The 72089-nt window shown below is 43.3% G+C and overlaps 1 long non-coding RNA gene across 1 annotated transcript; it reads right to left on the bottom strand.

Annotated features, from left to right (window-relative positions):
* Positions 1 to 20667: 20667 nt before the first annotated feature.
* LOC127580512 (uncharacterized) lies at positions 20668 to 58625 on the bottom strand. Its single transcript, XR_007957833.1, has 3 exons — positions 58582 to 58625; positions 23573 to 23643; positions 20668 to 20702 (listed from the first exon to the last, which is right to left on the bottom strand). It is a non-coding gene; the product is annotated as an uncharacterized LOC127580512 (long non-coding RNA).
* Positions 58626 to 72089: the final 13464 nt, after the last annotated feature.

Here is a 72089-nt window from a genome sequence, read left to right as displayed (position 1 = left end):
TTAAGGAAAAGCCCAGATGTTAAATGTTCCTTCACTTCCAACGTAACTAGTCAAGTATAGGTTTGGCCCTTTCCAATCATCATTGTAGTTTCCTGCATTCCAAACAAAGCCTTTGCTTTATCGGTTTGACCTCCTTGTAAGACAGCTCCAAGTTGATTCCACAGAGAAATTCTGCTTTACTCAGTCAGTTTCTTAATAGATCCTTACAATCAGTGCAAGTCATTTCACCCTCCATGTCGTACTGATGCCAAACCAATTCCCACTGCCCTGCCTTCTTCCCAATCCTTAATCTGCATTATACATTTACACAAGTTTCCCTCAAGAGCTGCATGGAGTCCTGTCTTGATCATTCCTGAGAGAAACACAACATTCCTACACTTGAGGAAACTTAGGTTAATTTCTCTCCTCACTTCAAAGTGGCCTGAGATGATCAACGATATTCACCCTTTTTTAACAAAAGAAAGTACTGTTTATTCCATTGTAAAAGTATCTGCAGTGAGTGCAGACACGAGAAGGATAGTCTGGTATTAATTTCCAGATGTTAATAGGATGTAAGTAAATTGGCTGAGGTAAGTTGGAGAGGTTTTCAGTGCAGCACCCACAGAGATGGAGCCAAAGAGGGGATGGGGCAAACCTATCCCAATACATGCTTCAACTCTGGGGGCTGTGTCAGGGGAAAATACTAATCCGCCCCTGAAGATATGTCTTGTTCATAGTACCTCGGTTTGAGTGGAGACCCTGACAAAACCATACTTGGCATGCTGTGGACCCATTCTTAGCTCTTTAAGATTCATCATCAATGATGAAATCACATTCCCGATGGATTCCAATCTTTGGTCGGATATTGCCTTTGCCCATTTTGAAATGGCTATCTTCCTCTCCAAATCCAGCAGTCTGGACTGGGCTTGGTTCCAGACCTAGAATTCAGGACAGGAGATGGAAGATGGGTGCGAGAGTGAGATCACATACCAGCCACATAAGGAGGGCTCCTCCATCACCTCAAGGACAGCTTCTATCCCGCTGTTCTAAGACTATTGAATGGCTCTCTAGTACGATAAGATAGTCTTGACCCCACAATCTACCTCATTATGACCTTCACCCTTATTGGCTACCTGCACTGCACTTCCTCTGTAGCTGTGACACTTTATTCTGCATTCTGTTATTGTTTTACCTTGTACTACCCCAATGCACTGTGTAATGAATTGATCTGTATGAACGGTAGGCAAGACAAGTTTTTCACTGTACCTCGGTACAAGTGGCAATAATAAACCAATAAACGAATCAAAGGTTCTGGGACTTTATCTTGCAAATAGCATAGGTACAGAAGTGTGAGTTTTAACGGCTAGGAGTTTAATTTATTTAATGAGAAATGTCCTTCTTTCTTCCCAGCCCTGCTAGTGCACTCACATGGACCAGCTATCCATCTTGTTGCTCTCTCGGAACTCAGACATGTTAACAATTTATAAGTAATTAGCCATTGGAAGAGAAGACTCCAATGACATTCTGGAAACACTAATGTTCTGAAATTATTCTCAGGGTAAAGTTGCAAACAATGTAGAGTAGAAACATCAGATCTCCCAAAGTGTTTAACAGCCAACAAAGTATGTTTAATAACACTTGTAGCATGAGAAAAACAACAGCCAATTTGTGCACAGCAAGTTCCCATAAATGGAATCAATATTCATCAGGTATATAGTGATGTTATTGGAGGGATATACAAGTTGGCCATAACACCTATGATAGTTTCCTTACTCATCCATGAAACAGCACCTGAAGATTTTTTACATCCACTTGATTTAGAAGAGGGGTCTTAATTTAACATCTCAATAGTCTTCAACCCTGCAGGACTCATTCTGTTCTACACTGGTGTGTCAGACTCGTCACTGATGAAGCCTTTTGGATTACTGTGAACAAGGCAAGGGACCAGAAATCAGGCCAAGGTAAGGAAGATATTTATTAGTCACATGTACATTGAAACACACAGTGAAATGCATCTTTTAGTGTTACTGAGAATGTGCTGGGGGCAGCCCGCAAGTGTCGCTATGCTTCCGGCGCCAACATAGCATGCCCACAGCTCCCAACCTGTTCATCTTTGGACAGGAGCACCCAGAGGAAACCCACGCAGGCACAGGGAGAACGTACAAACTCCTTACAGACAGTGGCCGGAATTGAACCCGGGTCACTGGCGCTGTAATAGCATTACGCACTACCCTGTGGCTGACCTAACATGCTATCATGGGACCTAATCAACAAGCAAAATGCTGGAGGAACTTAGTGGATCAGGCAACATCTGTGGAGGCAAATAGACAGTCGACATTTCAGGTTGAGACCTTTCATCTAGACCCAACACCAGGCCAGATAAAGGGTCTTGACCCAAAACATTGACTGTCCATTCCCCTCCACAGATGCTGCCTGATCTGCTGAGTTCCTCCAGCATTTTGTTTGTTGCTCCAGATTCCAGCATCTGCAGTCTCTTGTGTCTCCATGGAACTCAATCATATAGCAATAAGTAAATGGGTCAGATTCTGCCACCGTTGGCCTGTTTTCTAGGTTTGTTCCTCGCTACCTGCCCACCCAGACTTATATCTTCCAGATGTGGAATTCTGAGAGACCTGACCCTCTGCACCCAAGAGGCACCTCATGGGACACAGCGGGACTGAATGGGGACCAGGCCACAGGCTAGGTCTCACTGAAGACCCACTCTTGGGTTGCCTTTGACAGCTTGCCGCTACCAAAGGCCTTTGAACTGCTTTTAATTGTCCCCAACAGAGACATTTAACTCAAATAGATTTGAATGAGGAAGAAAAATAAAAGCTTAAAGTACAATCAATCAGTAAATAAACACCAACAAGTAATTAATGATGCTAGCCTGCATTTGGAATATTATGTTTGGTCACCCTGCTGTAGGAAAGATGCCATTAAGCTGGAAAAAGAGCAGAGAAGATTTACAAGGATCTTGCCGGGACTCAAAGGGCTGAGCTGTGGAGAGAGGTTGAGCAGGTTGGGACTTTATTCATTGAACCGTAAGAGAGTTAGGAATGATCTTATAGACATGTATAAAATCATGAGGGGCATAGATAGGGTCAATGTGCAGTCTTTTTCCCAGGGTTGGGGAATCAAGAACTGGAGGACATAGGTTTAAGGAGAGAAAGGAGAGATTTAACAGGAACCTTAGGGGCAACTCTTTCAGCCAGATGGCGGTCAGTATATGAAAGGAGCTGCCAGAGGACGTGGTTGAGGAAGATACATTAACAACATTTAAAAGGCACTTGGACAGGTGCATGGATAGGAAAGGTTTAGAGGGATATGGGCCAAACGCAGGCAAATGGGACCAGCTTAGATGGGACCCTTGGTCGGTATGGACCTGTTGGGCCGAAGGGCCTGTTTCCAGGCTGTATGACTCTCTGACTCCATGACTCTATGACATTAGAGTATAGAAAATAACTCAAACACTTACCATCACTTACTTCTGCTCTCAGGGTCCATCAGTTGTCGATCCAATTTGGGCCCATTGCCTAAGAAATTAGATTGCATCAGAAATGGCTTAAATTGTGTCTGGCATCTCTTTCATTTGGGGCTGGTTCAATTGCCATAGAAGCCAATTTCACTTGCAGTGCACTGACGTGGGGAGTGGAGAGAGTGGGAAGCAGAACATAGAACATTGCCAAGTGGGACTGCAAAGTGTCCATGAAGTTTGCTCTGAAGAATAGATTAAAGGGAAGGTCAGGCAGGACCCAACAGCCTGTCTATTTTAACTGCCTGCCTGATTTTTGCCAAGCAACTGAGAATTAAAATTGCCCTGTGATATAAATATTAACTTCTAATTGACATTCTGTTAATATTTATTGTATCTCTGTTGTGTGACCACAATTCCAGACCCAGGAATGCTTATCCAGTCATTGTATTGGTGTTTTTTTTAGCATTATGAATGCTGTGCAACAGTCATTTCTTAACGGAGTCAGCAGTCTTGAGGTCAATCTAATTATGAAGCAGATTTTAATGCCTTCACACTATTCAAGAACTGCTTACAGGCAAATCTCTCTCGCACTGCTGGTCCTGATGGTTTATTAAATTCGATTGTGGAAAATCACTGCAAATGACATTTGGCTCATTTGACTGCTGCTTTAAATTAAGCTTGCTGAAGAGCAAGTAAAGTCATCATAACTTTACTGCGATTTTTAATCATTTTTGATGTCATCTGGCCTCTACACTCAGATGACCTCTGGAGACCTCACAGCAAAGACTGAATGGATTTTAAAATAATCTTCTATGGAGTAACTAATTATAAAGACAAAAAAGACTAGAGGGGACATGTTGTATGAAATTACATGTGGGTTGTCAAGTACAATGCTTACTTTGAAGTGAAATAAGAGTTTAAGGCACTGGATCCTTGAACTGATAAAGTTAACAAATCAGTCCTTATTTCTGTACTTTCATTGTAAATTCCTCTCTAATAAATATGTGGAGTCTGCAATTGTAAATTTGGCGTGCTCGAATACATCTTCCTCCTGTTGGGTAACAATTGGAGAAAGAGTGAAGTTGTGGCAATGATAGTCCAGAAGTTGCTTGGCTTTGTGAAATGAGATGGTTTCTGTCCAGCATTCCAATGACTACCTGGCTGTGGGTGCACCACATCAAAATTCAGCATGGACCAAGGGAACTGCAGGCTTTCCTTCACATTCTATTGAACAGGTGAATGAAAATACAGTGAGTTCAGGAATGGGGTGGATTCTGGGAATCGAGAGCATGCCAGTGGGAGGACCAACCATTGTTTGTCCTGATCAGAGCCTATTCAGAGGCAGATGCTTTTTGATCAGGCCCCATTGGGTTAGGTTGCTGCAGTTCAGGTTGTGGTGGTGGGAAAGCCAAAGGTTGGAGCCTGATGGCAGAGAGATGAGCCTCAAATCAGAGCCTGGTATAAAGAAAGTATATGTATTAGAAATGTGATTTAACCTAGCTGCAGAACATAATTAAACTTTGTTTTATTGCACGTTCCTTTAATGATTCATGTTTGACTTTTCTGCATCATAGCACTTTGCTTTTGTTTAAATCCACTAATTCCACAAAATCTGAAACAAAAATAGAAAATGCTGGAAAAACTCAACAAGTAATGCAGCAATGTTGACTATTTCTCTTTCCACAGAAGCTGCCAGACTTGTTGAGTTTTACCAACATTTTCTATTTTTATTTCAGATTTCCAAAATCTGTAGTTTGTTTTCTAATTTCACAAATAGCATCTTTATTCAGGATTACAGTATTCTTTAGATCATTACAGAAGCACTCACCGGTAATTACTGCAGGAATCACCTGAACTCTCACTGTGGTAATGATAATGGTTGGCAGCACAACTTGCACCAATAAAGAAATGGTGCCATCCCACACTAGTGTCCCCTACATCCTCTATTGTAGCAAGAAGGCTGTGGAAAGGGAGGTGTGTTGTCTTCGTCCTGTGTCACTCTATCTACAAGATCCTTGGTTTCTGGCTTCCAGAATGTGTCTTCATCTATTGAAGCCTTAATGAATGAAATTCTTTACCTTTAGCTCACTTCTTCTCATCTTTAGGATCCTTCTAAGCATCTTTGACCAAGCTTTCAATCACTTGCCTTTATGTCTCTGTGAGTGGTTCTGGTTTCCCCCCTGACCACCATCACTACATGGCAACCCAGCTTCTAATTTATCTTACGAGGTAAACACATTTTTAGAATGTGAGCTGGTAGAATAAGTGTGAAGTCAAGTGACGACGCACCTTCGTTATCATTTTCCTCTTGGTCTTCTGAGGTGTCTGACCAGCATGCAGTTCCTGACTGCCAGAAGAGAGAAAGGCATGACTTAAGGCTGTGAAGAGGAACACATTGATCACTGAAGCCATTCCCACTATGAGACAGCACAACTTTGAGATGATGGAAGACTAGCAGAGAGCATTTGATTCAAAGGAAAGATGACTGATTCATTCCTTTCCTAACTGTCTTTATCTCCAGCCCCTTCAAGTTGTGGATCAGTAGCATTAAGATAGTAAAGTTGGAATGTTTTCAGAGACCGAAGTTGAAGTTGTCAGTTCAGTGCAGTGGGGCTTAACAATATATCAAGAGTGCACCATTATGTTAGCTCAGGGACTTATTACTGTCAGTATCAGCTGCCTAACCCTTTGCCCTTCCAAAACATTGAAGCAAGACGCTTTGCTACAACTGCTACATTAGTGTTCTCCCAGTGAGCAGCTAAACATCTGTGCTAAAAGGTTAGTTTAAATGGACAGTCAACTAAGGGATATTCTCTTCTCTTCTGATGAGCCCTGCTCTTTTGTGTCAGTTAGATCAAAGTAATTGCCTTCACAGTGATTACACTTCAGCGGACTTCTGGCTGAAGTCACAAGGTGAAATGATGAGACTTGGGTCCCCACAGTTTTCCTCTGTTAGCATTTGATGCTGTTAAAAGTTGCAAGTGGGAAAGAGCTACCTCTAGTAGTTGTGCGGGATCCTGCAGATATACGTTGCAGCATCTGCTTTCAACATCAATCAGCCCGTTACCCTGTGGGGTTTTTTTCTGTAAAGCTTGTTGCATTGTCTATTAGGGCTCTGCACAAATCAATCCTACTCTAACAGATTGCCTGTCACACCATTTCCAGCACATTGACCCTGTGATGTAATTTGCTATTCTCATAGTGTAGACTGGATGAAACGGAGATGGATTAGATTGTATAAATGATGCTGCAATGCAGTCACAGACTCCTCCACCTCATGGGCACAAAGTGAAGTGGGATTTGTACAAAAAAAGCAGTTGCATTTCGAAGGGACCAAACTGTTCTTGTACCTTCACATTATTTTACCAGGAGTTATCATCTGAATAATCCTTGAGTTCTCTCCCCACTGTGACCTTGGTCCTCCTTATTTCTATAATCATTTCAGTATCACAATTTGCACATTCATATCTCCCCTTGCTCACTCCCCATCCACACAACATTCTCATTCCAAACTATTCCTTATCACCATTGCTGGCTACACCTTTATGTCTCTCAGCCCCACACTGGAATTATCCCCATCCCTTCCTCTCCATCTCCAACAGCTCTCGAATACCCTCTTTGTAGTCCATCTCTTTACCTTTGAGCCAACTCTCCTAATATTTATTTCCCTGGACCAGTGTCAATTATTAATTCTTCCTGGGTAAGTTTCCCAGCTTTCAATGTTAAAGGTGCTATATAAATGCAGATTGTTGTGGTTCTAATGTGAATCCACAGCTTATCAACAGGAGGTTAACAATATTATCTTCCTTTCCAGCAAGTTTCCCTTGAGGGGCTCAGAATCTGCTGGCTTTCAGGTGGACTCCTAGCCTAATATTGGTGAGCCTGGCTGCAGTGGCCAGTAACTAGTCTGGAAGGTAATTAGTAATTGGTTTATTATTATCACATGTACTGAGATACAGTGAAAAGCTTTTGTTTGCATGCCACCCAGACAGATTATTCAAATGTAAGTACATTGAGGTAGTACAAAAGGAAAACAATAAGAGAATGCAGACTATAGTGTTACAGTTACAGAGAAAGTTCAGGGCAGGTAGACAGATAAGGCGCAAGAGCCACGACGAGGTAGATGAGAGATGAAGATTTCATCTTTTAGCATATGAGAGGACTGGTCAGGAGTCTTATAACTGAGGGATAGAAGCTGTCTTTCACCCTGGTGGTATGTGCTCTCAAGCTTTTGTATCTTCTGCCCAATGGGAGGGGGGAGAAGAGAGAATGACGGGGGTGGGAGGGGTCCTTGAATATGTTGGCTGCTTTCCCAAATCAGCGGAAAGTATAGAGAGAGTCAACAGAGGGGAGGCTGGTTTTCATGATAGATTGGGCTGTGTTCACAACTCTGTAATTTCTTGTACTCTTGGGCGGAACAGTTGCCATACCAAGCTGTGATGCATCCAGATAGGATGCTTTCTATGGTGCATCTGTAAAAATTGCGAGCGTTATTGAGGACAACATGCTGAATTACGCAGCTGTTGTTGAGTTCGGTCAGCTGCAGGGAGAAGTATAAGGGACTTTGTCCACCATTTTCCCGCCCACTTTCCAACATCCTCATGTCCATATGAAAGGGCCATGATTTAAAGTCCTTGTTCGTTAGTCTTCAAATAGTCAGTCTCTATCTACAGTTGTGTGCTGATTTTTAGATCTCAAGGGAATTAAGAGAAATGGGATTAGCACAGTAAAGTGACACCGAGGTAAAAATTCAGCCATGATCTCATTGACTGGGGGAACAGGAGTGAGGAGGTGAATGTCCTACTCATGCTTTTATTTCTTATGTTCTTATGTTAAGGGTCCAAAGCACCCACTGGAGAATCAAACAATTAGTGTTCCTTCCTACAAACCAGACAATCAGGTAGTACACAACAGTAGGTTTTTCATACCTCCTACACCATGAGGTTAAATCTCACACTCTGTACTTTTTATCCCTTCAATGACCTGCTTTCTATGCTCATATTAAGAATCTCACCAACTTCATACAACACAGAGGCGCAGCTGGTAGAGCTGCTGCCTCACAGCACCTGGGTTCAGTCCTGACCATGGCCGCAGTCTATGTGGAGTTTGCACATGCTCTCTGTGACTGCTTGGGTTTCCCCTGAGTGCTCTGGTTTCTTTCACAGCCCAGAGGCATGTGGGTTGGTGAATTAATTGGCCACTTTAATCTGCCCCTAATGTACAAATGAGTGGTCGAATCTGGGTGAGTTGATGGGAGTGTGGAGAGAATAAAAATGGGATTAGTGAAGGATTAGTGTAAATAGATGGTTGATGGTCAGTGCAGATTCAGTTCAAATTCAAATTCAAGTTTATGGCCGGAGGCATACAGACCCAGGGTATAAGTGCCCCGATAAACAGCTTTTTATACGAGCAGCACAGTACATTACAAATATGACAAGCATAATCAGAATCAGAATCAGATTAATATCACAGACATACAATGTTAAACTTGTTTTGCGGCAACAGTACAGAGCAAAGACATAAAAATCTATATGTTACAAAAATGAATAAATAGTGCAAAAAATAGGAATAATGAGGTTGGGTTCATGGATCGTTCGGAAATCTGATGGCAGAGGGGAAGAAGCTGTTTCTGAATCGTTGAGTGCGGGTCTTCAGGCTCCTGTACCTCCTCCCTGATGGTAGTAACAAGAAGAGGACATGTCCCAGATGGTGAGGGTCCTTAATTATGGATGCCATCTTCTGGAGGCACCGCCTCTTGAAGATGTCCTCGATGGTGGGGAGAGTTGTGCCCGTGATGGAGCTGGCTGAGTCTACAACCCTCTGCAGCCTCTTGTGATCCTGTGCATTGGAACCTCTGTACCAGGCTGTGATGCAACCAGCCAGAGTGCTCTCCAACGTACATCTATAGAAATTTGTAAGAGTCTTTGATGATATACCAAATCTCCTCAAACTCCTCATGAAGCAGAGCCTCTGGCGTTCCTTCTTCATGATTGCATCAATCTACTGGGCCCAGGATGGATCTTCTGAAACACTGACACCCAAGAACTTGAAGCTACTTACCCTTTCCACTGCTGACTCTCCAATGAGGACTGGTGGGTGTTCATCCAACTTCCCCTTCCTGAAGTCCACAATCATTTCCTTGGTCTTGCTGAAGATGAGTGTGAGATTGTTGTTGTGACACCACTCAACAAATTAACATAAATTATACATAATTTACACAACAAAATAAACACAACAACATTAGTAGAGACACAAGAGACAGCAGATGCTGGAATATGGAGCAATACACAAAGTGCTGGGGGAACCTAGCGGGTTAGGCAGCATCCATGGAGGGAAATGGACAGTTGACGTTTCGGGTTGAGACACCTCAAGAACTTAAGCCTGACCCGCTGAGTTCTTACAGTGCTTTTTGTGTCACAATGACATTAGTGCTAGTTATGATGACTCTATATCAATAACATGGAAATAGTAGGAGGTCATTCAGCCCCTTGAGGCTGTTCCGGCCCATTCAATTAGATTATTGATGACTTTCACTTAACTCCATTTCCATTAATTTCATGTTCACCATTACTCCAAAAGAGAATCATTGAATTGTCAGTTGACCCCCCTGCCTTCGGGGAATGGAAGACCAAATTTCCACTACCACTGTAGCTCTCTGACATCACTCCTTTATGGCCCAGATCTAATTGTAAGGTTATCCTTCCTTCTTCCGCACAGGCCAATTACATTTCTAGCTATATTGCAAAAGTGACAACAAACTTACATTTACAACATAAAAATTATATACAGACAAAGCAAGCACAATGCAAAGCAGTCAAGATATATCAGTGAACCTGCATCAGGGCGCCAACATTTCATTAAAAATGTTTTTTTCTGTTTATTTGGTCACATGACATGGGCGACATTTATTGTCCATCAGTGGCTGCCCAAATGAGGCAGTTCATGTGTGTGGAGTCACATCACTTTGTTTCAAGAATATTACCTTATACATAAAATTTGCCGATATATATGAATATTCATGTTGTCACCTTAAATATAAGCCATGTCATTTCATTCATATGACAGTAGCATGATATCAATTTTCCTTTAGGTTCGTTTCTTGAACAAACAGTTTGGGGTTCCAGTGTGTCGATGTGGAGAGGCCTTAAACTGTGGTCCTTCCCCACAGGGACTTTGTGGTATCTCCACCAAACTTCAGTGCGTCCCTTGTCTAACAGTCCAGGACCTTCCAGAATGCCAGTCTGCAGCATTTAGAGCAGCTTTTTGCACTGGAAGACCAGTGATCTTTGGGTAACCTGGGGGCACGTTTCACCAATTTGACATACTTTCAGCACCAGTTGATAGTGGGAACATCCTGTGAAGCACAGAATCACACGTGCAGCTGCTCGGGATGAATCTGAACAAAGACCAGTGCATCTCCTTCCAGACCTTCTTGGCAAATGTACATTCCAGAAGTAACTGGACGCATGTCTCAATCTCAGTGCATTTGCCTTGATGGCAGCATTGCAATGATGCTAAGACTACAGTTGTAAATGAAGGATCTGATGGGAAGGGCCTCACCTCTCGCTGCCTTGGTGAAGGAGCCAGCATAATCAAAGACCCCATCCACCCTTTCTTCTCTCCTCTCCCATCAGGCAGAAGATACAGGAGCCTGAGGGCACATACCACCAGGCTCAAGGACAGCTTCTATACCGCTGTGATAAGACTTATTGAATGGTTCCCTTCTACGATGAGATGGACTCTTGACCTCACAATCTACCTTGTTATGACCTTGCACCTTATTGTCTACCTGCAATGCACTTCCCTGTAACTGTGACACTTTACTGTGTAATCTGTTATTGTTTTACCCTGTACTACCTCGATGCACTGTGTAATGAATTAATCTGTACAAACGGTATGCAAGACAAATTTTTCACTGTACCTCGGTACAAGTGACAATAATAAACCAATACCAATACCAAAACAATGTCCTGGAGATTGTTTGAAAGTCCTGGTGATGAGGTATTGTGCCCAATGAATTTGACAGTCTGTCCAACATGATCCACCATTTCCTTTTCCCACAGAGCCTAAGGACATTTGTGCAGACCATTACCACATTGGATACATTGCTCCCCCTTCGTTCTGGAGATCTGTATGTCACATTTCTGCAACTTCCATATGAATTGGAAAAGGGCTTGGTTGACAGCCATAATGCAGATGTGGGATATGACCAAACAGTCATAGAGTCTCTTAGCATGAAAACAGGCTTTTTGGCCTACCAAGTCCTCAACAACCGTCAAGCACCCATCCACAGAAATTCTGCACCAATCCCATTTATGGGCCACACCTGCAGCATGTAGAACAGCACCGAGAGCATGGTGTGCCTAATGACCAGGTTCTTTCATTGCCTTCTCTACCACAGTTTCTGCTTCACCTTAGCTACATTCTCCACCCAGTTCATGATGCATGCCTCTGCTCCTCAGAACCATATTCCCAACACCTTTGGGTACTTGAACCTGATGGTGAAGGGAACAAGGGATTGGTTAGACCAATTGCCAAAGAACATGACCTCACTTTTGCTACAGTTCACTCTTTCCCTGAGGCTACTTCGAACTGGTCACAAACGGTCTTCAACCTGTGGACCAACAGTGGGTCTGAGCAGAAGAAGGCAACATCCTCCATGTACAGGGAGGCTCTGGTCGTTGAACAGGCCTAATATTGTCACCTATCAGAGGGATTCAGCAGAGAGTCTGATACAACATACAAACAAGGCAGAGGAGAAAATTAAAACCAGAAAATGCTGGAAATAGTCAGCTTGTTGGGCAACATCTGTGGAAAAGGAAACAGAAGATAAAGATCTTTGGTCAAAAGAGAGGAGAGAAGGCAGCCTTTCCTAATTCCAGATTAGATTGGGAAGCACTCTGTTTTCCACCCATTTGCTAAAATGGTTCTACTGTTGTCTCTGTAGAACAGGTGGACACAATTTCAGATTCCCTCCCCAATCCCCATTTTGGGGAGCATATCAGTTGTGCATGCTTGTGGTATTCTGTTAAAAGGCTTCAGAAGCAAGTTGACTAAACAAGCTCCATCCCACTGTCCTCTATGTAGGTAATCATATCCCTGAGTAGCCCAAAGCTGGCAGAGATATTCTTGATGAGTATAGTACAGTTCTAATCCCAGTGAGCCACCAGATTCACCAAACTTGACTGATGATGATCTTAGACAGAATCCAAAATCTACAGACCAAACTAGAGATTGTGGGTTTCCTTCCCTGATGGACATTAGCGAATCAGCAGGAATTTTACAACGATCTGGTAGTTTATGTTACCGAGATGATATGTTTGCTTTTATTCAAATTTATTTAATTACTTGAAATTAAGCTCCCAGCTGGTATGGTGGGATTCAAACTCTTGTATTTGGATTAATGGTTGAGAACTCAGATTGCTAGTCCAGCAGTTTAAACGTTATGCTACCATATTATGTGAGGAAATAAATCAGAAAGGAAGACTTAGGTACATTTTGTTTGATCAATGCAGATCAGAGTGTATTGATAGGGACATTTAAAAACAGGAATAAATGCAGTTTGCAGATGCAGTCAGTATCAATAGTTGAGGCAGGATCGAAGGGCCACGTTGAAGACAAAAGAGAAAAGTGAAATATGGAATTAGATGGAAAAAATGTTTTGCTCATATGGAAGTCAAATACTGACCTGGGCCTAATGTTCTGTGCTGTAAGTCAGTATATTCCTATATTCTTCACTAACACCATGTTGCTTTGTAAGAGTGCCGTTGCATACAGCTGCTAGACCCAGCATCTTAAGGAGATTAACTTCCTGCTACTAATTGTTGTGTTTATTAGTGATTCCCTGTTCCTGCTAACTTGATGTGTTGTCTCACTGCTTTCCAGCAAATTAACTTATTGAGAGCTTCTCAAAGCTGGTCCCATCTGTTCCCTGTGTTTGTTTCCCCAGGGGCATTTTATTGTGTGCTTTCATTGTAATATTCATGATCAGTTCTTTGAATCTGTCCACAGGAGTTGGGGGGTAGGTGCTTTGGGGTTCTGGGAATCATTCAGGATTTGTCCTTATGACACTACCCATATCTATGGGCCAGATGAGCATAGCCAGAAAGTCCTGAGAAACCTACACACTGAGATTATGATTCCATGAACCAAGTGTTGTACCCAATTGTTCTTTAGCAAGGACACAGGCAGCTTTGCAACTGCTTGGTAAGATACTCAGTCCTTTCAAACACAAGGGGAGATTTCTCCCTACATGTGTTTGTAAATACATCTTCTTTGTTCAGGCCAAGAAATTCATCCATTTTACCCCACCACACTGCTTCCTGAGCCATGGGTGGGTGGCAGAACCATTATTAACACAGTGCGTACATCCACCCCGTGATTACATCCAACATCCCCTGGCAGATGAGGTGCTGCGATCTCCACCCAATTAATTTCACAGCCATCATTCTATCTGGAGATGCAGTGAGGTGGTAACTGGCAGAAACAATTACTTGGGAACAATGTAGCTGCAAAGCTGGAGCTGGGGCAGAGGTAAGACAGATTTCCTTTGTCCAGGGCTGTACTTCCACTGACAACACTAACTACATAACCCTGACATTAACTTAACTCGCTCAGCAGGAACAGGGTCATTTTTAGGCTGGACTCTTTATTTATTTTGCCTGATCTTATTGAATTGCTGATCGAACAAATACATTTCTCTATCAATTGATCATGGATTGTGTGAATGGGTCTGTTGTTCCTCGGTGAGGGGAAATATTCTCTCAGCATCTGCCCTGTCAAGCCCCCTCAGATGTTTCTCTGTTTGATAATTTCTCAATTCAATGAGTATTGGCCCAGCCTGTTGAATTGATGATAACAGGAATCCGCTTCATTCCAAGAATCAACCTATTGACCCTTCTTTGACTGCAATGTCCCCCAGCTCTGCATCACTCCAGAACATAGTCACAAAAACACTGACAGACACAACCAGGAGCAGATAGTCAGCCTCTTGGTTTAGGCTTTTTGTGCATTTCTGGGAACAAATAAATAAATAAAAGTGGTATTTTAAGGAAGGTCTATACACAGCCATTAACTATAACAATTGTTATCATCAATCTATTCGTGATCTCCTAACCTGTCTTGGTGTGGCCCCTGCACTTTATTTGTCTCCCTGCACTTCACTTTCTCAGTAACTGTAACACTATATTCTGCATCCTGTTTTCTTTTACTACCTCGATGTACTTATGTATGGAACAATCCGTCTGGATGACACACAAAACAAAAGCTATTCACAGTATCTCACTACATGTGATAATAATAAACTAATTACCAATACCAATGCCTCACAAGTTTTAAAAGGTTAATTTTATTGAAGGAAGTTCCAGTTTAGGACTACAGAGAAATGGGGTGTTTATACAGCCAGCAGCATCCTCCAATGTTTAATCACTGTGGCCCATCAACATAGCATTCCTTCCTTTCTTTCTCATATTTTCCCCTTAAATGTATCTGTGCTGTCCACTCTAGCTTGCTTTGTAGTGGTGGGTACTGCATTCCCTACTCTTCCATAGTATGGAGAAGGAATCTCTCATAGTCTCTTGATAAATATACGTATTCGTGCAACAGTGAGACACTGAGGTTGAATAGGAAGGGACCTTATTTTTGCAGGATCTTCATACGTTTGTTGAGATTTGATGAAAATGAATTTGACGAAAATGAATTTGACAGCAATCCCTATTTTTAAGATAAGATATCTTTATTAGTCACATGTACATCGAAACACACAGTGAAATGCATCTTTGCCGTAGAGTGTTCTGGGGGCAGCCCGCAAGTGTCGCCACACTTCCGGCACTAACATAGCACGCCCACAACCTCCTAACCCGTACGTCTTCGGAATGTGGGAGGAAACTGGAGCACCTGGAGGAAACCCATGCAGACATGAGGAGAACATACAAACTCCTTACAGATAGCGGCCGGAATTGAACCCAGGTCGCTGGCACTGTAATAGCATTACGCTAACTGCTACAACACCGTACCTGCCCTTCTGAAAGGAAGGAGAATTGAGATTTAATTTTTAGCATGCTTACGCTCTCCTGTTTTGATACTTGGTCTCTGCAGTCAGATGAAGTGTTCCACTTGTAGTTTTCCTTTTCATCGATCAAGTCCTCTTGGCGCCAGTTCTTCAATTCATCACTGCCTTGTGTTCACTAGAGCTAGCCCACTCTGTCTTTTTACTGTGCAGTCAGGTAAGGTGAAGTTGGCTATGCAATTTTTTGATGGATTTTCGTTCAAACTTGTCAGAATTGCTGTCAGTAGAAAAACGTGACTGCTGCCCAAGGCCGGTGTAGCTAATCTTTGGAAATAAGTTTATTCCCACCCACCCTCTACACATTGAACACATACACACACACACACACACACACACACACACACACACACACACACACACACACACACATTCTATCTTAACAAGAGGAGACACTAGAGACTGCAGATGCTGGAAATCTGGAGCAACACACAAAGGCGCTGGAGGAATCAACGGGTCAGGCAGCATCTATGGAGGGAAATGGACAGTCAACGTCTTGGGTCGAGACCCTTCATCTGGTCTGGAAAGAAAGAGGGGAGATAACCAGTATAAAACGGTGGTGGTGGGGGAGAGGTGTGGAGCAAGAGCTGGCAGGTGGATCCAGGTGAGGGGGCGGGGGGGATAATAGGCAGGTGAGGTGGGGGGAGAGTCAGAATGATGTAAGAAGGTGGGAGTGATAAAAGGGCTGAAGAAGATGGACCCTCACAGAAGAGGATAGTAGACCATGGAATCAAAGGAAGGGGGTGGGGAGGGGTACCGGTCGGAGGGGCATGGGGTGATGAGCAGATGGAGAGGGGGGGGAGGGGAATGAGATAGGGTGATGGGGGCCAGTGAGATAAGGAAAAAAAAAGGGGGAGGGGTTACTGGAAGTTACAGAAATCGATGTTCGTGCCATCAGGTTGGAGACTACCAAGGCGGAATATGAGGTGTTGTTCCTCTAATCTGCGTTTAGCCTCAGCCTGGCAGTAGGGGAGGCCGTGGACAGATCTGTCAGTGTGGGAATGGGAAGTGGAATTAAAATGGCTGGCCACCGGGAGATCCTGGCTGTTACAGCAGATAAGGGGAAGGTGCTCAACAAGATCACTTCCACCAATCGCCTCCCAGCTCTCCCCCCTCCCTCACCTGCCTTTCCCCCCTCTCACCTGGATCCACCTATCACCCATCAGCTACCCCTACTGTTTTATACTGGTTATCTCCCCTCTTTCTTTCCAGTCCAGATGAAAGGTCTCAACCCGAAACATCGACTGTCCGTTTCCCTCCATAGATGCTGGCCTGACCCACTGAGTTCTTAAAAACTTTAAAATTTTATTTATACAGCACGGTAACAGGCCCTTCCAGCCCAATGAGTCCGTGCCACCCATTTTAAAAACCCATGTTAACCAATCCGTAACGTTTTTAGAATGTGGGAGGAAACCGGAGCACCCGGAGGAAACTCACGCAGACACAGGGAGAACGTACAAACTTCTTCCAATGCCTTTGTGTGTTTGCTCTCTCTTAATAAGGTATTAAGATTCTAGGTAATAAGATAATAAGATTCTAGGTAATAAGATAATAAGATTCTAGGGTAATAAGGTTGTAGGTAATATTAATAATGTAATAAGATATTAAATATCCAATTTCTGGATTTTCGAGTAAGTCAGCTCCATTAGAGTTTAAACTCTGCAGGCAGGAGATTGTCTGGCATTTCTCTCCTTGCCAGCCCATGTTTAGGTAAGGAAAGGGAGAGCTGTAAGGATATTTGAGGGCAAAAACTGTAATTTTCCCTTCTGGCAAAGATATATTATTTTCTGTCCATACAGAATTAAAATACAGAGTGAGTGGTAGAGGTGGGTACAATTACATTTAAAGACACTTAGGCAGGTACATGGACAGGGAAGTTTTCGAGGGATATGGGCCAAATGTGGGCACATGGGACTTGTTCAGTTAGGCAGCTTGGTCAGCATGGATGAGCTGGGCCGAAGACCCTTTTTTTTGTGCTGTATGGATCTATGACTTGCTTCGACCAGGTAGGGGAACATAGAGATGAAGATAAAAAAAACTGCAGGTGTGGAAAATCTGAAATAAAGTTAGAAAATGCTGGAAACCCTCAGCAGTTCAGGGAGCATCTGTGGAAAGGAAAATAGTTAACTTTTTAGGTCCAGGACACTTCATCTAAATTGGGAAGGAGAGAACATAAGTTTTAGGTAGTATAGGAGGTGGGAGAGGGATGGACAGAACAATATGTCTGATTGGGTGAGACCAGATAAGCTTAAAGTAACAATGGGCAGGGAAAATAGAGAGATACCAAAACAAACTTCTATCCTGAAGAATTTTATCTTTTTTGTTCTTGCCCACCCCCACTTATTGTGAGCTTGTAGGGTTCAGTTCCTCTGTCATTTCCCCCCAAGGTGATGGGAAACATCTTGTACTTCCCTCCCTGACCCACCCACACTCAACAGAGTATCATGTTGGTGACAGTAGAGGCTAGAACACCCAGCACCCATGACAAGGTATCAGACTTCTTTTAATTAATGCTGAAACAGAGCAGATCATTAGCCTGGGGATTTGCAGTTGAACAGATAATGAAACAATCAGCATTTGTCACCATTATTTCACGAAACTGACTACAAATTTGGAATCCCAAGGTTGCTGTCAGTGATTCAACTGTGCACCACAACCTCTTTTAGCTTTATGTAAAACACCCTGTAAATGTTAAACATTGTTGTAAGTCTAAGTGAGTTTTTACAGGCATACTAAGTGATTACTATTCATTTGCAAATTCTCTGGCCCAGAGTAATGAATGAAGATTGTAATTTCTTTAAAAAAAACATTTCAAAAATGTAATGATTTATAAAATAATAAAGATTATTTTTATGTTCTGAAAGTCATGTGGTGTTTCTTAATTGGGGAGTATACATTCCAACCTCTATCTTGCAGCCCTAAAAATATTTAATTAAACTCTATGCTTCTTCCTTCCTGCCCTGTGGTCAGTGAGATATTCTTTAATGTGATTGGCTGCCCAGACAGTCTGATGAGAAACATTTGTCAGACATTAACCAATGTAAAAAAAAGGAGGAAGATTTTGGCACAGTGCATATTAAAATGTTATGGGAAGTGTTCTTTAGCATCAGCAGTGAGCACTGTTGCTTTGCTGCTAACCAGAGAATCTGGAAGGTAGCCATTACTTTAAACCCAATTGGCAGATTGAGAACAATTCCTCAATGGGCCAGTGTTGTCCGATTTTGATCTTTCTGCATTGCAGAAGATTAATATCACAGTTGAGCAAGTAGAAAATCAAAATCATCCCCAAATATTTAATAAACCTGTCTATAAACGATACTATCCAATCTTATTCTTCTGAGAATGGCTTCCTGTATAATTGCCTGTCTTTAATAGTGTACAATGTTCTATGTTCAAGGCTCTATTTCCATGTAAGTCAATGCAATATTTAAAAGTGACACTCTTGCATGGTCAGATGCCAGCTTTCTCCCAAGTGTTTAATTATATGCACAGTACATGAAAGATTAGTTTCAACTATTCTGCAACTGAAATATGCAGTTATTCAAATGGATGAATCAGCATAATCATCTATCGGTTCTTTTCAATGACATGGGCATTACCAGACTTGTAGAGATAACATGCAACATCATAGATCAGGACATTCCTGTCATTCCTGTGCAAATTGGCATGTGTCTTATTATTGACCAGATTATCATATTAAATCGTAACATCACCATCATCGTGGTCATGAAGGCTAAATGATGCAATATTTTCTCAAGCTACATTAATTCCATCATCAAACATATTCTACCAAAATAGTTCTGTGGTACAACTCTAGTGCAGATGAATGATATTTATTTTTGAAAGCAATAATTCAAACTTCACAACAAATATGATTTTGTACCTTACCCTGAGAAGAAGCAATTAAAACCACCATCTGAAAGTAAATGGGGTTGTCTTTAGAGTGCTCTGATATTGATGAATCTCTTAATTGCACTTACACTAAGTGCATGCAGCCCAGAGATTGGCGGAATGCCTTGCAGACTATAATGAATCTGATTGATGTGACAATTTTCTTTAAGTGAGCCCCTTTGAGCAGCTAAGTGTGCATTTTTGAGTTGCAACAAATTAGTTATGATACCAGCTGCTGCACAATATCATTGCCCTGCAACTTTGTGAGGCTTTGCAGATCAGATCAAATTTATTTGATGCTTTAGATGCAATATAACTAATTTTATGAAGACTTGGTTATAATGCTCGCAAATTCACAGAACAAGCTAAAATGTATTCAGACTTTAAAGAAATTGGTTCCTGGTCATAATGTCATTAACAATACCAATATTTCATTCAGAAGCAACACACAAAATGCTTGAGGAACTCAGCGGGTCAGGCAGCATCTGTGGAGGGAAATGGATAGTTGACGTTTCAGATCGAGACCTTTCATTGTGTCACCAACATTTTATTGCTGATTACTCAAGTAAACTCTATGGCTTGCTATATAATTACAACTGAAGGCAATTGTCTTTTATTCATTCATCGTAAATGGATATTACTGGAAAAGCCAACATTTCTTACCCAACCCCCTGGTCTATTTCACAAGCCACTTAAGAGTTAGGGTGTGTCTGGAGTCATATATAGTCCAGACAGGGTGAGGGCAGCAGCTTTCCTTTCTAGTAAGGCATTACTGAACTAAATGGATTTTATTGCAATCCAGTAGCTTTAAAGTCACCATAACTATCAGAAATATTTTAGTTCAGATTTATTTGAGTTTAAATTTCCTTTAGAAGATATTCAAACTTGGATCCCCATGATCAATAGTCTAGGGACATAGACACTAGTCCAATAACTTAATCACTCTGCTTTCATGACCACACTGGAGTTCAGTGCTCACGTTATGGATAGGAGTAAGGACTGAAAGTCTCCTTCCCTGAAGGGGAATTGGTGAAACTGATTCCTATTTCCAAACTGACATATTAAAGAAAAAACTGAATATGAATTCTTCAACTGCCATGAGGCAATTTGAATTTGCATTCTCAGGATCATTAGTCCAATAACTTACCCGCTAAATTACAGTATCCATCTCAGTTTTAATGTTTAGAAGACCTTATGATAAAGTTAGCCGGACTTTAAGAGGTGGGCATTCAGGTACTCAAGGATGTGATTTCTCCACAGGTGGATAGTTCTTTCCTCTTCTCCACAAGGCTTAAAAGTTGTCAGTGTATAAAAGAACAAAAAAAAACATTAAACTAGGATCAGGGTAGGCCACTCAGCCCCTCAAACAGACTTGCCATTCAGTATGATCATGTCTGTTCTGCCCAAGACCTCATGTCCTCTCCTGCACCAGTTCCACACAGCCCTCAATTCCCTGATCGTTCAAAAGTTTATCAACTCCCTCTTTAAATACTTCCAACTATCTAACCTCCACAACCCACCAGGTTACTGATTTCCAGAGATTCACCACCCTCTGTCAGGAGAAGTTCCTACACACCCTGTGGTGTTGAACAAAACCCTCTTGATTTCTTACTTGTGAATAGTTGTACAAATGTAATTGTAAAGCATGGTGGGAAGCTTGACTGAAATGAAGTCCCCCCTTCATGTGGACTTCCAAATCCCATCTCCAGTGTCCTCTCATAAACACCCCGACCCTTTGAACACAGAGTCCTCATGCCAGGCCACAATCTCCAACCACCTCTTCACAAGGTGTCAAATAAAAATTGGCCAACACATCCCCATCTCCCAGCCCTGCACAGATCACCATATTTTCCTTCACATGTCTTGGGTAGTGCAGAGGAAAACAATTAACAGCAATTCAGTGATGCCTGGGACCTTGGACACAGTGGGCTACTGAAGGCTGGTGAGATGGGCCCCATGATTGAAACAGCTGTGAACCCAGCACTACCACCTTCAAACCATAACCCAGTTAAGCAGCAATCTCTCACTTCATCATTTCATTGAGCACAGAGTAACATAGCACAGAAACAGGCCCTTCGGCCCATCATGTCCATGCCAAGTATCTGTCTATACTAATCCCATTTACTAGTACTTGATTCATTGCCTTCTATGCCGTGGCAATTCAAGTACTCACCCAGGTACTTTTTACAGCAGTGTGCTGTTTGGCAACTTTCCAGTTAATCAATTTATTTTAACTACAACAATGTTCCAAATATAACCTAACTGCATAATTATTAAAGAGAATTACTAAAAATACTGAATCAAATTAATACCATTTTGGAAAGCAAACATCGATCTTTATAAGGAACTGATTGGTTTAGGCAATAAGCAGATTAAATGATTTTACTGTATTGATCAGGATGTCACTGGGAGTATTTGTCTGTCCTTGACATGAAAGGTAGGGCAACAAAAGATTTTATTGATGAAGAAATCAGAGCAGATTTTGTTTCTGTCTTACTAGGAAATAGGAGAATTTGAACTAAGCTAACAGTTTTCAAACTAATTTCACAATTAATAAAACTGGCCCAGCCAAATTGTTCACTAAGATAAGTTTCAAAAAGCTACAGGCACATTGGTGAATGTGTAGAGTAAGTAGAGCTTTGATGCAGAGCAATTCCACAAGAAAACAAGCAATCTGCTGGAGGAATTCAGGGGGTCTGTTGGGGGGGAGGTGGAGGAACTGTCACTGTTTCAGGTTGAAGCCCTGCATCAGGACTGAGAGTGGAGAAGAGAGTGGTCTTCTGCCCTTCCCCACCCCCAGAGATGCTGTTGTTCCTCCAGCAGATTGTTTGGTATTGATATTGGTTTATTATTGTCACTTGCACCAAGGTACAGTGAAAAACTTGTCTTGCATACCGCTCATACAGATCAATTCATTACACAGTGCATTGAGGTAGTACAGAGTAAAAACAATAACAGAATACAGAGTAAAGTGTCACAGCTACAGGGAAGCGCATTGCAGTTAGACAATAAGGTGCAAGGTCAAACAAGGTAGGTTGTGAGGTCAAGAGTCCATCTCATCGTATAAGGGAACCATTCAATAGTCTTATCACCTTGGGATAGAAACTGTCCTTGAGCCTGGTGGTATGTGCCCTCAGGCTCCTGTATCTTCTACTTGATGGGAGAGGGGAGAAAAGAGAATGACCCGGGTGGGTGGGGTCTTTGATGATGCTGGCTGCTTCACCAAGGCAGCGAGAGGTATAAACAGAGTCCATGGAGGGGAGACTGGTTTCTGTGAAGCACTGGGCTGTGTCCACATCTCTCTGCAGTTTCTTGCGGTCCTGGGCAGAGCAGTTGCCATATCAATTCGTGATGCATCCAGATAGGATGCTTTCTATCGTGCATCGATAAAAATTGGTGAGGGTCAAAGGGGACATGCCAAATTTCCCCTGAGGAAGTCTCCTGAGGAAGTAGAGGCACTGGTGATGTTTCTTGGCCATGGCGTCTACGTGGTTGGACCAGGACAGGCTACTGGTGATGTTCACTCCTAGGAACTTGAAGCTCTCAACCCTCTCAACCTCAGCACCATTAATGTAGACGGGTGCATGTACAGCGCCCCCTTTCCTGAAGTCAATGACCAGCTCTTTTGTTTTGCTGACATTGAGGGAAAGGTTGTTGTCATGACACCATGTCACTAAGCTCTCTATCTCCTTCCTGTACTCCGACTCATCATTATTTGAGAATCGGCCTATTACGGTGGTATCATCTGCAAACTTGTAGATGGAGTTAGAGCAGAATCTGTCCACACAGTCATGAGTGTATAGGGAGTAGAGTAGAGGGCTGAGGACGCAGCCTTGTGGGGCACCAGTGTTGAGAATAATGGTGCTGGAGGTGTTGCTGCCTATCCTCACTGATCGTGGTCTGTTGGTCAGAAAATCAAGGATCCAGTTGCAGAGGTTTGTTGTTCCAGGTTCCAACATCTGCAGTCTCTTGTGTCTCCAATTCCATAAACAGTAACGAGTGAAACAAGTTATAAAGTCATAGAGATGTACAGTATGGAAAAAGGCCCTTCAGCCCAACCAATCCATGCTGACCAAGAGTCCCATCAAAGCTTGTCCCATTTGCCCGTGTTTGGCCCATATCCCTCAAAACCTTTCGTATCTATGTATCTGTCCAAGTACCTTTTAAATGTTGATGATGTACCTGCCTCAATCACTTGTCTGGCAGCTCATTCCATATACCAGGAATTAACCTAAAAGAAGTCCTGAAATTACACAATTGGATTCTAATGAGCAGACGCATAAAGTACACACCTAGAGGAGGCGTAGAAAGATAAAGCACGGAAACAGGCCCTTTGGCCCATCGAGTCCACACCAACCATCAACTGCACATTTACACTAACCCTACATTAATACCATTTTCTCTTTATTTCTCCATTAAAATGCTCATACTAAAATTCTCGTCATTCTCCCTAATCGCTCCCCAGATTCTACCACTCACCTACACTCTAGAGACAGCTTGCAGTTGTCAGTTAACCTACTAACCAACACGCCATTTTTGACGTGGGAGAAAACCTGCGCAGTCACAGAGAGAACACGCAACCTTCACACAGACAGGACCGGGGGTCAGGATTGAACCCAGGTCACTGGCACTGTGAGCCAGCAGCTCTGCTCAATGGGCCACTGTGCCACCTACCACTTTTTCAAGAAATATCATTTGACACACTTTGCTTCTGCAGGTGGTAATGAGAACAGGGATTGAGATTTGTCAGAAGAAAGTCTGGCCTATTGGACCAAATGTCCTTTTCCTAAACTTTCCTTCCTTCCCAAGGAATGTATTTACTGAGCAGCAGCATTTAGCAGCAGGTGTACATTTTTCACCATGGTTAGTTACTGCATTAAAACATTGAGAATTTTAGTATGAGCATTTTAACTAGTTGGATGGGAATGCTGTTAATTAGAAATATATTTTATGTTCCATGCCTTGTTAGAAACTTAAACAAGCACAAAGCATTTGGATGAGAGATAACCCTGTTCTCACTGAGTCCTACTCAGTGTGAGCAGGTTAACAATGGAGTGCAGTGCCAAGGGTGCATCGCTACACTACAGCCCCATCTTCTCTCTCACACAAACATAAGAGATCCCACACTAATATTCGAAGAAGAACAGGAAAGTCCTCCTGGCTTTATAGAACACCATTTGGTCCTCAAATAAAACCATGAAAGCAGCTCACCTTTTCTTATTTATAGAGAATGGTTTATGAAAATTTGATAGTTTAATAAAAACAAATTTGCTGTTTTATTAATTTACAAAACCACCAAGTCCACACTTCACATAAAGTGCTGGAGGAACTCAGCAGGTCAGGCAGCATCCATGGAGGGAAATAACGGTCAACGTTTTGGGCTGAGACCCTTCACCAGTCCTGATGAAGGGTCTCAGCCCGAAACGTTGACTGTTTGTTTCCCTCCATGGATGCTGCCTGACCTGCTGAGTTCCTCCAGCACCTTTTGTGTATTGTTCCAGATTCCAGCATCTGTAGAATTTTTTGTGTGTCCATCCACACTTCAAAGGGTCTGAGGCTCTTTAGAATTTCCTGAGCTAGTAAAAGATTTTATATAAATGTATGTTGTTTAATTCCTGTCTTTATCTTCTTTTCACCAAATGTCTTCCTGCACTTTATTTAGAACTCAGTCAAAATTGTACCTAACATAGGACCAAACCAGAGCTATAATATTAAACATTGCACTTTCATGTTAAACCTTGTTTTATGCGAATGTATAAATTATTCTGATTTCTGTTCCACTCGTCTAGTTTTGAGTTATATTTAAAGCTTAATATATCATTTCTTTCCTGTTGGAAAAATGCGAAGGAGAATAGAAATGACACTGGGTTAACTGGAGTTATTCAGCTTTGCAAAGAAGTGAATTGAGTTTTGTATTGCCAGGAGAAATAATTCAGTACTTTAGATTTGATTACCATGGTAGGTCAAATTGAAAACTGTCAAGCGTACATTATGCAGGCTGCTCTGACATCAATAAACAAATTTCATTCCTTTAGTTTAATATTTCTCCTTAAACAGTTCAATCCTTCTTTCCAGGCTTTCAAAATATACAATGCATGGCTAAATGACCACATCGCAAGCTTTATTTCTGACACCAGTTGTCTTCTGTTGTGTTTCCTTTCACTGGAATTTTGAAGATGCATGCAAAGTATGTGACACAGCACACATTTTATATTTCCAGTTTCATAATATCAATAGCATTAATTACTATTCCACATCTACAAAATAGAGTCCTGTGTGTGTATGATATATATGGAAGTACTTATATCTGAGGTGTGCATGGATATTTGTCCACGTATGTGTATAAGTGTGCTTATGCATGCACTTGTATATGGGAGTTGCTAGCTTTGTGTATGCATACTGTATGTGTTCAAATTGTATCATTGACCATATGCATTTGTTTATGTATGTGTTATCATATATGTATATTTGTGCATGTTTGTACGTGTACAATTTACATTCATGTTTTCTTGTGGAGGAAGATGGAGTGGAGGTGAGACAAACTGGCCTTCCTGTTCCGAGCTAACAGGAAAATTGTCAGATCGTTAATTATGTCTATTTCTGATAAGTTACAATACTCCACAGCCAAGATATTCTAGATTCACAGGCACAGTGAATAACACAACACAGAAGGGGGCTCTGTGCCAGCCCTTGAACGCAATGCATCCATTTCTCGTGCCTTTGCTCTCACCCCGTCTCCTCGGGACAGAACAAGGATGGGATTCTCCTGGCCCTCACCTTCCACCCCACCATCCTTTGCACCTATGCTCAGTTTGCAGTGGAAGTCCTGAGCTTCTCATTGCCTGCCACTTTAATTCTCCAATGCACTCCCACTCTGACCGATCAGTCTGTGGCCTCCTGCACTGTTACCGTGGGGCCCAACGCAAGCCTGAGGGACAGCACCTCATCTTCTGTCTGGGCACGTCGCAGCTTTCAGCACTTAATATTGAAGTCCACAACTGAAGGTGACTTGATTTCTCAGTCTGTATCAGCCATCTATCTGTGATATTGGCTCAGCGTGTTGTTTTTACTTTTGTTTCTCTGGGAGTGGAAAGACATGCCCAGCCTGACCTGCCGGGGTATGTCTTCCTGCTCGTCATTTGCAATTCTACATTCATATGTCTTATGTTCTTTTGTCTATGTTCTCACTCTCTAAGTGCTCCTGTTCACGTCATTGATCAGATTAACCTTGTTTACAGCTTATCCCCTTGGTCACCCTAGTTTTATCCTATCAGTGGACATCCCCCTACCCACCCTCCTGCAGCTTAACAATCTTCTTCTCCTCTCTCCTTCCCAGGTCTGATGAAGGGTCTTCGACCTGAAATACTAACTCTGTTTTTTCTTCCCCACAGATGCAGCCTGACTTGAGTATTTCCAGCATTTTCTGTCTTTGTTTTGGATTTCCAGCATCATTTTTTTGATTGTAATCAAAACTCATCTGTTCCACTTATTCTTCCAGGGAAGGAAGTCTACAGTCCTTAATTGTTCTGGTCTATGTGTATCCAGACCAATGACACTGTACTGCTACTGCAAAACAATGAATTTCATGTCATCTAAGCCCGTGATAGTACATCTGATTCTAATTCTGGCAATGTAGATAACTCTTAACTAACTTCATTTCAAAGGCAATGAGAGATGTCAACAAGTGCTTATTCTGCCAGTGATGCCCCTGTATAAATTCCCCTGTTATGTTCATTTATTGTAGTCCTGAAAATTTCTCCCTGTCAAAACTACCTCTTGAGAGTTTCTGCTGCATCTGCCTCCACTTCCCTGTCAGGCAGTGCATTCCAGAGTTTAACTGGAAAGGCTGAGAAAGATTGTCTTAGTGATAATAACAATCTCCTTCAATTTCTTAGTTGGAACAGAGGACACGTGTTGTGAGAAATCCACATGGCTGTCACATGACAGTAATGACAATGACCCCCGCTGACTGGAGGACAACATTGCTCCTCTGATCGGAAGTGATACTACTGTCAATCAAGGTGCAGCTCCACCCACCCCTCAGGTGTGGGAGTACCTTGTGCCTCTGAACTTGCCTGACCAGTACCCTTTGTCTCTGAACCTGCCTGACTATTGGCTGTGGCAGGAACCTTTGTCTTGGACTCCCACACCATTGGCTCATTTAAATCACGACAGTGAGGCTCCACCCAGCCTCCTAGCACCATAAAAAGGGCTGCATCCACTAGCCCTTCCTCTTTTGATGACCCCAGGAGTAGTGAGACAAACGCTGCAGAGATCATTGGTAAGAGTGCACGACCACATGGTCAGGGAGCGTTTTCACTCAGACTCAGGAGCTTTAAGGGCCAATGCTAGTGTGGGACAGGCATTGAAGTGTTATATCCTGAAGTTGTACATTTTATTGCGTGCTTGTGAGTATCAGTGTGTGTGTGTGAGCGTATTTTACCCCAGTTGTGATTTCCCTCTCGTGTTCGTGGTATCCTGTGCGTGAGTGAGCGTGTGTCTGTTCCCATCCATTCTGTCCCGCGTTGCCTTTGTGATTAAACTAGTTTTTGGTCTACAAAGCTCGTGTTCGGAGTCCTTGATCCTTAAGATGGAAAAGAACAATTTCACACAACAGCATGCACCTTGCAAACTTTCACAGGGTCTAAGGTGGGGCTGTGAAGGTTTGTGGTTTGTATGAGAAACACAACCAACTGTTTCCCACACAAAGGAGGAGGTTGCACATACTAGAGAAACAAAGGACTGCAGATGCTGGAATCTAGATGAAAGACATGATGATGCTGGAGGAACCCAGCAGGCCAGGCAGCATCCGTGGAGAAAAGCAGGCAGTCAACGTTCTGGGTCAGGACCCTTCTTCAGGATTGAAGATGGGAAAAGGGGAAGCCCAATATATAGGAGGGAAAAGCAGAGCAGTGATAGGTGGACAAAAGAGAGGAGGCAGGGTGGGCACAAGGTGGTGATAGGTAAATGCAGGTAAGAGGTAGTGATAGGCAGGTGCAGGGGAGGAGAAGAGAGCAGATCCACTGGGGGATGGGTCAAGGGTAAGGAGGGAAAGGAAAAAAAGACAGAAAAAAGTGATAGGCTAGGAAAGGAAGAGAGGAAGCATGGTGCAGAGGGGCTGTTGTGGGGAAGATGGGTGGGGATTACTGAAAGTGGGAGAATTCAATATTCATGCCTTTAGGCTGCCAGGTTCCAAGATGGAAAATGAGGTGCAGTGCCTCCAGTTTGCGCTCTATGCCCTTCTCATTCACGCACCCATCTGGATGCCCCTTAAACATTGTTCCTGTTCCTGCCTCCACCACCTCCATTGGCAGCTCATTCCTGCTCAGTCTAGGTACCAACTACTCTTACCAGAGGATACAGAATTACGATGATTTTCAAGTAGAACCAGCGGAAAGATAAGGCAATGTGTTTCCTTAAGGACTGATTTGTTCTGAAATGTACAACTTGAAAGGTTGGAACTTGGAAGGAGATTCAATAATAACTTTCAGAAGGGAATTGGATCTATATTAGGGAAGGAAATATCTACAGGAGTGTGCGTGAAAATGTAAGGGTAGACTAATTGGATAGCTGTGTCAGTGAGTCAGAACAGAGACAACAGTCCACATGGCCTCCCTCTCTGTGCTGCATAATGCAGGAACCCTTCAGCTGTGCATTGCAAGGCAGTTATTTGTGCTCTAAAATTTTTTACAGAAACTGATATCATTAACAAGAAGTTACAGCCTGCAGTGCAAACTGCTGTCACCTCCACTGCCATCACTTCAGTTTCCGTTTTCTCAGTCTGAGTCCTAATTTTCACTTCTTTCCCCACCTGAGAGGACCGACAGAGCAGCAATTGAGCTCCAGGTTAACAAATAGTTAGAAATTGTTCTCAGATTCTGAAACTATATTTGATATATTTCTCACACTGAGGTAAGCTTTCAGCTTTTTTACTTAAGAAATAGAATGTCATCATTATGAATGTACAAATGACTAAAAAGACATAAGAATCTTATTGGAATCTCAGTCACAACTCACTGCAGTGGGCACAATGGCTGTTATGCCATTGTGTCACTGCACTGGGATACCATTAGGAGATCCTGGCAAGAGGTGGCTACAGTTATGCTGTCATGGAGTCATACAGCATGAAAAGAGGCTCTTCAGCCTATTGGGTCCACACTGGTCACAAGCACACATTTTATACTACTCCTGGTTGCCTTTCACACGCACACGCACGCGCACACACGCACACACACAATTATCAGATACCATCAGCTTCAGGCCCTTTGTCACTTCCACCTTTCACCACCCCCCGCCCCCCCCCCCAGCCACTCTCCCCTCCATCTGCCAATCACCCTTCCCTGCCTGGATCCACCTATGACCTGCCAGCTCTTGCTCCGCCCCTTCCCTCCACCCTTTTACACCAGCTATCTCCCTTCTATCTTTCAGTCCAGCTGGGAGGGTCTTGACCCAAATAACAACAGTTCATTTCCCTCCATAGATGCTGCCTGGCCTGCTGAATTCCTCCAGCCTTTGTGTTGCATAACGAAAAGGTAGTTGATGTCTTCAGCTTAGGCGAAGGGTGGCAAGGAATAGGTCACCTAAGTGGGAGAGGAACCCTTGCAAGTTCATTGTTTTATCAGGTTGAAGATAGCCTTTGGCCTTCTTATGGATAGAGGTGTTCTAAAGGTCCAAAGCTCGGGACAGGCTGGTGGCACAGCCACCGGAGCTGCTGCCTCAGCTTCAGGGAACTGGGTTCAACCTGGTCACTGGTGCTGTCTGTGTGGAGTTTGCACATCCGCCCTGTGACCTTGTGGGTTTTCTATGCGTCCCTCCTGTCTCCTTCCACATTCCAAAGACCTGCGGGTCGGTAGGTGAATGGGCCGTTGTAAATTGCCTCTCGTGTGTGTGAATGGTAGAATCTAGGGGGAGTTAACGGGAATGTGGGGAGAATAAAATGAATGTGTATTAGTGTTGGATTAGTGTAAATGGGTTCAAAATGAATGGCACAGACTCAGTATGAGGACTTAATTTTCAAACCAAGTTCTATGCACTAAGGAAGGTTTGAAAATTGAAAAAGAGTATTGTGTTCAGTTCTGATCGCCTCATTATTGGAAGGATGTGGAAGCTTTAGAGAGGGTGCAGAGGAAATTTATCAGGATGTTGCCTAGATTGGAGAGCATGTCTTATGAGGATAGGCTGAGCGAGCTAGGGCTTTTCTCTTTGGTGTGAAGGAGGATGAGAGGTGATTTGATAGAGGGGTACAAGATGATAGGAGGCATAGATTGAGTGGACAGTCAGACTTTTTCCCAGGGCAACAATGGCTAACAGAAGGGGACATAATTTTAAGGTGATTGGAGGAAGGTATAAGGGGGATGTCAGGGGTAAGTTTTTTTTACACAGAGGTGGGTGCGTGGAACGCATTGCCTGCAGAGGTTGTGGGGCAGATACATTAGGGACATTTAAGAGACTCTTAGATATACATATGAATGATAGAGAAATGGGGGCTATGTGGGAGGGAAGGGTTAGATAGATATTAGAGCAGGATAAAATGTCGGCACAACATCGTGGGCTGAAGGGCCTGTACTGCGCTGTTATGTTCTATGTTCTAACCTGAACTGATACAAGCAAATCCTGGAAATTCTCAGCACTCCAGGCAGCAGCTGAGGTGGGACAGCTTAGCTCAGAAGAAGCCTATCTCCACAGATGCACCTTGAGCACTTCCAGAATTTTCTACTTTCAATCCGCTTAATTTTTCCATTTCTTTGAGCTCATTATCTTTTGGCTCAGGGGAAGAAAATCTAAATGTCAAAATCTTACGATAACAGCATTTTAACTTTCTGGTTATGCTGTAATGCCTCTTTATTGCCTGAGTCCTTCTTGGTGTCAAATATCAAACCTGCAAGATGAACTGACCTTTCGGCTTAACTACAGTGGCAGAAAACGATGAGCTGGCCTTAAAGTATTGAAATTTATGGTTTTGATGTAAATGTTAATGGCAGCAATAGGGAACATTGGAAATCTGACAGCATTTGGGAGGCCACTATGGTATTTGTCAGCGAGATCCACTTGTCACAATTTTGCCACAAGTGAGGCAAAAGGAGAGGGAGATTTCAGGTGTGTGGAGACACAAGACTGCAGATGCTCAAATCTGAAGCAACAAACGAGCTGCTGGAGGAAATCAGCGGGTCGAGCAGCATCTGTGAGGGGAAGCGGACAGACAATATTTCAGATCGAGACCCTACATCTGGACTGAAAGGGTAGAGGGGAGATAGCTGATATAAAGAGGTGAGGGGAAGGGGTGGGTCAAGAGCTGGCAAGTGATAGGTGGATCCAGGTGAGGAAGGTGAGACTTTTTCCCAGGGCGACAATGGCTAACATGAAGGGACATAAATTTAAGGTGAATGGAGGAAGGTATAAGGGGGATGTCAGGGGTAAGTTTTTTTTTCACACAGAGTGGTGGGTGCATGGAACGCACTGCCTGCAGAGGTTGTGGGGGCAGATACACTATGGACATTTAAGAGACTCTTAGATAGACACATGAATGATAGAGAAATGGGGGGGCTATGTGGGAGGGAAGGGTTAGATCGATTTTAGATCAGGATAAAATGTCGGCACAACATTGTGGGCCGAAGGGCCTGTACTGTGCTGTAGTGTTCTATGTTCTAGGAAGGGTTGATTGGCAGATGGAGTCAGGCGGGGGAGGGAAGGGTGAAGATCCAGATAGGTGAATTGTTTCTCCTCTCCTGTGAAGTAGGGGCTCTGTAGCTGCCGATTAACTTTTCTGAAACTGAAACGAGATTTTCATATGGAGCATCAGTGCCCCCCACTGTCTGTAGCCGTTTAAATACTCGATAATCCATTCCCACGCCTGCCTTTTAACCAATAGTATTGAGACCCCTTCAACAAGAAAAAAACAGGTACTCTCCTCAATTCCTTTACTAATAGATAAAAATCAAATTTTTGCCGGCATGAATAACTTAACCCCAGAGGAAATAATAAAAATATACCCACTGCAAAATAAGAGCCTATTTATTAAAGTATTATAACCTCCACACATATTCAGAGGACAATGGTACATTTTATTATATTTTTTTAAATTGCATTTAATTAAGAGAAACAGCTATACTCATACAAGTGTTGAAGCTCTGGGGAGAAAGGGGTTTCTGTGGACTATTGTGCACTGCTAGTTACTTCCAATTTATTAGACCTAAATCACAGTCTCAAAAACTTATTACACACATAATTAGCCCAAAGGAAACAAGTATTCATCACATATGCAAGAGCCCATTAAATTCACTGGTCTCAGTTTGGGGAGATTTACTGAAATGATAGTCTCAAGCAGTAGTCACCAACACTGAGCAAATCCTGCTATATCATCCCCACTTGACGTTGAAAAGAGTGCTAAATTGTCAGTGGTCATTCAAGATTTTCCAGCATTTTTCATTTTCTGTTTTTATATCAGATTGCTTCAGTTTTTCTTATGCTACCTGTATAATCTGGCCTGTTGAACATGTACCACAGCCTTGCCATTAACTGCATATTACACAGAATAGTGCTGGTAATTGCTCCCATTTCAATGAACCCTTTCAGAGGTACTCCCTCTGTTTTACACACCTCTCCCCCACCTTCCATCCTCCTGAAGATAAATTCCTCTTTCTCTCTTTCTCAGTTCTGACAGAGCCTCAGATCTGAAATGCTAATTGTTCCTCTTTCCACAGATGCTGTTTGCCTTGCAGAGTCTTCCCAGCATTTTCTGTTGTTTAGTTTAGCTCTTCAGTATTTATTTTGATTTTCATTTAATGTATTTGGTATTCTGATTGGGAATTTTGAGTTAAAAATTCAAGAAGAACACAGTTGACCAACTGCCCATTATATGACAGGCATGAACTTTAATTCCATTGAAGACAATTAATTAAATATGGGCATTTAGCAGGTAGTCAGGCCAATACTATCTATTTTGGCCACTGTCTAAGTTGAATTTGTACTGAAATAATAGCTTGCTATTTTGTTGTCATTCTAGGTATGAAGTGAATGGCTTGCCTTGTACAATGGGAACAAAACCTGCTTTATAAAACATTCTGCAATGTTATCAGACGAATGTAAATGACATACAAATTCTATTATCAATCTGCTGTTGTGCGACGGGCAATCAGGAGAAATAAACAGTCTGCTGGAGGAACTCAACGGGTCAGACAACATCTGTGGGGGGAGAGCAATTGTCAACGATTCAGGTCAAAACCCGAGATCAGGACTGAGTGTGGAGAGGGAAGATGGCCAATATAAAGAGGACAGAGGGCTTGGTGAGACAGGGGCCTGTAGGTGATTGGTGGACCAAGGAGGGGTGAAGGATGATGGGCAGATGAAGCCAGGCAGGGGAAGGGGAGGGGTGGAGTTGGGAGACAGAGGCAGGTGGATGATATGTGGAGGCAGGCAAAAAAGGGAGATGGATCTAGGTTGGGGAGGAGAGGGTGAAGGTGGAGATAGCTGTTGGAGGGTGATAAGATGGAACACAAAGGACTATCAGTGCTGGAATATGAGAAGTAAGGAAGATGATAAAGGGAACCATTTAATGTATTATAACCTCCACACATATTCAGAGGACAATGGTACATTTTGTTATATTTTTTTAAATTGTATTTAATTAAGAGAAACAGCTATACTCATACAAGTGTTGAGGCTCTGGGGAGAAAGGGGTTTCTGTGGACTATTGTGTACTGCTAGTTACTTCCGATTTATTATGAGATCTAAATCTGCCTACCAGGTAGGCAGACGGAACCAGAATGGGGAAAGGGGGGATATAGTGGGTAAAATATGTGGGTAGTAAATGGGTGGAACCAGAAGGGGAGCGGGACAAAAATGGTTGTGGGGGATGGAGGGGGGGATCGAAAAGGGGACAAAAATAAGAAGACCAGAGGTAGAAAAGGAGAGAGAGGGGCGGTGGGATCAGGAGAAGTGTGTATGCATCACTGCATGCTGGTTTGCTGGGTGCTGACAGGACTGCAAGCATTTCGCAGAGAATAAAAGTGAAAAGGACACAAAAATATTTAAAAGAAATGTTATTGATCTTTACAACGAAGGCAAATCTGAAAGGTCAAAACAAGACAAAGACTATTACAAAACTGACAACATCAATAATTAGCTGCAAACAGGAAGGAATAACAAATAAAAACAAGCAAGACAGTAGCTGTAGAGAAAATGGAAACTTCAATAAAGTTCACAGTGAAGCCTGGACCCTTGTGTTAAATTCATCGTTTGCCACATGTGTTAAATATGCTTTGGAATGTCGGCCAACAATTATTCACCTGGTGATCAGCACTCTCACACATTTAGTGCCAACAGTCAGGGATAAAACTCTCCCCAAGTAGCAGACAAATGAGTCATTTTCTGGATTAGAGTCTACAGCTATTAACATCTAAAGAAGGAAGGTTGCTTACTCCCAAGTTATGGTTACAGTAGGAAAGTATCCTTCACTGTTGCAGACATTAGAATTGCTGCTTGAGCATCCTGGAACATCATATACTGTACCCTTCCTTGATAATTTTCCTGTAATATCACAGAGTTGTCAGGAACTATGACTGCAGTTCAGGCCTTTCTTTATAATCTCCTTGGTCTATTCAATAATGTTCTAATTCAAGATCAAATTATCGGGTATTTTGAACTACAAACATACGTAATGGGCAGAAAAGGTCTAGCTAGTCCGTGATGCCTGCCCCACTCTCTAGATGACTGGAACATTATAATTTGCTATGCCCCATCACCACTTATTACTTTTATGGCCATGTCATCTCCTGGGAGAAACAAAGCAATGGAGAATCACCCAGTGCCAGTAAGAGGGAAAAAGTTCCTATCCAACCCTCCCAAAGTGATCAAAGCAGGTCCAGGAGTCCTTATGGATCATTCAATATCTCCAAAATCTTTTACTTTCTATATAATTTGATCTCAACCCAAATCAAGAACAGCCCCAGCTCTCTCATTAAGGGTACTGAAAGGTAAATCAAAGAGAAACAGCATGGACATATTGAAGGTAAAGCACATTTTCTTTTTCAAATGTGACGGATTGGATAGATGAAGGGCGTGGCGTTTATGGATTTGCAGAAGGCATTTGATGCTCCTTTTAAGAAGTTTGTCAGTGAAACTCGGGTACGTGATACCAGAGGGTGTTGCAACTGGAGGAAAATAGGGTCAAGGATCAGGGTATTGTGAGTTATGGTCAGTTGGTGTTGTGTAGACTGGAGGAAGTTGTAAGTGACATACCTGTACCTGTGCTGAGTCCACTTTTGTTCTCCGTGCATACTAATACATGAACTTGGGCACAGAGAATATAGCCTTACCAATGAGGATAAACATAGGAGGCTTGGTCAACACAGGGGGAGAATGTGAACAGAGATAGTGTGATACATTATATGCGAGAAATATGGACTGCGAATGTGTAAGGAAAAAATATCACCAAGTGTGTGAATGGTCAAAGAGTTACAAGTTCAATTATATCTTTTCACTAGAGCAGATAAGCTGGAAGGAGATTCAACAGAGGTCATTGGTAATTGGCAATTGGTTTGTTATTGTCACACGTACCGAGATACAGTGAAAATCTCTGGTTTGCATGCCATCCATACAGATCATTTCAAAACATAAGTACATCAAGGTAGTACAAAGGGAAAAGAAATGACAGAATGCAGAATATCATGTTACAGTTACAGAGAAAGTGCAGTGCAGGTAGACAATAGGGTGCAAGGGCCACGATGAAGTTGAGATCAAAAGTTCATCTTTATTGTACAAGAGATCCATTCAAGAGTCTTATAACAGCAGGGTAGAAGCTGCCCTCGAGCCTGGTGGTGCTTGTTTTCAAGCTGTTGTATCTTCTGCGCAATGGAAGGGAGTAGAAGACCGGATGATCGGGGTGGGAGGGGTCTTTGATTATGTTGGCTGCTTTTCCAAGGCAACGGGAAGTGTAGACAGTCCATGGAGGGGAGGCTGGATTTGTGTGATGGACTGAGCTATGTCCACAACTCCCTGCAATTTCTTGCAGTCTTGAGCAGAGCAGTTGCCATGCCAAGCTGTTTATAAGATAATGAAATGGAGTGAATTAATGAAGAAATGAATGGAGAAAAAGCACTTGGTCAATGGTGGTGGGGGAGAGGGCAGTTTAACTCTTTACAAAGGGGGTTAAGTTCTTTGGTAGACAATATTGGTTCTTTTAAGGGAGAATCGAGTGAATATTTGCAGCTGAAAAAGATGCAGGGGTCCAAGGTCAGACCTGGGTTGGTTTTACCTTGATCTTATACAGTGTTGTCACAGGATTGATGAGCTAAATGACTTAATTCAATGGTGCGAACCATGTTTCTTTGACTGTGATAGGATGCTAGAATCATGAGAACTACCATGGTAACACATTGGTGTGAATACCTCTGTTACCATGGTTGCAGTTATGTACGGTAATGCAGTGGTTACATTATGAAAGTGTCAATCCAGAGGTCTGGACAAACGATCGTGAGACGGAAAATTCAAGTCCCACAATAACACAATTGAATTTCTAATTCAGTCAAGGAACACTATCTCCTGTAAGTCACAGCACATCCTGGCTTTCTTTATGCTTGGATCAATATCATAGAAGTCCTTATTTAATGCACAAGTTAAAAGAAAAAGCCAGATATTTCAGTATAAATAGAGGTGTGCAATAAATGTCAAACCTGCCAATGTCTTTCAAACCCTAATGACAACTTAGAGTTTGATAGAGGAACTCATTTGGCTGCTGACAGCTTTCCGACTGATTCGATTGACTGGAATTGTCATGTTTTCTGTTGGTTCGAGGCAATGTCAGTGTCAAACTCTCAGTACACTAAGTGGAAGAAAAGAGAAGTCTCCCCATTATCCTAACCAATGTTGATTTCACAACCAATAAAACAAATCCTTTAGACCGATACCTGATTGGTACTTGTGGGATGCTGCCAGCTGTAATCAGATGGTCTGGCTTTTAAAAAGGAGGTTATTGACTACAAAGTACTTGGGACAACTTGAAGTAGTGAAAGGCACAACCTAATGCACATGCACCTTACATTTTCAATCATTTCATCAATTGTTTATCATGACACAACATTTCCAAGTATTTTGGGAATCATCACCAAATATAACCTCCACCAGAAATGAGTCTCCGCAGATCAGAATATCTGAACAAAATGTTTAGAACAGAGGTGTGGCTAGGTTTAATTTCACAGATGTGAACAGCCTTTAATTCGGTCTTTGCTATCCACCTTTGGCTGAATGAGTCATGCAGAGCTCAGAAAACTATACGTTTTCACTGTTACGATGAAGAGTCAGGCACCCTGCAATCCAATCTGCCAGAAGTTATTTACGTGATCAAATCAGAGTACGAGTGAAAGATGAAAGGTAAACACACCAACCCTGGATCCACGGTTGCAGCTGAAACAGACAAAAGAATTCTTCAAGGAAATAATAGCAAGCTTAGAGAAGTGCCAGATTGCTAATTGTGGGAAGAAAATAATATGGTCAGATATGACCTTCAGACAAGTAAAAGAGAATTACTGACTTTGTACTACAGTCACCTTCATAAAAGCACACTGACATTAGCTTCCCAACTCCTCTGCTGCCCCAGGCTTACAACATCTACTAACTCTTTAATCCAAGATAGAATTAGCTTCAGTAGATGTTTGAAAGCATTGATTTTTCTTCAGTATGATCTTGCCAATTCTATGTTTTGTTCTCCGGACATTATTGTACGCATTGGCAAAACTAGCCACTGGGAATCAAAAACAAAAGTAGAAAATACTGAAAATGCTCAACAGCTGTGGAGGGAGAAATGGAGATTTGCTTCAAGTTGTTTAGCTTTGATACATGAGAAGGCTGATTCACTGCGATCTTTTTTTGGCCAGAGATTCTGAGTAAATTTTCCACCTCAGCCTCTTCTCGGGACTGTACTATCTTACAAACTAGTCTTCAGCTAATTCGCTCCACCTCATTCAACATCACAAAATGGTTGAGTGCATTGTCATGAGCAAAAGCTATGGGTCTGTGAGCATTGAGGCAGCAGAGCTGAATATTTGAGCTCAAGCCACACTGCACTGGCCCATTTGCATCTTCCAACCTCAAGTAAAAGGCAAGACAAATCCAGTTTTGGCCTCCAGCTGGTCATCATCTCCGAATCATCAGCTTGGCTATGGAAGGTACTTTTGACCATTCCATTGAGAATCTTTTCAACAATACATACTCTTCACTGCTTGTTTGGGTTCCATTAGGACTATTAGAAGTAATTGGTAATTGGTAGGCACGGTAGTGTAGTGGTCAGCGTAACGCTATTACAGCACCAGCGACCCAGGTTCAATTCCAGCCGCTGTCTGTAAGGAGTTTGTACATTCTCCCCGTGTCTGCGTGGGTTTCCTCCGGGTGCTCCGGTTTCCTCCCACATTCCAAAGATGTATGGGTTAGGAAGTTGTGGGCATGCTATGTTGGTGCCAGAAGCGTGGTGACACTTGCGGGCTGCCCCCAGAACACTCTATGCGAAAGATGTATTTCACTGTGTGTTTCGATGTACATGTGACAAATAGATATCTCATCTTATTGTCATATGTATCAAGATACAGTGAAAAACTTTGTTCTGCATGCCATCCATACAGATCATTTTACAGCATAAGTACATAGAAGTAGTACAAAGGGAAAGGCAATAACAGAGTGCAGAATATAGGGTTACAGTTACCATTACCGAGAAAGTGTAGTGTAGATAGACAAATGAGGTGCAAGGGCCATGACGAGCTAGAATGAGAGATCACGAGTTTATCTTTATTGTACTAGAGATTCATTCAAGAGTCTTATAACAGCAGGATAGAAGCTGTCCTCAACTCTGGTGGTGTGTGTATCTTCTGGCCAATGGAAGAGGGGAGAAGAGAGAATGACTGTGGTTGGAGGGGTCTTTGACTATGTTGGCTGCTTTCCTGAGGCAGCGGGACATGTAGACAAAGTTAATGGAGGGGAGGCTGGTTTTCTTGATGGACTGAGCTGTGTTCACAATTCTCTGCAATTTCTTGTGGTCTTGTAGAAGCAGGAGTAGTCCGTATAGTCCCCTGAGCCTCCATCATCGCTCAATAAGATTAGGGTTTATCTGAACCAGGCCTATACTTTATGTTTCAGCTCAGTCTCCATAATCTTTGATGATCAATTCACGACAGGCTTGGACTAAGTATGGACAAAAGAGCTGAATTCCAGAGATAAGATGAAAGTGGCATCGAGATGACATTTGACTGAGTGTGGCATCAGAAATTCCTGGCAAGTGTTAATGTTATTTGGAAACAAGGGATAATTCTCTGTTGGCCACAGTTAAATTTAGCACAGAAGAGGATTCTTGTGGTTGTTGGTAATTCAATGGTAGGTATCCAGTCAACTGTTTGTAGTCAACATTTTAAATCAGAAACATACCAAGGAGAATCTCCCCCAAAGCAGCATAATAATAGCAGCTTGTGTGGCCTGTGTTAGTTTTTGGACATACAAATGACTTGCTGTTGTGAAAAAAAACTTGCTTTTTAATAGCATTTTCCACAATCCCAGGACTTCCAAGTAATTTGACGTTGTGATGTATGGAAATACATTCACCAATATGTGGCTGGTGATATCCCAATGATTCTAATGAGGTAAGGACCAGGTAGTCCATTGTTGTTGGTTGACCTTTGCTTTATAGACCTAAGGGATCATTGCATCCAGCTCAGGGGCAAACAGAGCCTTACTTTAATTCAGTGACATCAATGGAAAATGCCACCACTGAGCGTCCATCCCTAATTGCCCTGTGGCAGCTAATGGTCTACCGTGTTGGTTGGTCTGGAGTCACATGGAGTAAGACTGGGAAAGGATGGCAGATTTCCTTCCCAGAGGGATATAGGGGAACCAGATGAGTTTTTACAATAGTAAGATAGTTTTATAGTTGCCATTACTAAAAATAGTTTTAATTCCGGATTCATTTAACAATTTGAACTTAAGTTCGCCAGCTATGGAAGTAGTCATGAGAAATCTGAAATCTAGCTTCACCTCAGTACTGTGCTGTAATGTCTGCCAGGATGATGGGCTGAAATCAGGATTGAACCCCCAACCTTTTGGCTATTCAATGAAACATTGACTAATGTATTTCAGACCATTGCCTGTCAACCCTGCACAAAAATACTCGCAAATCCATCCCAAAAGACAGGGATTACCCTCATGGAATAAAACATCAACACTCTGAGAATATATTAACACTAGCACCTTCTGCTCACCCCTCTGAGTACAGGTCACCTGGCCTGATTAGTTATATGCTGGAACATTCACAAGCTATAATATGATACAGAAAGGCATCAGTCTGCCGCTTTCACTGTTTCCAGTGATCGGAATCTTCCCCTGAGAGTGCAATGTTTCAGTTGCCAAGGAAGCAGATGGATGACTTTTCACATATGATTAGCACAATAACCTAAAGATGAGCTCTTTCTTATCCTAATGCTGGGGAAGTAGCTGTGAAGATTGCAAAAGCTGGACTCACATCCTGGCACCCTCTATCCAGGTAGTAGTATGGCTCTGCTATATGGGACAAAAAACACTCTTAATAACCGGGGGTATCAAGGATAAATACACTCAGTATTCTGTTTCCGTGACACCTCTCTTTTAATGTTCAGCATTGATGATTCATAGACACATTAAATGTCACTTGAATATAGTTAAATTCACTGAAATCATGGGGGAGAAATGCTTCTGAGAAGGGATGGTGTGGAACTGTAAAGCATTAGTGCGTCAGTGAAAAACATGCCCTCTCAAGGTCATTATGGACGTGAAATTTCTCTGTAAATTACTCATCTGTCCAACCTGTCCGATACACTTGTGATAGCATAAGAATCCAAATACCCCCCCCCCCCCCCATCTAGAAACACTGTGGCCTTGCCTTTCAATGGAAAGAACGGAAAATAGTCCATAACAGGTAGATGCTGGTACAATTACATTGAAAAGACATTTAGACAGGTACTCGGATAGGAACAGTTCAGAGGGATATGGGTCAAATGCAGGCAAATGTGACTGGTGTAGACTGGCACCATGATCAGCGTGGACGAGTTGGGCTGAAAGGCCTGTTTCCATGCTGCAGAACTCTATGAATCTAATCAGTCTGACAATCATTATCAAGACATTTTACACTAACACGCAAAGTGTGTCGATGGCCTGTTATGTTACATATGAACTTATGAAGTAGGAGCAGGATTGGGCCACCCTTCCCCTCAAACCTCTCCACTATTTCATAGGATCATGCTTGATCTGTGGGAATTTCATCCAGTCACTAATCTGCTGGTTGCTATAGGTTAAAACAGGACATTGATAGGATGCAGACCTGGGCTGAGAAGTAGCAGATGGAGTTCAACCCAGAAAAGTGTGAAGTGATATACTTTGGAAGATCAAATTTGAAGGCAAAATACAAGATTAATGGCAGGACTCTTAGCAGTGTGGAGGAAAAGAGGGATCTTGGGGTCCACGTCCATAGATCCCTCAAGGTTGCTGCGCAGGTTGATAGGGTTGTTAAGAAGGCGTATAGTGTGTTGGCCTTCATTAGTTGGGGTATTGAGTTCAAGAGCTGCCAGGTAATGTTGCAGCTCTATAAAACTCTGGTTAGACCACACTTGGAGTATTGTGTTCAGTTCTGGTCGCCTCATTATAGGAAGAATGTGGAAGCTTTAGAGAGGGTGCAGAGGAGATTTCCCAGGATGCTGCCTGGATTGGAGAGCATGTCTTATAAGGACAGGTTGAGCAAGCTAGGGCTTTTCTCTTTGGAGAGGAGGAGTATGAGAGGTGACTTGATAGAGGCGTACAGATGACAGATGCATAGATCGAGTGGACAGTCAGAAACTTTTTCCCAGGGCGAAAATGGCTCACATGAGGGGGCATAATTTTAAGGTAATTGGAGGAAGGTATAAGGGGGACATCAAAGGCAGGTTTTTGTTTTACACAGAGAGTGGTGGGTGCGTGGAACACACTGCCGGCAGAGGTTGTGGGGGCAGATACATTAGGGACATTTAAGTGACTCTTAGATAGCTACATGAATGACATAGATCTTAGAGCAGGATAAAATGTCAGCACAACATTGTGGGCCGAAGGGCCTGTACTGTGCTTTAATGTTCTATGTAACCTCAACTCTGCAGTCCTGTCTACTCCTGGCAACCTTTCATCTCCTTGCTTATTTAGTATTCATCTAACTGTGCCTTTTAAAATATTCAAAGACCTGCTTCCACCATCCTTTGATGAAGACAGTTCCAAAGACTCAAAACTTTGAGAGAAAAAATGATACCTCATCTGTCTTAAATGGGTGAGCTTTAGTTTTAAACACTGGTTCTAGATTCTCCCATGAGGAAGCATCCTCTGCATATCCACCCTGTCAAGAACCCTCTCACTCTACTAAGCTCCAGTGGATACAACCTGAGCCTGTCCAACCTTTCCTCATAAAACAACCTGGCCCTTCCAAATATTAGTCGAGTTAACTTTCTCTGAATTGCTTCCATGGCATTGATATCCTTCCTTGAATAGGAAGACCAATACTGCACTCCGGATGAAATTTCACCAATCCTCGAATGTAACAATGACAGATGCCAAGGTAACTGGCATTTAGTTGTTGACTGGATGAAGCCTCAGAAATGAGTTGACATTGTCACCAAGACCTCGTAGTGATCACTGAAACCCCGCACTAGATGCTGGATGGATTGAGATCATTAAACTTTGTGGTATTGCAATGCTGTTGGGTGCTACCACCTGGGTGATCATTTAGGAATCTGTCCAATAACCTACAGGGTCAGGAAAGGATCTGCTCACTGGAGGGAGGGGCTTGAATGAGGGAACAAGGTTACAACATTAAGGGCTGGTCATTTAAAACGGAGGTGCATAGAAATTTCTTTTTGCAGAGGGTGGTGAATCTCTGGAATTCTCTACCTGAGACAGTTGTGGAGGCTGGATCATTAGAAGTATTTAAGGTGGAGGTAGATATATTTTTGAATGATCAGGGAATTGAGAGCCATGGGAATACAGAGGAGGATTTGAGGTCAATGGAGATCAGCTGTGATCATATTGCATGGTGGGACAAGTTTGAGGGGTGTGATAACCTACTTCTGCTCCTATTTTCTTACGTTTTCATGATCTTCTTATGTGGCCTCTACCAATGAGTTCCATGTGCCTATCATGCATCTAAGATGCCCTACAATGTGAAGGGACTTCTGAAGGAATTCACTGGTGCTCTCCAAGCCTTTGATGGTTGAGAGACATCACCTCTGCTCCCACAAATGACACAGCAGTCCTTTTAAATGGTTTCCTTGTCACTATTGGGAGCCAAGTGCTGGAAGAGGATTGATGCCAATTTTAGAGTCACCCCTTCTGTTCCTGGGCTTTGAGTCTCAATTAACACAGGAAGGTGGGACTTGCCCTTCACTAAGAGTGCTGCTGGTGGTTGGATCTAACCTTGTTCCATGCGAAGTTACTGTGCATGGCTTGTCCTAAAGGAAAAACACAATGATGCTGGAGGAACATCAGCAGGCCAGGCAGCATCCATGGAGAAAAGCAGGCGGTCAACGTTTGGTGTAGGACCCTTTGAAGGGTCCTGACCCAAAACGTTGACTGCCTGCTTTTCTTCACGGATGCTGCCTGGCCTGCTGAGTTCCTCCAGCGTCATCGTGTTTTTCATCTAGATTCCAGCATCTGCAGTCCTTTGTTTCTCTTGACCTAAAGGTCTGTCCCACAACACTTACTACAACAGGGACAGACCTCTATCACTACGTCTAAAGGTGCAGTGGAGCCCGAGATAAAAACAGCTGGAAAACAAAGCTGACTTGTACCAAACCTGAACCCATGTAGAGGGAATGGTGTCCCTTCCACCATCATCGTGGCTTAAGGGTTATTATTTCCTCATCCTTCACCAGGAATGGGCAATAAATGTTGTCCCACTTATGCCCCGCAAACGAACAAAGAAGACCCCTGAAAGGCAGTGCCTCCTGGGTGGGGAGTGGGAGTGGGGAGGAATGCAGTGGTGGGAAGGAAACACATAGGACACTGTCCTGTCTTTCCACCACTGTTCAAGGGAGGGGATAACATAACCAGTCATTGGAGATGGTCAACAGGGACAAGAAGAGATGGAAAATCTACATCAAGGTGCTGGAATTCAACTCTGCATTTTTAGAAAATAGGAGCAGGAGTAGGCCACTCGGTCCCTCAAGCCTGACCCACAATGATAATGGTTGATCTGCCCTCATTTCCTCTTCTGTGCCAGTTCCCCAGAGCCCTCAATTCTCTGAACTTTCAAAAATTAATCTACTTCCTCTTTAAATACCCCCACTGACCCAGCCAATACCACAACTATTCTGCCTGCTTTAGGATGGTATGGTACAGAAATATCAAGCAACTTCCTGTGATTATGGAGCACATAATTCCCAAGAAATGAATCTCACTTCAGCTCAAGCCTTGCCTGCAGTGTAGAGTCATTTGCCTTTGGAAGCTGAAAGTCCCTTCCAAATGGTGTCATGTCTTGTCATTATATTCACTGGTTGCAGAGAAATTTCCACTGGAAATCCAAAATGAGTTACTGTCCCTCAGGATCTCAGATCTTTAGTCACGGCCTTCAAAAGTGATTTGGGTTGGTATTTAAGAGAAAATGACTTGTAGAGCTATGGGGAAAGAGCAAAGGAATGTGACTGACAATCTCTGCTAAGAGTCAGAATTATCCTAATGGGCAGACTGGTCTACTTCTGTGCCATAATTATCTACGAACTGCACGGAGTCAGTTTGCAGAGTAGTGCAACATGGAAACAGGCTCTTCAGCACAGCTCATCCATATTGATCAAGGTGCCCACCTCAGCTCGTCCAATTTGCCTGTGTTTGGCATGACTTCTGAAGTTCAATGAAATGGAGAAGGTTTCTTTTTGAAGGGAAGAAAACATTTTTTTGTCTAACTTAAAGAAGAGTCTTGAAAGAAAACCTTTGCATTTGAAGCTTTGGCTGAGAGACAATTACTGATAAACAACACTCTTCCAATTCCCCTCAGTGAAGACCATGACCCAAGACCATGGAAGAACATTCAACTGTGATTCATTGCATGAAAAGCTAATAATACTTAAATCCTTTCACCTTTTTCAATGTTTGTGCCACACTGAAAGATATAAATCGCATTTTGTTATAGATTTCCACAAAAACACTGAATCATAAGGGAAGATTTTCCTGCCTCTGTGCCTGGGTGCATCAGATTATCTTCACACAACAGGTATCAGAATTTTCAGCCGAGTTCTTTAACAGGAATGCGCACTGACTAATCTCACTACCTCCTCTGTTGTCCCTGAGCACAGTGTGCAGAGAAATCTCTTCTACGGGTTTATACAGCACAAAGTAGGCCATAGACCCTATCACACCTACTTCAGGTTGGTGAAAGAAATCATTTTGCTCCATTTCCTGCCTCTGTCCCTTAACTTATTCATAGAAAGTTTTTTCTTTCTATTTATTTATCCAGTTCTATTTTAAAAGCAGTTAAGGATTGTGCCATTCTGCTGATTCTAGGGCAAAACTTACCTTTCATCTGTGACACAACATGGTTCAGAGGAACTTTAGGAAGATTATGAAGGTCCTAGAGAGGGTGCAGAAAGCATTTGCCAGAATGGTTCCAAGAATAAGAAGTTTCAACCTCATGGTTAGACTGCAGGAGCTGGGATTGTTCTCCTTGCAGCAAAGAAGGTTAAGAGAAGGTTTGATAGGGATGGATAAAGCTGTGGACATTTTGGATTGAGGCCCTTCATCTGTCCATTTCCCTCCACAGACGCTGCCTGACCCACTGGGTTCCTCCAGCATCTTGTGTGTTGCACCAGATTCCAGCATCTGCAATCTCTGGTGTCTCCATGGACAAAACTGAGACTGGTTTGGACAGGGTGAATAGAGACAAGCCGTCCCCATTAGCAGATGGTTCAAGTACCGAGGGGCACAGATGTAAAATGTTAGACAAAAGAAACAAGAGCAAGATGAGGGAAATATTCTTCTGTTTGCACAGAGTGTGGTTATGATTGCTGGGGCCTTGACCAAGATCTTTGTATCCTCTTTAGCCACAGGCGAGGTCCCAGAAGACTGGAGAACAGCCAATGTAGTTTCTTTGTTTAAGGGCAACAGGGACAAACCAGGAAATGATAAGCCAGTGAGACTTACTTCATCAGTGCTAGGGAAATTTCTGAAAAAGATCCGTAGGGACAGGATTTGCTCGCATTTGGAAAAGCATGGACTTATTAGGGAAAGTCTGCATGGCTTTATGTGGGAAAGATCCTGTCTCACAAATTTAATTGAGTTTTTTGAGGAAGTGACGAAGATAATTGATGAGCACAGAGCAGTGGATGTTGTCTACATGGACTTTAATAAAGCATTTGACAAGGTTCCTCATGGTAGGCTGGTCCAGAAGATTTAGTCACATGGGATCCATGGTGAGTTGGTAAATTGAATACAAAATTGGTTTGGTCATCGAAGACAGAGGGTAATAGTGGAGGGGACTTTCTCTGACTGAACGGCTGTGACTAGTAGTGTTCTGCAAGGGTTGGTGCTGGGACCTCTGTTGACGTTTAGTTTGGTTTATTATCATTGCCATATGTATGGAGGTACTGCGAAAAACTTTGTTTTGCATCCCATCCATACAGATCATTTCATCGCATCAGTCCATTGAGGTAGTACAAGGGAAAACATATCAGGATAAAAATGTAGGTGGTCTGATTAGCAAGTTTGCAGATGACACAAAAAATTGGTGGAGTTGTAGGTTGTTAAAAGATACAGCAAGATATAGACTAGTTAGAAGTATGGCCAAGAAATGGCAGGTGGAGTTTAATCCAGACAAGTATGAGGTGTTGCATTTTGGAAGGTAAAATGCAAGAGGAAAATATCCAGTAAATGGCAGGACCCTTAGGAGCATGGATGTACAGAGTGATATTGGGGTGCATAAAGGGTCAGTGCCTGTGCTGTGTTGCGCTATGTTCTCTCCTCTATGATCTAGAGTTCTCTGCTTGGAAGGATGGTGAAAATAGAATGAACTGGGACTTCCAGAAAGGAACTGGATTGGTAATTGAGAAAGAATCATTTGCTGGGTTTAGGGAAAGAGACTTTGAGGTTGCTCCACTGGGAATTAGCACTGATATCAGTGGCATGCAGTCAGGGAAGGCAATGCTTATCTTATGAAAGTAAAAACTTTAAATTGTATCTGATTAAGTATAGATTTATGTTCTTGCAATCCACATTTTGCATAATGCAAATGATTATTGATAGAAATTACCAAAATTATTTATTTGCAATTTTATACTATAAAAATAAAGGAAAAGCTGTATGAAGTCATGCCTTTTATTCACTTAATGGGTCAAGTTCAGTACTGATGCAGGGGAGCAGTCCTTTTGCAAGAGACTGTGTGGCCTCTTCATGTGCATTACTAATTGTAACAATTGAAAAGCTTTTCAGTTCACTTCAGAGAAAAGTAAATGGTACGTGGATAGGGAAGGTTTAGAGGGAAATGGGTCAAACACGGGTAAATGAAATTATCTCAGGTAGGTGACTTGGTTGGCAAGGACAAGTTGGGCTGAAGGGCCTGTTTCTGTGCTGTATGATTCCATGGCATGGCATGGCATTAACCGGACTACTGATTCCCATTGACCTGCTTTAGATTGTGGTTCAGGTTGTAACACTCCTGTGACCAATCCAGGAGATTCAAATCCCTTTCCTGAGTCTTCAATGCAAAGGTGCAGACTGGTGCTGAGGGAATGCTACACAACACGAGGTCCTCCATACATTTCCTTGTCTGCTTCTTGAGGTGGACACAGAAGACATTATTTTGCGAAACAAAAAGGGGAATGACATTACTAAAGCAGATTACCTGCAAGTTATCGCCCTGATGTTTCAACCCTTCCTCAGTCCACCGATCACCTTGGTCTCCTTTCTTACCACCCCCCTTTTCTTTATACTGGCCATCTCACCTCTCCACTCTCAGTCCTGATGCAGAGTTTTGACCTGAAACATTAATAATTCCTTTCCTCCCACAGATGCTGCTCGACCCACTAAGTTCCTCCAGCAGATTGTTTCTTTCTCAAGCCATAAATTGGTTGCAGCATGTTTTACATTACAACTGTGAATACATTTCAAAAAGCTTTGGATGTGAAGTACTTTGGAATGACCCTTTAGGGACATGGAGGACACCATTAGGAATGCATCCCTCATCACTAACGGTACATAGTTGCATCAGCATGTTGTACCTGCCTCCAAAAGGGCTGGTGACTGAATAGTGTGTTTAGTACTACTGACTGGCGATAACCTTCTATGCAACAAATCTTTCTTTATTGGAGAACAGTTTAAATCCCTTCATATCCCAGCAATCCTCTCTGTTGAAAGCAGATTCCTTTGTTGTCTTGGTGATGTGATATTTGTGCCTCTAGTTACCAACTCAGAACCAGAGGAATTAGACTTTACTTCATCAGAATGCTGTATAATTTAATATCAAGTCACTGTGCCTTTGTTTTAATGAAAAAATCATTTTCCTATTTTAGACAATAGATTAATTTACCAAAAGAAATATGTGCTCTTGACCAGAGAACACTCTGTTTCCATGGCATCCTTGTGCTATCTAGGAAGAAATGATTAATTAAAAAAATAATTACAATGCCACTTCGATGTGAGAATATAAAAACTAAATTCTCTTGATGCACATTCACCCAGGACATCTTTAGAAGGCATTTTAAAAACGAATATAAGAACCTCCACTAAATTAGAACAAATGTACTGTCATTAGCAAAAGACTGACTCTGTGCTGGAGCACAGATTTAAGTTATCTCAAAGAAGCTGCTGTGATAACAGAGCAGTCATTATCATTAAGAAGTGAATTTTTATTAAAGGCGACAGAATGTCAAAAGCTCTCCAGTGGAACATGTGGCACAATTTATGTGACTAAAATTACCTTGAATATTTATGTGAACTGCAGAGACTTTGGCATGGGGAGACCTGATTTGAGAGGATTGAGGATCTCAGGAAGGCAACACTGGATAGGATTGAAAAACAGCTGGATCAAGATTAACCTGCTCTTGTTGGATGCAATGCAACTACATCAAGCCCTACAGCCATACTATTTAAAGCTTCCTTGCAGTGCTGAAATACAAGTGTCTGCCTCCTAATGATGCAGTGTGTTCAAACCTGATGTGAATGGTCCCATCGGGAGTTGAGTCTGGTCCGGGGGAGACAGAAGGACAGCTGAACAAAGTTGATTACAAAGGTTGGGTGCTCAAGTGCTGCACTGGAGCTCTTGGTGATGATTCACCCTGCAAGATGTGCCATCTACAAGCTGCACCAGTTAGGAGGCTAATCCAACAACACCTCCCAAACCCTTAACCTCTTCCACTGAGAGAGACCAGGACAGCGAGTGTCAAAGAACACCACCATTGGTGGGCTCCCTTCCAAGTTGTCCTACTCTTCTTTTCAGAACAGTGGGGTATTTCACATTCATCTGGAAGGGAATTCCAGGCCTTCAGGTAAAGTCTGATGACAAATGACACCCGAGAAAAATGCAGTGCTCCTGCAACGCTACCCTGAAGTGTCAGCCTAAAGTTTCCATCAAGAAACTCATCCAATAGGTTTGACTAGTAATACTTCTTGGATCAGTGACCGTCAGTGTAGAATATGCAGCATCTGCACATCATACTCCCAACTGAAATTCCGAGTTTTGGAATTGGGCTACAAGATGCTGCCTTTACAAGGTGCATTAGAGAACCAACTTCTGTCCTGTATGTTCAAATTCAGACATCAGCAATACTGAGAGGTGCAATTATACAATTGGGATCTTTATTTTTGCTGTTCCCAGTGCTTTCAGCACATTCTGAAAGACCAGAATTGCTAGAACCCTGGCAGCTCTTTTGAAATATTTCACTGTCATTATGGCCCACAGCCATGATTTGATTTTAAGCAGCTGGAATAGTTCCATCAATTCTGTTTGCCACCCCACGTCAAAAAAGTGACTTGAAAGCATATGAGAAGGTGAATGCAAGTCTCTAATGATGTGAATGAAATGTAACATAAAATGAGTCCAGACAGCAACCAAATCCCTCAGGAAAGACAAAAGGAATGATCTGTAGAAGGCTCTGCCAAGGTTTAAGGTGCATTGCTTTCCTTTTCAATACATGCTTAATTGTCCCTTTTGTTTGACTACATTAAAAGGCACAGGAATTAAGTGTCATGTAGCCCAATCAAATACAGCAATAAAATTGGAGAGTTGTATTTCCACTGTTGTCATGTTGATCAAATGATTATTTTGTTTATTTTCAGCATGATTAATGCTGGGACACAAATATATGCCCATTCTGGAAATAGATCAATGTATTAACCATTCCTGTGTTGGCTATATAATCAGGTACGTTTGCAGAGTAAAATCATTCTATATTGCTCCTTGGGGAATAATATTCCCCAAAGTCTCTTAACCCTGATGTCACAAGATACTATCAGCAACTTTTCTTGAAATCCGTCTTTGAGTGCTGTTAACAATTGCACGCCAGTTTTCTGCAGCCTTCGTAGAATCATGGAACATTACAGAACCAGGAACGACTCACTCCATCATTCCTATGCTGCTCTTTTGGAAGAGCTTTCAGTCTGCCCCACACCACTGCGCCTACCTCCACAGACTTGGATGATTGTTTCCTTCCAGTGTTTATCCAATTCCTTTTGGAAATTTATTGGCTTCAATCATCTTTCCAAGCATTACATTTGGTGCATGGAAGGTATTCTCCTGATCTTTGTTCCTTTTTCTACAAACTTGGATTCTGAAATTGACTGTCAATCATTTGGTATAAGGAACATCTGGAACTGCCCTTGTGTCAATCTCAGTGCTGGCTAACCACTTCTGAGTTAGAAGTTGCAGCACAAGTGCAGAATCCAAAGCATACATAGGTGGGCATTAAGGGAGTGCTGCACAGTTGGAGGTAGTGTATTTTAGATGAGATCAAGACCCTGTCTGCCCTCTGATAGACAGTGGGCTAGATCATACTGGACCCAGCCTGCAACACAGGTTTAGCTCTCAGAACATCCAACCTTCTGCCAGTCTCGCTGGTGCAGCTTTTCCCACAAGGTGGAGCAGGCTCTAAAATGTAATTTGGCTGCAGGCAGCAGAAATCAAGGCCCCACACATGGACCTTCATGATGGCCTCTCTGCTCACATTACATTTATATTAAAAAATTTACAATAATGAAAAAATAAGATTCAAATTTTATTTGAAACTACATTCAACATGCAAATTACTTCTGCTTATTTTTTTTTAAATAGAAGCAAAGTCTTGAGAATAGGGCTGCACTGGAATCACCAGCCATGGGGTCAGATACAAAGTGTTATGGTTTCTCAGCTCATTATATAATGGATGAACCATCGACTCAGTGCCAATTCCAACAGGGAGGTGATTATAAATCAGACATTTCACTATTTGATCTCCATCATGTGCTATAGTTCCACACTGCAGGACAGAGATACAGAACTATGGGACATACTGATGCATTACTTCAATTAGCCTTCAGTTCTGTGTGTAAACTGTGGACAAATTGGGATGAAGGGCCTGTTTCCATGCTCAATGACTATATGACCTCTGGCTTAAAAATACCAAATGACTGCTTTCACTGCTCTTGTGGAGGCATGGTTAACATAACACTTTAGTGCCAGTGACCCAGGTTCAATTCCAGCCACTGTCTGTAAGCAGTTTGTACATTCTGTGACCGTGGGTTTCCTCCAGGTACTCTGGTTTCCTCCCACATTCCAAATACATACAGGTTAGGAAGTTGTGGGCATGCTATGTTGGCACTGGAAGTGTGGCAACACTTGCAGGCTGCCCCCAGAACACTATGCAAAAGATGCATTTCTGTTTTGATGTATGTGTGGCTAATAAAGATATCTCAAAACTGCTGGGGGTACTGTCAGTACAATCCAATATGATATTGGCCCTGTGGTTATATTTCAAAGTAGAATACATCTCAGGAACAGGCTCACTGAAGAAAGTCAGGTCACTTTACAATGCATTTAAAGTTATGAACTATATTATATATTACTTCAACTGTATACATCTCAAAAATGTGATTAAAAGGCAAAATTGAGATGCTGGAAAATACAAGGAACGTGCTGGAGATGTTCAACATGTCAGGCAGCATCTGTGGAGAGAGAAACTGATAGGGGCTGGAGGCAAAATTTGCTCAGGTGACAATTGGATGATTAACTGGAAAACATTGTTACTCCTGGTCATCCCATCACAGATATTCTGTTCTCTCCACCTCTTACCCTCCCTGCAACTTAAAACAGGCTTGTATCCTCACTTTTCCAGTCCTGGTAAAAGGTCATTGACCTGAAACAAGCTGCTCCCACCTCCACAGGTGCTGCTGGGTCTTGTCAACAATTTTTTATTCCATATAAAAATATAGCCAGCTCACAGCTGACATCATTAGTGGTTTTAAATGAAGTTGACAAAGAAAGCTGTTATGAGCTAAGAGTCTTAACCACAGAGACAGACCAAGCTATGAAAACAGACTTTAAAAGATCTAACACAGATGAGTTGTATTGTGATAGGTAGGCCTGACAGCAATTATTTCCTCAGAGCTGAGGGAATGTGTCAAGGAAGTGCATGCAATAGAAGCCCAACCATTAAGCCAAGGGAAAGAAAGGAGATCTTATGAATACATTTTACAGATTATGGAGGTCTAACCATTGTTCCATCTATCCCCTCTATTATTGGATGTGATACCAATTCTAGAACAAATTTTTTAATACACATGCTTGCATTTCAGAAAGAATTAAAGTTTACATAGAATCAATTCCAAGGACCCTTTGAAAGCTCAGTGCCTTGAAGTCATTCTTGTTATGATTCTGTGATACATGGAACAAAGATCTTGTGCCTTTTCTTCTGCCTCCAGGTCAGGATTTATCATTGGTTTTCCCTTCCTTTGTAGGGAGCAAGGTATAAATCAGCCAAGGTTGCCATTCCTTCCCAATGAAGGATGATTTTATACAGGCAAATGCATAAGTCATCAGCCACATGCTAATCTTATAATGTGTGGTACCCTACTCAAATTACAACATTTGGATCTCACCATACCAGGCTTCTGCCACAGTCACCTGACAGTGAACCTGTGTTTCAGAAGGTTACTTGCACTCTTGCCCCTGAAGTTTGACCTCCCATGTAGCTGCTCCCAGGGTTGTGGCCTATCTACCAGACCCCAGACCTACCAGCTCCCACAGTAAATGTTGCAAAACAAAGTAATCATGGCACAGAAGCTGGAGCAATGAACTACAGTGCACCATAGAACATTACAGCACAGTACAGGCCCTTTGGCCCACAATACTGTGCTCTAAATCTAGCTAACCCTTTCCTCCCACATAGCCCCCAATTTCTCTATCATTCATGTGTTTATCTAAGTCTCTTAAATGTCCCTAATATATCTGCCCCCACCACCTCTGCCAGCAGTGCATATCATGCACCCACCACTCTAAAAACTTACCCCTGACATCCTCCCTACATCTTCCTCCAATCATCTTAAATTATGCCCCCTCATATTAGCCATTGTCACCCTGGGAAAGAGTCTTTGACTGTCCACTATCTATGCCTCTCATCTTGTACACCTCCATCAAGTCACCTCCCATCCTTCTCTCCAAAGAGAAAAGCCCTAGCTCACTCAACCTATCCTCATAAGATATGCTCTCCAATCTAGGCAGCATCTTGGTAGATTGACTCTGCACCCTCTAAAGCTTCCACATCCTTCCTATAATGAAGGTGACCTGAACTGAACACAATACTCCAAATGTGGTCTAACCTGAGTTCTATAATGCTGCAACATTTTGCAGCTCTTGAACTCAATACCCCGACTAATGAAGGCCAACACCATATGCCTTCTTAACAATCCTATCGATCTGCATGCAACCTTGAGGCATCTATGGACGTGGACCCCAAGATCCCTCTGTTCCTCCACACCAAGAATCCTGCCATTAACCTTGTATTCTCATTTTGAATTAGTGCTCCTGAAGTGTATCACTTCACTTATCCAGGTTGAATGCCATCTGCCACTTCAGCCCAGGTCTGCATTCTATCAATATCCTGTTGTAATCTACAGCAACCTTCTACACTATCCACAACACCACCAACCTTTGTATCATCAGCAAACTTACTAACCCACCCTTCCATATTCTCATCCACACACACACACACATATATATAAATCACAAAGTGCAGGAGTCCCAGAACAGATCCCTGTAGACCACCACTGGTCACCGACCTCCAAGCAGAATACACTCCATCTACCACCACCTTCTATGAGCAAGCTAATTCTGAATCCGCACAGCCAACTTTCCCCGATTCCCATATCTCCTGACTTTCCAATGAGGAAAGTTATCAAACACCTTACTAAAATCCATGTACACCACATCCACGGCTCTACCTTCATCAATGTACTTTGTCACATCCTCAGAATTCAATCAGGCTCATGAGGCATGACCTGTCCCTCAAAGCCATGCTGATTGTTCCTAATCAGCCTATGGTTCTCCAAATGCCCATCAATCCCATCTCTAAGAATCTTCTCCAGTAATTTACCCACCACTGAAGTAAGACTCACTGGTCTGTAATTCCCAGTGTTATTCCTACTCCCTTTCTCAAACAAAGGAACAACATTTGCCACCCTCCGATCATCTGGCACTACTCATCTATCCTAATGTTTTTCCAAAGTTCCAGTGCATCCTCTTCCCTCATGTCAAGATGCCCAAGTGCATCAGCCTGTTGTACACCATCCTCAAATGTCAAGGTCTCTCACTGGTGAATACAGAAGCAAAGCATTTATTAAGGACCTCTGCTACCTCTTCTGAGTCCAGGCACATGTTTCCTCTTATCCCTGATTGGTCCTACCCTCACTCTAGTCATCCTCCTATTCTTCACATACATGTAGAATGCCTTGGTTTTCCTTGATCCTACTCACCAAGGACTTCTCATGCCCCCTTATAGCTCTCCTAAGTCCATTCTTAAGCTCCCTGCTGGCTACTTCGTAACTCTCCAGAGCCCTGTCATTGAGGCAGGGCAAGGATGGTAGAGTGAAGGAACCGTGGTTGACAAGATATTCTACATCTCGTGTCAACCATGGTTCCTTCACTCTACCATCCTTACCCTGCTTCAATGGGACAAACCTATCCAGAACCCCATGCATGTACTCCCTGAACAACCTCCACATTTCCACTGTGCCCTTGCCCAAGAACATCTGTTCCCTATTTTCACTCCCAAGTTCCTGCCTAATATCATCATAATTCCCCCTCCCCCAGTTAAATACTTTCCCATATCATCTGCTCCTATCCCTCTCCAAGGCTATGGTAAAGGTCAAGGAGTGATGGTCACCATCTCCAAAATGCTCTCCCATCGAGAGATCTGAAACCTGATCAGGCTCATTGCCTAGTACCAGATCCAGAATGGCCTCTCCTCTAGTCAGCCTGTCCACATATTGTGTCAGGAATCCTTCCTGGACACACCTAACAAACTCTACCCCTTCTATCCCCTTTACACTAAGGAGGTGCCAATCAATATTCAGGAAGTTGAAATCACTCATGACAACAACCCTGTTATTTTTGCACCTCTCCAAAATCTGCCTCCAGATCTGCTCCTCAGCATTTGTGTTGCTGTTGGGGGGGGGGGGGGGGGGGGTCTAGAATACTCCCAATAGTGTGATTGCTCCCTTCCTGTTTCTGACTTCCACCCACACTGACTCAGTAAATGATCCCTCCAGAACATCCTTTCTACAGCTGTGACACCGTTCCTGTTCAGCAAAGCCGCTCCCCTACCTCTTACCTCAGTCCCTGTCCCTTTTGAATCATCTAAACCCCAGAATATCCAGCAGCCATTCCTGCCTTTGCGACAGGAAAGTCTCTAATGGCCACCACGTCATAGTTCCACATACTTACCCACGCTCCAAGTTCATCAGCCTTGTTCCTGATACTTCTCACATTAGACACTTCAGCCCATCCAACTGACTACAATTTTTCCCTTTCAAATGCCTATCCTTCCTCAGTCTTTCTACACTTTGCATCTACTTGTACACTAAATGCACCAACCTCTGACCTATCACTCTAGTTCACATCCCCCTGCCAGACTAGTTTAAACCCTCCCCAACAGTTCTAGCAAATCTGCCCACTAGAATATTGGTCCCTCTCCAGTGCAGGTGTAACCTGTGTGAATTAGGAATTGGCTTGCATGTAGAAAGCAGAGGGTTGTGGTGGAAGGAGTGCCCTCGGATTGGAAGGCAGTGACTAGTGGTGTCCCACAGGGATCGGTTCTGGGACCTCTATTTTTTGTGATATTTATAGATGACTTAGATGAGGGGGTGGAGGGCTGGGTTAGTAAGTTTGCAGACGACACTAAGATAGGCGGTGTTGTGGATAGTGTGGAGGGCTGTCGGAGCTTAGAGGGATGTTGATAGGATGCAGAGCTGGGCTGACAAGTGGCAGATGGAGTTCAATCCAGAGAAGTGTGAGGTGGTACACTTTGGAAGGACAAACTCCAGGGCAGAGTACTGGGTGAATGGCAAGGTATTGGCAGTGTGGAGGAGCAGAGGGATCTGGGGGTTCATATTCACTGTTCATTGAAAGTTGCTTCACAGGTGGAAAGAGCAGTTAAGAAGGCCAATGGGATGTTGGCTTTCATAAATCACAGGATTGAGTTTAAGAGCCATGAGGTGATGATGCAGCTTTACAAAACTCTAGTTAGGCCACAGAGTACTGTGCTCAGTTCTGGTCGCCTCATTATAGGAAGGATGTGGAGGCGTTGGAGAGTGTGCAGAGGAGATTTACCAGGATGCTGCCTGGATTAGAGAGTATTGAATACGAGGAGAGGCTTAAGGTGCTAGGGCTTTATTCACTGGAAAGGAGGAGGATGAGAGGAGACATGATAGAGGTATATAAAATACTGAGAGGAATAGGTAGACAGTCAGTGCCTCCTTCCCAGGGCACCAATGCTCAAGACGAGAGGGCATGGCTTTAAGGTTATGGGCGGGAGGTTCAGGGGAGATGTCAGGGGGAGGTTTTTCCACCCAGAGAGTGGTTGGTGCATGGAATGCACTGCCTGGGGTGGTGGTGGAGGCAGATACATTGAACAGGTTCAAGAGCTTGTTGGATAGGCATATGGAGGAGTGTGGGATGGGGGGGATATGCGGGAGGAAGGGGTTAGGTAGTGTGAGGGTGGTTTGATGGACGGCACAACATGGTGGGCCAAAGGGCCTGTTTTGTGCTGTATGGTTCTATCCTGTCCCTGTTGTACAGGTCATATCTTCCCAGAAGAGATCCTAGTGATCAACAAATCTGAAACCCTACCCCCTGCACCAATTCCTTAGCCACACATTCATCTGCCAAATCATCCTATTCTTACCCTTACTGGCACAGGCAGCAATCCAGAGATTACTACCCTTGAGGTTCTGCTTTTCAGCTTCCTACCTAGCTTGCTATACTCACGCTTCAGGACCTCCTCTTTTCCTACCCACGTCATTGGTACCAAGATGTTCTCTCCCTCCCCCCCCCCCCCCCCAGAGGGCTGTGGACCTGATCCAAGACATCCCTGACCCTAGCACCCAGGAGGCAACATACCATCCAGGAGTCTCTTTCATGTCCACAGAGTCTCCTGTCTGCCCCCCCCACCTTTACAATGGAATCCTCTATCACTACCACTCTCCTCTTCTTCACCCCCCACCTCTTCCCTTCTGCACCACACAGCCAGGCTTAGCGTCAGAGACCTGGTCACTGCAGCTTTCCCCTGGTAGGTCATCCCCCCGACAGTATACTTGTTATTGAGGGGAACAGCCACAGAGGTACTCTGCACTACCTGCCTATTCTCCATCCTTCTCCTGACACTCACCCAGCTATCTGCCTCCTGCAGCTTAGGAGTGATTTACTCCCTGTAGCGACTGCCTCCCTGTAGCTCTTGTCTATGTACTCCTCAGTATCCCATAAGAGTCAAAGGTCATCCAGCTGCAGCTCCAGTTCCCTACCACAGTCTGTAAGGAGCTGCAGCTGGATGCACCTCATGCAGATGTAGTTATCAGGGAGACTGGATATCTCCCAGAGCTCCCTCATCTCACAAGCTGAACACACCACTGACCCTGGAGTCATTCTCACTACTCTGGCCTTGCACTAGAGGAAACACCAAAGCAAAAAAAAGGAACTTACCAGAGACTTACCTTCACCTCATCTCACCAAAGCCTCAGCACCCCACTCTAACACTGGTCCACTCCAACAATGACTACTCCCAAAATGGCCACTCCATTTATACCTACCTTCCCTTTATTGGCTGCTGTTAATAAGCCAATCAACTGGTAACAATTTGCAAATGAGCCTCATTTAGATTCTTGCAAAGTGAGACGCACAAGCTCAGGCACAGAGACTCGCCTCTTTTCAAAGGTCCTGCTACCAACTCCTTTTTCTTATTCCCATCATTTTCTCATCAATTCTCACTAGATATTCCCACTCATCTACACATCAAGAGTAATTTGCAGTGCCAATTAATCTACCAACTTGTACATCTCTGGGATGTGGGAGACAACCCATGCAGTCGCATGGAGAATGTGCCAACTAACTGGAGGTCAGGATTGATTGAACTCAGGTCACTGGAGCTGTGAGGCAATAGCTCTACTAGCTGTGAGGCTACTAGCTATGCCACTGTGCTGCCATAACACAGTCACCATATTTGGCAAAAGCTCCTATGGACAGGTTTCCACCATGAGGTGCAGAGAGGAGCAGGTTTGGTTCTGAAGTTCCCCATGGTCGACACCATCCACTAGTCCACACCTGAGGAATGGCCTCCTAACCATTCATGGTCCTTGGAATACGTCTATGACTTCAGGACAAGTGGGAAGAAATAATGCAGATGAAAGGAAAAAGGCAGGAATATTGATTCATACAAACCACAACGTGCGGTTCTGAGAGTGAAACATCGCAACCTTTGGACAACCTTTGACACAGAGCATGCACCATGATATAAGGACACATGATCAAAAGCCTGGGAAAAGGGTAAGTGTAGGGAGTACATTAAATGAGGAAAGAGAGGTAGAGAGGGCGAGAGGGTCAGGGAGGGGATTTCTGAGCTTAGGGCCTCAGCAGATGAAGGTACAGTAGCCAACGGGGGAACAATTAAACTTGTGGAAATACTGCAGGTACCTCAGGCAGTTGAGGGGCTGCAGGAGGTTCCAGAGCACAAGGCCACAGAGGGATTTGAAAACAATGAGAGTTGTAAAACTGAGGAAATTCACCAACACACCAACATTCTTCCCTAACCATCTTGAAAAACAAAACTTATTTGCAAGTTGCTGGGTACAGTTCATCTGAGATCTTGTTGTGCATCAAAAGACTGAAACATTTCAAACGTCAGACAGGCAACTCCTCAGCCCAAGTGCATCATAAAGCGTGGAGCAGTTTGAAAAGGACACTCTGAAATCCTTTCCAGTTCTTTCAGCAAACAATGCTGTAAAGGGCAGGCTGTCTTCACCTCCCACAGCTTATCTTTTTATTTGTTTCATCAATAACACTGGAACATAAATTCTTCCTTCAAATTATCCCCTCACCACATTCTCTTCTCTTTGCTGCTGTCATCAGATCCTGAGCTTTGAGAGAGGATGTGTACCTCTGTTCAGCTCAATCTCTGTTACACTTTACAGCTCTTACGCTTTTATGTCCTTCAAATGCATGGAGATCTATTATTTGAAAGAGCAAGTGAAGAACCAAATGCTCATTAGGATGGAGATGAAAAAAAACTATAATAACACAACTGAATGCCAGCTTCTGTTGCTGGGTAATGTTCCTGAATGCCAATACATTACACCAGCAATATGTGCAAAGGGCAACACTGAAGTGCCAGCTGCCTGCTTCAAACTGAATCCTTCTCTCATCTTTAGATTTTCAGTATGCCATTCCTAAATATTAATTTTCAATATCAACATAGCTTTTAGCCTTAAAGCCACCTTCAATAATAATGAATCACAATCTAATTGTGCAATTTTTGAGTTTATGCGATGCCCTTGTGGAACAAACTGAGACTAAAGTAGAGCATACACATCTATAATTATTTGTCTACAGCTGTCATGTTTATTTGCCCGTATTTTTTTTTTAATTGAACCTTGAATTGTGATTTAAAGGGATATTTCTGTCCTATTATGATGAGCTGGATATTACAGTAATACATCAAAAGAATACGTAAAATATCGGCACAACATTGTGGGCCGAAGGGCCTGTACTGTGCTGTAGTGTTCTATGTTCTATGTTCTAACTGGTCACTTGTACTATCCCATTCCAGTCATTTCTTTGACATTTCACACAGTTCTGCAATTTTTTTCTTCTTCAAACTTTTATTGCAATTCCTTATTGAATGTTGCAATTAAACTTTAAAACTTTCTTTACAGCACAGTAACAGGCCTTTCAGCCCAACGAGTCTGCGTCGCCCACTTCAACCCATGTTAAACTACCCGTACGTATTTGGAATGTGGGAGGAAACCAGAGCACCCGGAGGAAACCCACACAGACATGGGGAGAACGTACAAACTCCTTACAGACAGCGGCGGGAATTGACCCGGATCGCTGGCGCTGTAATAGCATCACGCTAACCACTACAGTACTGTACCACCCCTGCACGTAATTATCTGCATGTAATTGCGGCTGTTTTTTCCAATCACTGCATTCCCAATTATAACTAGCTGTGCACATCGTCCTACATCTCACCTTTAGTCAATTGCAAATCCCTCTTTATTTTTCAGCACTCCCTCAGGGTCAAGTATGATTGTCTTCCAGTCCAATGTGAGGCATTCTGAAGTGCCTATTAAGGCCTATTATGATCTGAGGTTTCTTCCATAAGGTGAGGTAGGGGGTGGGGGCAAGAGGTGCTTGACAGGCAGGTGGGTGGATTGTTTGGAAAGTTCTGCAGTCCTTTCACCATTTTTGCTCGGCCGTCATACGCTCCCTCAGCTGCCCGAGGTTCTCAGTGCCAGCCTGAATGCTTCTTCTTCAGACCGGGATTTCCGTGAATCGGTGAACAACTTTGAAGCATTTTTCCAGTCTTCCTGAAATCTCTTGTCGTGGAGGAGAGTGCCTGTTAGACATGCAGATGATGAAGCCCCACCATCAGAGCCAACATGTGTCTCAATTCTCAGATGTTGGCCTGGGAGAGGACACCGACATTGGTTCATTGATTCACTGTCAGTGACATAGGGCGGCACAGTAGTGTAGTGGTTACCATAATGCTATTACAGCGCCAGCGACCCGGGTTCAATTCCTGCCGCTGTCTGTAAGAAGTTTGTACATTCTCCCTGTGTCTGCGTAGGTTTCCTCCTGGTGCTCCGGTTTCCTCCCACATGCCAAAGACGTACAGGTTAGGAGTTGTGGGCATGCTGTGTTGGCACCAGAAGCGTGGCGACAATTGCAGGCTGCCCCCAGCACATTCTCAGTAACAGAAAAAGATGCTTTTCACTGTGTGTTTTGATGTACATGTGACTAATAAATAAATATCTCATCTCAAATATCTCATCTCATCTCATTTAACCTGTCAATGGATTTGTAGCATTTTGCAGAGTCTGTTTCCCAGGGTGGAATGACAAATATTAGAGGGCAGAGCTTTAAGGTGGGGGGGGGGCGTGAAGTTTAAAGGAGATTTACGAGGCAAATTTCTTTTACACAGAGAGTGCTAGGTGCATGGGACGTGCTGTCAGAGGAAGTGGTGGAGGCCAATACAATAGCAACACATAAGAGGCATATGGACAGGCACATGAAAAGGCAGGGAATAGAGGGACATGGACCATGTAGTTTAGGTTGGTGTAATGGCCAGCATGGACATCGTGGGCTGAAGGGTCTGTTCCTGTGCTGTACTGACCTGTTCTTAATGTTGATAGTATCTCTCCAGTACTGTGAAATGCCTCCTGCACGTTGGTCATGTCTCCAAGGTATCCAGGAGGGTGGAGAATCACTGCTGCCTGATAGACCATTAGTGGTGGGTTTGTAGTCTTGAACTTCAAACATCACTTATCATTATTTAAATTAGCCTCATCCGATGGTTTTGCTGCAATTAGAATCCATTGTAAATATGAGAAGCAAAAATTGGACATTATAGCACCAGTCATTCGGTGGCACAGATGCTGTCTGGGAACCAAGATGAGCTCTGACATGAATACACACATGCCTACCATGAATTGTGCCAGACATTATCCTAGCAACATCACACAGATAGACCAGAGTAGCTGGGATTGTTCTCCTTAAAGCAGGGAAGGTTGAGAGCTGCTGTGATGGAAGCATGCACATTTATGATGAGTCCAGAAAAAAGGAAAGCAGTTTACAGTTTTGAAAGGGCCACAGTTTTAAAGTGATTGGTAAAAGAACCAAAACAGAAACATGAGGAAGATCATTCGTAAACAGCAGGTAGTCGTGATTAGAATCCACTACTTGAAAGTGTGCTGCAGGCAGATTCAATAATGACCTTCAAAAGGGAATTGGATAAACACTTCAAGGTAAAATACGTGCAAGGATACAGGGGTATGGGTTTAATAGAAGTGTTCTTAAAAAATTCACCGCAGTCTCAATGCGATGAATGACCTCTTCCATTCTCCGACAATTCTATGCTTCATTAATTCTGGTGCCACCTATATTGGAGCTACAACAGCAAAGGAAAGCGTGCTTCCTCAGCAGGGTCACTGAGATGGTTTATTGCTCTAGTGTGTAACACCTGTACATCTGTGCAACAAGTGTGCACCTGGAATATTGTGTGCAGTTCTAGTCACCATACTACGGGAAGGATGTGATTAAGCCAGAGAGGGTGCAGAAAAGTTTCACAAGGACATTGCCAGGACTGGAGGACTTGGGTTATAAGGAGAGACTGAATAGGCTGGGACTGTTTACCTTGGCGTGAAGGAGGCTAAGGGGTAACCTTATGGAGGTTTATAAAATCAAGAGGGGAATAGATGTCAATTGTCACAGCCTTTCTCCCAGGGTCAGGGAGTCTAAAACAGGAGGGTGTAGGCTTAAGGTGAGTGGGGAGAGGGACAAGTTTTTCATACAGAGGGTGGTGGGTATATAGAACGAGCTGCCACAGGAAATGGTAGAGGCGGGTACAATTGCAATGTTTAAAAGACATTTGGACGAGTACATGGAAAGGAAAGGTTTAGAGGGATATGGACTAAGTGCAGGCAAATGGGACCAGCCCAGAAGACACCTTGCTTGGCATAGACGAGTTGAGCTGAAGGTCCTGTTTCCACGTTGGAGAACTCTATGACTCTATAATGGGAACCACAAGGCCACACTGAATGTGATAAAGACCACCACTGGCAAGCTGGAATAACAGTGTGGACTAGAACTGCTGCAGCGTCTCATGGTGCCCTGCTGTATGTCCATAACGAACAGCCAGTCCTCGACACCAGTTGCACAGGGATCAACTGTAGAGCAGAAGTAGGGGGAGAAGGAAGAATAAGAGCAGGGAGGAGGAGGTAGAAGGGAGAGGCAATCTGAACAATTCCGTTCTGTTCGGATTAGAACATAGAACATGGAACACTGCATGGTACAGACCCTTCGGCCCACGATGTTGTGCCGACATTTTATCCTGCCCTAATATCTATCTAACCCTTCCCTCCCACATACCCCTCCATTTCTCTATCATTCATGGGTCTATCTAAGAGTCTCTTAAATGTCCCTAATGTACCTTCCCCCACAACCTCTGCCGGCAGTTCATTCCAAGCACCCACCACTCTCTGTGTAAAAAACTTAACCCTGACATCCCCCCTATACCTTCCTCCAATCACCTTAAAATTATGCCCCCTCGCGTTAGCCATGAAGGGCCCACCCCTTCCCTCTTCTGCTGTTATACTGATGACTGCGTTGTCGCACTTGTTCAGAACCCAAACCTGTCATTACCTTTGCTGCCACTTCCCATCCACTTCTCCCAATCACTTGGCCCATCTGACTCTGCCCTTCCCTTTCCTGACATCTCCAGCTCCATCTCAGGTGGTAGGTTCACAGCCAATATCCATTATAAGCCCACATCTCCAGTGCAATCACAGGAGATGCAAAACGTGCCCTTACACCTCTTCCCTCCCCACAATCCAGGGACACCTGCACTCCTTCCAGCTATCCATTTGCAAATCTGCTCACCCACTGTATTGAATTTAGTGCTCATAATGTGATCCCTGCACAAGAGAAACCAAACTTAGATTGTAGAACACCTCCATTCAGTCCACAAGTGTGGCCCTGAGCTTTTAGTTCCTTACCATCTTAATTCTTCATTCCAGTCCCAATCTGACCTCTCTGTCTGCAGTCTCCTAAATTGCTCCAGCGATACACAGTATAAGCTTATGCAACAGCACCTCATCTTCCAATGAGGGACATTACAATTCTCAAGAGTTAATGTCGAGCTCAACAATTTTAGGTAAATCTAGAGATGTGTCCATACCCGTGCTTCAATTAGGTTCTGCATCATCTTGTCTCAATTGCCAGTTTTTAAAATAATTATTACCTTGATTCTGCATCCTATCACAGACATTCCCTCCGTTTTTTCCCATATCCCCATCTTTGTGACTTAAAACATTTCGGCCTTCTCACTTTTCCAGTTTTGAGGAATGGCCCTTGACCTGAAACGTCGACTCCCCGCAGATGCTGCCTGACCTGCTGAGTTTTTCCAGCATTTTTGGATTTTATTTCCTCTTTGTCCAAAATTAAGTTCAAGTTCAAGTCATACTTTATTGTCATTCACCCATATGCTGTAAAACACATGGAGGAACGAAATGTCCTTTCCCCCAGACTCACACAACAGAAGACATACGTGGAACAGAGAACACACAATAAACGCAGACAGAAAAATTGTGCAAGCACAAATAGTGCAAAAATGGTATATACAGGATACAAAATTAGTGCAAGGTTAGTGCAAAACCGAATTGGACAAAGAAAATACAGAACTCAGTGTATTGCACTAAGTGTATAACATATTCAGCAGCAGCCAAAGTTCTTATGTGCCATTGTGCAAACCAGGACTTTTGACGCGGCATTTGTCTGACACTGCCTCCAGGGTATTCAGGAGCCTGACAGCCTGGGGGAGAAAACTGTTGTACAGTCTAGTAGTTCTGACCCGGATGCTCCGGTACTGCTTGCCAGATGGCAGTGGGACAAATAGGTCGTGGAACGGATGAGAGTGGTCATCTATGATTCTGCAGGCCTTGCGGGTGCATCATGTGTTGTAGATGTCCAGGATGGAGGGAAGAGGTACTCCAATGATCTTTCCAGCTGTGCTCGCAATTCTCTGCAGAGCCTTGCAGTCTGAGGTGTTACTGTTACTGTACCAGGCAGAGATGCAGCTGGTCAGGACACTCTCAATGATACCCCCGTAGAATGTGGTGAGGATGGGCGAGGGTAGGTTTGCTCTCTTCAGCCACCATAGGAAGTGGAGACACTGCTGTGCCTTCTTGGCAAGGGAGGAGGTGTTGGTTGACCAGGACAGGTTGTCTGCTATATAAGATTGAAGATTCTGGAGAAGAAGAAAGCCGCTCGCAGAAAGGGTTCTGGGAAAGACATGAAGAAGGCAAAGACACATAGAGAATAGGAGCAGAGGGGTAGGCTGTTCAGCCCTTCATTCTGATTGTGGCTGGTCCTTTATCTCCATACTATTCCTGTCTCTCCCCATACACTTTCATGCCCCTTGCGACTAAAAATTTATTTATCTACTTCTTAAATACATGCAGCAATTCTCTCTGTGGTAGTTATTTCCATAGGTTCCTCACCCTCTCGCAGAAGAGATTTCTTCTAATCTCACTCGTAGATGTCTTGCACCATATCCTGAGAATGTGACCCCCGTTTCTAGACCATTCTGAGCCAGGGGGAAACGTCCTCTCTGCACCCAGCCCGTTAAGTTTCACTGGGATCGCCTATCATTCTTCTAAACTCTTGTGACTACAGACCCCATCTACCCCCCAGTCTCTTGTCAGGTGACAGCCCTCCCATCCAAGGAGTCAGGTACTGCATGCCAAAGGGCTATTGGGTAACGTTGCCGACTACTCTGGAGAACAACCCATGGATACATGGACACAGGCATCTGATGAATTTATATTGCCACACAAGGTCTGTTAAAAGAGGCCACCAGCGTTCTGAGATAATACACTGTCTGAGCAGTCTTGAAGAACATGTAAATCTAAAAATATGCTTTATTCATAGTATATCTGGTAAATACAATCAAGCCTTTATGCACTGTATCGAGCAATCCTGTACCTTCCCTCTCAATATGTCAATATCAGAATCAGGTTTATTATTACTGACGTATGGCATGAAATTTGTTGTTTTGCGGCAGCAGTACAGTGCAAAGACATAAACACATAAAAATTACTATAAGTTACAAAAATAGATAAATAGAGCAAAAGAGGAATAATGAGGTAGTGTTCATGGGTTCATGGACTGTTCAGAAATCTGATGGCGGAGGGGAAGAAGCTGTTCCTGAAACACTGAGTGTGAGTCTTCAGGCTCCTGTAACTCCTCCCCAATGGTCGTAACGTGAAGAGGGCATGTCCCAGGTGGTGAGGGTCTTTAATGATGGATGCCACCTTCTTGAGGCATCGCCTCTTGAAGATGTTCTCAGTCACTAATGTTTCATCCCCAAGTATTGCATCAGTTACACAGGGCCCAGCCCTTCAGTGTCCAGTAGCAGCAGGATCCTAAACTGTGCTCCTTCCCCACAGAGCCTTTTCAGTGGCTGCATCCCTTAGTACGTCCTTCAGCAAGTACTCCTGTGCCAGTCGGTAGCAATGACTTGAAGACACCTCCTTACACTGGATGACCAACAAGATTCGGGCAGAATAAAGTGCATCTTTCACAGAGATGATGATCCTCCAGCAAGAAGCCAATGTTTATCTCAGCGTGCATCACTGGAAATGACCTGTGGAGCACAGAGTCCTGTGTTACCCAGCTGCTTGATGTTATCACCAGCTTGGGTGGCCAGTTGGGGATCGTGCAGGGTGGGACGGAGGGAGACGTCAGCCCTGTCAACTCCTTCCTGCTGCAGCTGCCCATGAAAGACTCATTCAAATACGATACCAGCAATAGCAATCTCATTTCCACACCTTCTCTCTCTCTGACCACAGTATCTGCAAGAAGAAAAGACAAAAAAATATTGGTATTGGTATTGGTTTATTATTGTCACTTGTGCCGAGGTACAGTGAAAAACTTGTCTTGCACACCGATTGTACAGATCAATTCATTACACAGTGCATTGAGGTAGTACAGGGTAAAAACAATAACAGAATACAGAGTAAAGTGTCACAGCTACAGGGAAGTACATTGCAGGTAGACAATAGGTGCAAGGTCAAAACAAGGTAGATTATGAGGTCAAGAGTCCATCTCATTGTTATAAGGGAACCATTCCATAGTCTTATCACCGTGGGATAGAAGCTGTCCTTGAGCCTGGTGGTACGTGTCCTCAGGTTCCTGTATCTTCTGCCTGATGGAAGAGGAGAGAAGAGAGAATGACCCGGGTGGGTGGGGTCTTTATGCTGGCTGCTTCACCAAGGCAGCGAAAGTTATATTGCATACAAATCTAAACCAACCAGCCTTTGAATTCAAGGTGCTTCTCTTACATGTTCCTTTGTTTCCCAGTGCTTTTACACAGTGCTACCTCAGTGTCTGCAGAATGGCTGACTGACCTGGCTGCAGCTGACAGAACAGCTGCACTGATTTACAGATGATCACAATGGAGGACAACCTCCAGCTGCCCTCCACTAAAGGCCTGACTTCATTCTGGGCACAGGTGACAGCAGCTGGACACAGTATGGGCAGAGTGGTGGTGGGTAGAGGGACCCCGAGCGAGGAGAGCAGCTGGAACTCCATGGAACCACTGCCACTCTCTTGGGGCAGTGCCTCTGATTCCAGTTATCTGATGCAGGACAGACTGTTGGACCACTGGGACACTCTGACTGCCTCTTCTAACTGCAGACATGATGGCGCTAACCCTAACTTGCACGGTGCTCCTCAGAACTCCTTATCTAGCACTGAGTATTTGGGTGGTTACTAATTGTGTTGATTTGGGAGATCAGCCATCTCGAGGTGTCTCATTCTGGGTCTGCAAGTGTTGAAGTTGTACTGAGGGAGGGGTGGGGAGCGTAAAAGGAGAACAAGAACACCATCTGCAGCTCGGATGTCAGAAGAGACCATGGGAAGAGGACTGTACATTGTGAAGAAGAAGGCAGATTACAAGGTTGTATCATTTTGCTGGAATAAGACCTGTCACAAGCCAGAGGCTCAGCAATAACTGCCGCTGTCTCCTCCATGAGGGTTAAGACACCCGAGAGCATGAGTCTTTCTCTGCATCCTGAATCTCCCAGAGACAGAGGGAAGTGAAGCTCTGAACATTGACTGTGTTAGTTGAATAGGTCGTGGGACATGGGTACAAAGCTTATGGTACTAAGATTGTGGGGAATGTGAAGCACATGAATGTATAGTACCAATTCCAATTCTTGGCAAGTGATGAGGTGCATTGACCAGCCTCTAAGGCCAATAGTGTGGTTGGTAGGAGACAGTATCTGAAGATACACTTACTGACCTTGACCACTCATGACGTCATTGAACTCCCTGTAAATACTGCACCTGGACGCTCTGTCCAAGAAGCTTGAGTATTGATCTCCAGAGTCAACCACGTTTGCCCAGAAGAACTCCGAGTCCCCATTCACAAATAATTTCTCCTTTTCACACAAGGCCTCCACTACAAAGGTTATTTTTCTACTCTCTCCCCTGATGGACAGTTCTTCACCATTTCCAAGGTCAGCTTAGTTTCTGCAATAATCCCTGATTTGCCCCACCAATCCACCTCACCTTTAAGAGGTGCACACTATCTTTAAACAGTGCAGTGTAGCTTTAACTGGTGCTATCAGCATGTAATATACATCTCCCTGCTGATGAGTGGAGCCAATCAACAGAGTGGGTAGTGTTGGCTGCACACAGAAATCATTATAATAATCAGGCAGCTCACACTTGGCACTCTGCCCACATTCCCATCAGCAGCCTTGGTTAATTGGGTATTAGTCTCTTTACAACCATTTTTGGATGCCATCCAGCGTGGCCCTCTACATTGTTGGATGATCAGGTATCCTGAAGGTGCAATTATGGTCTTCTACATTTACAGTTCCTCATCTTTGCAACCTTTTAATTTCATGAAAGATCACCATATCAGTCGTGAAACCGCACATCTAACCAATTCCACAAAATGATTGACCGGATGAAGTTCAACAAGAGTGAATTTAACAGGTGATGTCGCTGCAACACTGCAAAACTAAAATTAAAACATCAAGTGTAATTACTGAATAAGACCAGCTTCCACTTTGCTCTGAAGTTATCTGCAGAAACTATATCCAGGACTGTGACTCATAGGCTGGTATCTGAAGCCTTGGCCATTTGGGAATATCTCTGCCTTCTCTACAGCCTCCCTGCAGGTGGTAGGGGACTCTGCTGAGCCACCTCCTGTCTTATTCTGGTGCCAGTACTCCTTCAGCCAATCCCTTTCTGTAACAAGATAAATGAGCTGGTGTTCTTGCCCTTGGCTGATTATTCAGATTTGACATTGGTGCTGCAAGTGAAAGCAAGTGGTAAATATCGCCAAGTCCTCATCCTCAGATACCTTCATGGCCTCATTCTTCCCTGCATTCCTATAACCATCGGGGATCTCTCCACTTCTCCAATACTCTCAGCTCCTAGTTTTCTTTGCTTCACTGTTGACCTGGCTTCAGATGGCTGGGCCTTATCTTCTGAAGTTCTCCCACTGAGCTTCTCTCTGTTACAATGCTCTTAAAGCCTTTCTCAGCAACCAAGCTTTTTGGTATTGGTATTGGTTTATTATTATCAATTGTACCGAGGTACAGTGAAAAACTTGTCTTGCATACCGATCATACAGGTCAATTCATTACACAGTGCAGTTATATTGGGTTAGTACAGAGTGCATTGATGTAGTACAGGTACAAATAATAACGGTACAGAGTAAAGTGTCACAGCTACAAAGAAAGTGCAGTGCAATAAGGTGCAAGGCCACAACAAGGTAGACCGTGAGATCAGAGTCCATCTCATCGTATAAGGGAACCATTCAATAGTCTTATCACAGTGGGATAGAAGCTGTCCTCTCTTTTTATCCTCTCTGTGTGTCTTGGTGAAGCTCCTTGAAACATCTAACTTGACTAAAGGCGATATATAAATGAAAGTCAGCGTTAAAAGAAACCAATATACAAGTCCTCTAATTTCTTCACTCAGAAGGTGTGGATGATCCTGGAAGCCTTTATTAAACCATGTCCCATGGTTGGCCAGTAAGAGTCAACCACACAGAGGATCAGGAACCATCTGTATTTCTCATACTTATCATGAAGTAGGCAGAGGCTATTTGGTCCATCGAGTCTTTGCAGGCTGTACAGAACATTTCTATCAGTCCCATTCCCCCACTCATTACCCTGTAACCTATTCCCTCTTACAACTCCCACTCCTGATTCTGGGGCTAACTTATAGTTGACAATTACCAACCATGACGTCTTTGGGATGTGGGAGGAAACTGGACCACCCGGGGGAAAACCCACATGATCACAGAAGGAACATGCAAACTCCACACAGACAGCACCAGAGATCAGAATCGAACCCAGGTCACCGGAGAGGGAGACCAGTGGCACTACCTGCTGCACCATTGTGCCACCCATGATGCACAGACCAGGTTAAAATGGCAGGCTTCTTTCCCCGAAGGAAAAGGAATTTATTGACAATACAGTAGCTTTGTGTTCATCATTATTAATACAAATTTTCATTCCAAATGCATCCATTTAAGTTTAACTTCCCCAGCTGCCACGGTGAGGTCTAAACCCATATCTCCAAGTGGCTACCAAGATACAGCAAACCCTGAGACTGTATCCAGGTCTCTAGATATTGGTTCACTAATTTAACCATTAACTTACTATATCTTACACTCTGAACCACAGTTCACTTTGTTAATCTGCGTTGAGTGGTTGGATTTGGATGTAACCTGGTTGGCATTAGGAAAACCAGCACAGAGCATTATCCTAGCAATTTATCAGGAACTCAACACCAGTAAGTAAATGTCGAGTTGGAACTTGTGGGATATGAACTGAGAGACTGGAACTCTGGCCTTGAATTCTGGGTCGATGTCTGACCAAATGACAATGTTCCAAGGGCATGATTGATGCTATCACCACCACCCTATTTGTGGCATGAGCCATGGGAACCAACAAAATCCAACAAAACATGAGCTGCCAGAGGAAGTGGTGGAGGCAGGTACATCAACAACATTTAAAAGACTGTTGGACAGGTACGTGGATAGGAAAGGTTTAGAGGGATATGGGCCAAATGCGGGCACATGACTTAGAAGGGCATCTTGGCCGGCGTGGACTAGTTGGGCTGAAGGGCCTGTTTCCATGCTGTATGACTCTATAACTGTAAAAGACTAACTCAATCTAATGACTAGCACAGTGATCCTTATGGCCATGGATGGAGCATTCATGTAGTGCCTGACCAGATTTAATTGACCTGCAAATAGCTACACCACCCTTCCCCAAGGGGAAAAGCACCAAGGTGCTAAAACCATCAACAATCTGGTTACAAAAAAAGTCTGCAGAACAGATTGCACCTTTGCTCATTGCATTGGGCAAAAGAGAAACCAGGAGATTGACTAAAAATTGTGAACAGATTCTAAA

This window comes from Pristis pectinata, chromosome 2 (assembly GCF_009764475.1).
Source record: "Pristis pectinata isolate sPriPec2 chromosome 2, sPriPec2.1.pri, whole genome shotgun sequence".
NCBI lineage: Eukaryota > Metazoa > Chordata > Chondrichthyes > Rhinopristiformes > Pristidae > Pristis > Pristis pectinata.
The sequence above is the reverse complement of the archived record's forward strand: the minus strand, read 5'-3'. Positions and strand labels throughout refer to the sequence as shown.